Below are 71,342 nucleotides of genomic sequence, written 5' to 3' on the forward strand. Positions count from 1 at the left end.
AGTTCATTTCCTTTTACTCAAAAATTGAAAATAAAGAAGACATTTTATTGCACATATTATCAGGTATTTATACCGAATTAAATTTGGACAGAAAAATAAACAAAGGAAAAGTATGACAAAAGAAGTAAATGATTGACACTTTCAAATTTTAAAATAATCACAAGACAAGAAATTCAATTGTTGATCTTAAAGGTGGCGAGTAAAAACTTTGAAAAAACTGCAATTTGTTATCATGACTATAGAATTCGAATTAGGACTGATTAATTAGATGACCTTATTACACAACTCAATAAATGAATTATTAGTGAAAAAGGAAAAGTTACAAATATTGAATAGATTCACTTGGTGAAATTAAATAGATAGATATATATATATATATGGGTTTAAAACAAAATTGTTAGATTTAAACATATATATATATATATCTATTGAATAGCATGTGTATAACTACAATTAGTTTGTTTAGGTGAAATTAAATAGAGATATATTACTTGCTATTCATATTGTTCAGGTGAAATTAAATAGATATATACATAGATTTAAAAAAAAACTATTCGCACACATGTTCAATGAGGGATGAAAAAATTCATTTTATGAAATGTGAGGGATGAAAAAATTCATTTTGTGAAATATGAGGGACGAAACAATTCATTTTGTGAAATGTAAGGGATTATAGATCGGATTGTGTAAATTTTGATTTGACAATTTTGCCTCTAAAGAATGATCACATGCAAGCCACGTGATGAATTCCAGCAAAAAACTAGTGAAAAACTTAAGTAGGGACCAAATTTGATCCGTGTGAATTTGTAAGGAACGTAAAATTACACTTTTAAAAATGAGGGATGAAAAAATCATTTTACAAAATGTGAGGCTCTTTTTGAACGATTTTCCCAAGATTTTTTAACTATAGTGAGTTTCTCAACAAACTATTGTGATATCATATTTTTTTCTATAACTTTGACTAGCGGAGTAGCTAACATGGTTTGTTTGGATAGTGAACTTATCCCAAATAATATTTCGCTTGCATCATAAACACATTTTCCAACCCACCTTTTTATATTGCCAAGCACTTTTTTATCTCACATACATCACATCATAAAAAGTACCACAATAATTATTCCAAATAATACCATATCGACGATTGGCGGCAATTGGCAATTGCAGTCAACTCTTCAGTTTACACACATAAAAGAATGGATTCTTAAGTCAAGGAAATTTAAAATGGTTTTTGGGTGAATTTGAGATCCACTCATTTAAACTACAAAATTTGCAGGATTTCAACTCCAAATTCTTCTCAAATTATCCAAACAGTCAAAGGGATTTGGGTGAAGGATATGAAATCAAATTCACTTAAATTGTTGAATCCAAACACAAACACAACCTAGAGGATCATTCAAAGGCATCGCCGTTGTGTTTGCTTGCAGGAAATAGTTTGGGCTTGGGCTGCTATGTGTTTTTACCAATGTCTGTTTTAGGCAACAAGTTCTCCTTACAAGCTTGCAATCGCAGCTAAACTTATGTAATTCTTAACTCCACATTATTAATAACATCTTTCCTTTTTTTCAAAAAATAAAGAAATCATAGTCTGAATTGATGTTCACATGAAAACATGCACTCGATTAAGTATTTATTTCGTAAAGCTCATAACACAACTAATTCACGTTGTTGACTATTAACCTTTCCCAAATCATTTTTGGGAAAAGCCTCCCAATATAGACCTAATAATCACCCCAAGGACACCAAAAAAAAAAAAAAAAAACCAAAATTAGGCCCATCATAAAGGTAAAAGGTAAGAGAGTACACAAACAAAGAAAAGAAATACACAGAAGGAAATGATGGAATCACCCACGTCAGCTCTCCAGCTTGGCACCGCGTTTTCTTCTCTCTCCTTCACGGCGTTGGCGTTTACCCGTCTTTTCTCGTCTTTTTCCTTTCCTTCCTTCCTAGGCTTCTCCTCGCTCTTACCATTTTCCCTCAAATTTCACAGAAAAAATATCTATTACTTACTTTAGTCAACTCCTTCTGATAATCAAAATAATTCCGCTAATTGTAGCTAATTCATGGATCAAACCCACTGTTACAATGCATCGTTTACCAAATATCTTCATTACTCGTAAAAAATCCGGCAGCCGGATGGGGAGTCGGGATAGCCCAGCCGCCAAGCCGAAGCCGAGGTTGGAGCGGCGAAACGCGTTGAAGAATATAGACTATGAGCTGCCTTCAACTTCTTCGGAGGAAAATTCGTCGGTCTCTTCGGCGTCTTCATCATCGGCGGCGGCGGCGGCGGCGACGGCGACAAGAACTCGATCGCTTGATCTGATTCATCCTTTGTCGGAGAAGACCAGCTTCAGAATTGAAGGGAACGGGGAGGGTGAGTATGAGGTTATTTTCAGAAGTTTGGGCCTTTCTGGACCAGAAGATTTTGCTATTCCTACTGATGCTTGGGAGGCGATGAAGGTTCGGTCATCTTCCGATGTTCTTCCCCGTTTTTCACGGCTTAATTATAGTAGTGTTAGTAGTCCTGGAGCTGGAGATACTGATGGTGAAGTTTGTGCTGCTTCGCCTAGGGTTAGTGATGTAATTAGTCCTAGAAATGAGGGGATTGATTTTGGATGTTTGAGTAGTTCTGTTGCTAGCTCTGGAGTTAGTTTAACTAATCCACAAATCCTTGGTATTGATTTCGGATGTTCAAATAGTTCTTCTGCGATTAGTTGCGGTGATCAAATTATCGAGAAGATTGATTGTGGATTGCCGGGTAATGTGCCTATTGATGTCAATGGAGGAAGTGTTGGTGCAGCGCCTGATGTTGTGTGTGAATTATTGTATAGGTTAGGAGATAGTGTTAGAATAACTGATGCAATATCTAGCAGAATAGATGAGCAGGTTAAATTAAATCATGTTAGGGATGGTGATGGGAATCTCAATGGGAATGAGGGTGTTGAGATAATTGGTCGTGGTGGAGGTGGTGGTGGCATCAAAGGTGTGAGGCCACCAGCTTTGGCACCACCACCTGCTATGTCATTACCTGTTATTGATAATGGGTGCTCAACTTGGGATATCCTGAGGTCCTTTGCCCCAGAGGATGATAGGGTTCCATTTAGGTTTGAGGTTAGTGATGCTGTTACTTCTGATGATGAGGGTGGAAAGGGCTATCTGGAGGAGGAAGAAGAGGAGGTTCGTGATGTGGTGGTGAGGAGGACGATAACTGGAGAGAATGGCATGCTATCAGGATCATGTTCATTTACCACAACTTCGATTGACGATGATTCATCTAGCACTACTACGGAGCCTATGTCAAATATTTCGCCCAATGGGAGATTTAGACGCATTATCACGTATTGGGAGAAAGGTGATCTCTTGGGACGTGGATCGTTTGGGTCGGTCTATGAAGGGATTGCCGAGTACGTCCAAATTATTTGTATTTGATTTACTTTTTCCTGCTTTATTATGTATTATGCTTGTTTCTTCTTTTTGCTTGTAGGATTTTGACATGCTTTTTTCCCCCCTAGTCTATAGTCCTCCATCAACATGCATGCCATTTGTTTGATCCTGGAAGTTGACATTGAATTGATGATCACTTAAAATATAGAATTAAGGAGTTGAGTTGGAGATTATGAGGAAAAAGATGCTTTAGAAGTTGGAAAAGTTACTGGTTTTCATTTTGAGACCAAATGCAAACTGTTATCTGTTTTGGTAACCCAGACTTCTAAGATGCTTATTCCCCCAGCTTTTTGCAAAGCCAATTATCTTAATTCTTTGACAATTATTAGCTTTATTCTATGGCTAATTGGCCCATATAGGGTTGACCGGTTGTGATGTATGAGCTCATTGAATGGAACACTTCTTACTATGCTTTCCTATAGGGAGGAAATGTGTACTCTGGCTCTTAATGTTCAAAACTTCATTTGTTGGAAATTTATAGTGCTTTTGCACGACTGGTCATTTTGACCTTTTTTATTTACTGGTTCAATTTTTTGAAAAATAAATTCAAAGGCAATTTCTGCATTTATTTTGACAACTGAACATTTTGAGATGGGTTAGGAATTTATTACTTCGGGGTAGGGGGTTTCTTTGCTAACTGTTTCTTAGCTGAAATACTTCTGCTCAGTATTTTAGGTTTATGTTCTCTAAAGGATAGAGTACTTCCTCCGTTTCAAGTTTTATTGCACGGTCAACTTGGGCACAGTTTAAGAAATGGAGAATTTGTCCAAAACAAAATCATCTACAAAAGCATCTGTTTCTGCTATTGCCTCTAGATTAAGCTTTAACTCTTGTCAGTTTTAAAGTTCTGAAAGCAGCACAACTACCAAAGGAAAAAGATGGTCCGTGACATTGTTTATTGAAAAACATAACTGCAATGTTTTCTGACCAAACTGTGCAAATGATTGTTAAACTATTCAAAGTTCCATGATTTGATAGGTCAACTTTTGCTTTTGCTAAAATGATCATTCAATTAAGTCTGGCATATTTTTCTGAACAAAAAATGTAAGTTCTAGAGCAGGTGGTGCGCAATGTCACCATACCATTAACTTTGACCTCTTCTGGTTAAACTTTTGTTTGAGTAAAAAATGTCACTCAACTCTTAAAAGGTAACCATTTGGTCATCCCGTCTAATGCATGTAGAAAGGATGTCACATGAATTGCATGCACATATAGTTCCTTATCACATCTAGACGGACAATCTCATTTACTTATTCAGAAATCCACTTCTCAATCTCAGGAATTGATTGAAACCTGATTATGAATTTACAATCCCATTACACTCAATCTAACAAGCTTTCTCCAAAAATCCAGTCTTTTTGTTTTCTTAATAAACCCCGAAATAGAAATCAATTTTTCACCAGGGTATCAAGATGATGCAGCAAGCAGAAGATGATAGGGTGCTGGGCTTCCTCACAAAAGCCCAGGGAGAATAATTGGCTCTTAAGTGCTGGGAGGAAGTAATTGTTGAACAAAACTGCCTTGTCAAATAGCTAATATTGTTCTTGGTGGTGGTTTTGGGTTTGGGGAATTGAGGGATTTGAGTTGACCGGGGAGGTGGGAAAGAGTGATTTCATCATCCTTGTTGAAATGAGTACCAGGAGGGGTAGGGAGAGAGATAGGGAGTAGGATCTCTGGTAGTGAAGGTTGTAGTATTAAGGGCTTTGTTATATTACTTAGACGGGTGTAGGGACTTGTTATATAATTTAGTTAGAGTGAGTGGGGGGAAAGAGTGATGTCATCATCTTCGTTGAAATGAGTGCCACGAGGGGCAGGGAGAGAGATAGGGAGTAGGAACCCTGCTAGTGAAGGTGGTAGTAGTGGAGGCTTTGTTTTATTAATTAGACAGGTGTAGCAGCTTGTTATATAATTTAGTTGGAGTCTCTATTTCTCTGATTTAGCTATTTTGATTCCCGAAACATTTTTTCTTTTCAAAATTTCCCTGAAAGATTTTCTAGACATTTTTGCCCCTAAAAAACTTTCGTGAATGTAAGGTCCGTGACTCTTCCCCAACCTTAACTCCTGAATTGCATGGAGTTGAGTTGAGTATAGTTGAGTGACATTTAAGAGTTGAGTGATGCTTTTAAGAGTTGAGTGACATTTTTAGCTATAAATAAATTGTTTAAGTGACTGAAGGAAGTCAAAGTTAATGGTTTGGTGACAATGTATTCCATTTGCTCTAAGTTTTATTACTTAAAGAACGTACACTTTTATTAAATGAGTAACAAAAAATTGTATGCGCTTATTAGTTGACTGACCATTTTGGCTCAGGAAAAAGTTTTGAAACCAAAACAGAGAATTTGTGCGGTTTAACACAATTATCATTTTGGCTGAAGAAAAATTTTTCTGATGGCCTTCATGCTGCTTCGTCATAAGTACAAGTTAACACAGAATTTGTGTGGTTTATCACAATTATCATTGTTTTATCTCCACAACATGCTGAACTTTGAAAACAAAATGAGAATGTAAGAAGTAGAAAGGTAGAGCTTAGTGGGATCAGAAGTATGTAGTAAATGTTAAAGTGTGAAAACTTTTTAAAGTATAAAATTCACTGTATCGTCTTTAATCTAGAATTTTGTTAATCTTTGAAGACCTTTTTTGGCTGCATAAGTTTAGTGAAACTCTAACTTCAACTGTATAATAGCTGCTTCTGTATTTCGCTTACTAGTGGAAGGAGTATTGAAGTCCTGTAAAAGAATTGCTTCTTAATTTTCCAAAGAATCTCTGCCAGATGTTTGGATTCCTCCGTTCTTGTGTTTTGTAGCATGTTTGTAAAGATGCATGTTCGTTAAAATTTTGTTAGCTTTCTCTGGTGTGATATCTGGGAAGATAATCTCCGTACGGGTATGAACATATGCATGGATATGTACGTAAATGTAAGTTATACATTCATGCATATGCTCAGATAAATTGTTAAGAACTTGGTGGCCCTAAATAATGTTTAGTGGATGCAAAAGTTATAACCTTAAAAGTTACAACCTTTGGTGAAGTGATATTGGTGGGTAAAGTAGGTGTTGCTGGAATCGCTTTGCAAAACTCTAAAAGAAAAATGTGGCGTTTCATGAATATGAACAGTAAGCTTAATTTTTGTCGATATTTTAGCACCATTTAAAATGTCAATATTGGATAGACACTCAAAATCCAAATGAATAAGGGCTATGTCTGAGGCTTTAGGTTGAAAATAGAAAAGCCAAGTGAAAAGTTTAATAAAAGAGAGGGAAGAAAGGCTTTAAAGTGGGAGAATTCTGTTTCCCATGTTTGGTATTTTGGGACAGAAAGTGGAAGGATCTCAATCCCTTCTCTGGAAGGTCAGGCAGAAAAGGTAAAATAGGAACTTATGTGCTTTTTGCATGTTATGCTATCTGTCCTGTTAAACTAATAGTTCTTGCAGTGGAAAATTCAGTTTTGTTAGAAATTATTTATACTGTCAAAGAGCAAAGGAAGAAAAATACTTGGTGCTACAACAAGGAACCTCGCATTTTTCACGACTTCGCTTAGTTCCTGATTCTGGACTTGTGGCTCTCTTCCTGTAGCCCAACATCCTTTAGGCTAGTACTACTCCCACTGAGGCTAGGTAGTTTGCCTCATGCCCTTCTCAAAGTTTCTTACAGTGTGTGGGAATTAAGAGTGAATTCTATAGAGAGACCCTTACTTCTGTTATCCTTCTATTATGATGAAGATTCATGAACAAGTGACTCTTCTTTATTTTCCTTTTCTTTACCACGGATCCCTACTTTTCTGTCCCTTTCTTTCAATGCAAAATAAACCTATGTGTTGGACTTATAAAGTGTAAGCACTCTCTCTCTCTATGTCTCTCTTGATTTTTAAGAGTTATATGTTTTGTGATGTTTGTCTTGGTTCTGCTATTGCTTTAACCCGGTACTATGTTATACATATTGTTTTTTGTGCGCCCTTGGATGTGCTGTTGCATAGTTTGCCACCTTAAACATCAGTAGTCTGTAGTTGTAGAAATTTAGCTAAATACAATATTGAGAGGACTTATCTCGTTTAAAGCCTCATTGCATAATGGTTTAATATGGTGTACTACATCTTTTTTAGTTTCTACCTCTTTTGCTGCTGTCAGAGTCTAGACATGCTCTTGGTGGTTGTGATTGATACGGAAATGAGTAGCATAACAGAAACTTGTGTGCTATTTGAGTAGACTATGTGGTGCTAAACCTTTCTAAGATGTACTTTTGTTGCAGTGATGGGTTCTTTTTTGCTGTAAAAGAGGTTTCTCTGCTTGATCAAGGAGAAGAGGGAAGGCAAAGCATTTACCAGCTTGAACAGGTCAGTCAGGCTTAGGTGTTTCCTCATGTAACTAAATGTGTGGACCGTGGAGTAACTGAATTAAATCCAATTCATTCATTTCCATTCTTATATTGCAGGAAATTGCTCTTCTGAGCCAGTTTGAACACGAAAATATAGTTCAGTACTATGGTACCGATAAGGTAAGGTTTATTTGCTTTCTGAGAACTTTGTTTCTCTTCGTCACTCTGTATTTTTGTTGATCCTCTATTCACCCCTGAGCATGATGATCCCCCCTGAGATAAGTATATGTATGTTAAGTACATTTGGTTATGATTGGGTTATACCAAAAAAGAGTTTTAGATGCAATATTTTGTTGGAGAAGGCAAGGTATGCAAGAATGTAAAAAGCATGGACTAGTTGCATTTGCTGTGTTTTCGGCGTAAAATGGAATGAGATGAATAGGGGAGCTTTTCAGGGATCAGAGAAACCTTGATGGTTACAAACCATTGGATTTTATTGGACATGTACTTTTGGAGCAGGTAGACTGTTCCTCATTGGGCAGACTCTTGGATGAACTCATTCTCTGAACTTCCAATGTAAATGTATACATCGTGTAAATGGCGATTGAATTCTCCTGCTTATAAGAAGTCTTGTACCTCTAGAAATCTTACACTTGTAGATGGATTTTACTGAATGGCATACCAATTTGTGAAGCCAGGAAATGGTTAATTAGAATTGCGAAGCTTCTACTGGATTTCTTTTTTTGCTCCAGAAGTTTTGTATGCAGCATGATTATTTATATGCTAGTTGATGTTTTTGCAGGATGACTCCAAACTCTACATTTTTCTTGAGCTGGTAACTAAGGGCTCCCTTTTAAGTTTGTATCAGAAGTATAACCTTAGGGATTCCCAGGTCTCAGCATACACAAGACAAATTCTACATGGTCTGAAGTATCTTCACGATAGAAATGTGGTTCACAGGTGATAAAGCTCAAACACCATCTCTCAATTTTGAGTTTATTATGTTTGGTTATTGTCTTGATATTTGTTCCCTCAAATATGGGTTTTGCAAGACGCTTTGACGCTAATTTCTTTAGCAAATTTTCAACTAAAAGTTGTCTTTGATTTGCTTTTAGGGGATCACAGGGTGGAAAGAGTAGTAATGTTGTCCAACCATATCCCTTCTCCTTCTTCGTCTTCAGCTTTTCCTTCTCCTCCTCCTCCTCCTTTTTCTTTTTAATCATGAAGTTTCATTTGTGCTTTTGCTGTTAGAGTGGTACTTGGCTGGCAGTTTTATTGTGTTCATGTCAGTTTGATTCTTTAGCTGATGTCTCATATCTCAAAACTGTCTTCCAGGGACATCAAGTGCGCAAATATATTAGTGGATGCTAATGGGTCTGTAAAACTTGCTGATTTTGGTCTTGCAAAGGTTGTAATCTTGTGTATAAATTTCTTCTGGCACTTGCAAATTTTATCCATAATTGCTTTCTAAATGGTTTAGTCTTATTTTTAATCCTATTGTTGCTATGCATATGTTATGCAGGCCACTAAGCTGAATGATGTCAAATCTTGCAAGGGAACTGCATTCTGGATGGCTCCTGAGGTAAGGCTCTTTTTTGCCAATTCTCTTGTAGTTTGATGATTCTTTACTTGACATTGATATAATGTCCCCATTTGTCTTTATATACATAATGCTATCTGGATATGCAATTTGCTGATTTGTGAGTTTGTTAATGAAGATACTGCCCCTCTTTTGAAGTCAAAGAGTTCTGTATAGGTTTGTTAATGAGTTTGTTTGAAGTTCAATTTCCATATCGACCTTAGTTTATGGGGCTTGTATGTTTTTCATTAAAATCTTGGTTAAGGAATTTATGTAGTGATGGCCTATTTTCAGGTCATGATGTAAAGTAATTCATCATTTAGGTTAGACCTAAGTGAATGCAATTAGGTTGCTCATCCATTGAAGGTCGAACTGGACAAACTGGGAGTATTTGGAACTGAATAAAATGTAAAAAGATGAGCTGTTTCACAAAAGTTGCACAATATGGGATGCAATTGAGGCACATCTGTCAAGTTTTTGACATCTCTACTGATGTCGGCTGCCCATAATTACTACTCAATAGGTAATTAGAAGATTCAAAAGCGGGCTAGCTAAAGACTTGATGGTCAAGAAGGATGAATTTGCTATTGGTTGCATTAAAATGAATTAAGGCTGTCAACGTGGCAATCTTGTTGGAGTTTTATTGGTGTACACCTTGGGCCAGTGGCTTGGTTCCGTTATTTACATTGGGGTAACGTCTTGTAGTTATTCCCACCTTTGATGAAATATTATTATGTTTTTCCCGTTTGATGAAATATTATTCCCACCAAATTATTGGGCACAATCACTTTGGCTAAATGGGGTTATGAGTGAAACTAAAGTGGGTCTGTCGGGATTGCAAAGATAAATCAGTGTGGAGTTTGAAACATTAAAATATGTATATTTATCACAAATGTAGTATTCAAGTAATTTGGAGACTACTGCGGCTGGGTAACTTTTGGACTTCGATTAACTCTGAAATCATTGTGAAAGAGGGAGAGAAACATGAAGAAGATATGAAGAGAGGAGAGAACATGCCTTTGTCCTCTGCGGGGGAACATGGAAATGGAAGGGAATTTTGTAACTTTGAAGGTGTGTTAGTTTAGTTCTATTCTCAAGGGATCCGTTGGTTTTGGGAGAGAGAGAGAGAGAGAGAGAGAGAGAGTAGGTGGGAGGATTGTAACTTTGATGGTGCGTGGGTTCAGAATGTTCTGTTCTTGAGGGATCTATCATTTTAGAGAAAGAACTTCATTGGGCTTTCAGGTGTGTTGGTTCTGTTCTGTTATTCAGTGTCCAGCACGCATCTATCAGACGGAAGGAGAAAATTTTGGGGGGGGGGGGGTGAGAGAGAGAGAGAGTAGGGTGGGAAAGAAAAATGGAGGGAAAATTGTAACTTTCAGATGGTTGGGTACTGTTCTATTCTCGAGGGATTTGCCATTTTCTGTTCAGGAAATGTATTAGGATATTCCAGTTCCTTTTGATTTTGAAATGTTTCTCTTGGAAACAAATGTTTAGCCCCTTTGGTCATAGATAACAAACTACTTTTGGATTTCACATTCATTTCATGTATACACTTTATCTCTCTCTCTCTCTCAGAATTCTTGGTCGTGTGCAATCAGTAGCATTTTGGAATGTCATTTTTCTAATTTTGATCTGCCATCTTTTTCTGATTATCAACCCTTTTGACTGTAGGTTGTTAATAGGAAGACCCAGGGGTATGGTCTTGCAGCAGACATATGGAGCCTTGGTTGCACAGTCTTAGAGATGTTGACACGCAAGTATCCATACTCGCGTTGGGAACCTGTACGTATCATGTTTTTGTTGTGCTCGTGGGGTAAACAGTATATGCCGTGTCGTGATTCTTATTTAATTAAACCAGTAATTAATGAAAGAGTTAATTACATTTACCTCCTCTGTGGTTTGGCTAAATTATAGTTAAACCCCTTGATGGCAAAACTTTTATCAAATGTCCCTCTAACGTCAATTGCTGTTAAAAATATTGCTTGCGTCAGCACAATATAAATCTGAAAGCCCCAAAATACCCTTTTATAAATTGAGTTGGTTACATTTACCTCCCTTGAGTTTTGTCCGAATTACATTTACCTCACTTGACTTCTATCCAAATTACATTTACGTCCCTTAAAGTTTGTCCAAATGACAAAATGAACCCTACAGTTTGTGCAAAATAGTCTAATACTTTAAAAAGCCAAAAATTTATTAAATAAGCATGGTTAATAAAAAAGTTAAATAAAATTCTGAAAGTACCCATTAGTTACTGATCCGTTTTTATGCCTATTCTTTTTATGGCAAAATTAATAGTAGCGTTTCGGTCACTGGTGCAGTTTATTTGGCCATCTATTGTTAGTTGATATTACAAACCCTCTTCCATGTTAATGTACAAAAAATAAAATTCCATTTTCTAAAACATAAAATACACTGTTAATTTTAACTCCATCTCTATGCATTAAACTTTAATTTTTATTGACAGAGATGTCCATTTAGGAATTAGAAGCTCAAGACTGGGACAAAAGTTTAATATGGTATTATGGATAAAAGATAAAATTGTTTCGTTAAACTTATTATTCCATATTAAACCATATTTTAAATGTAATGGATGATTTTTTATTTGGTAAAATGGGTTGGGAAAGTGTGGTGGCGACTAGAATCAGCCACAGGCAAAACAAGAAGAGAAAGGAAGTGGTTTTCTCATTATTTATTTTTATTTTGTTTACTATTTTGTGCAAGTTAGTAACGATCATTTTCTTCTAATTCGTGTTTCATTTTTCTTCACATTAAGAGGCTTCTCACCAATAGTTGGTTATTGAAGGGGTTAAAGTGCATTCTGGTCAGATGCTAAGGTTCATTTTGTAATTTGGTCAAACCTCAAGGGAAATAAATGTAATTTTTTGCAAAGGGCAGTTTTGTCATTTCCCTACTTCAGTTAGTTTATTTTGAACGGCGTCACTCATGAGGGGGTGAATGTAATTTGGCTAAACTATAGGGTTCGTTTTGTAATTTGGCCAAACCACAAGGGAGGTAATTGTAATTAACTCTTAATGAAATGGTTGGTGAAAGTTGGTTAACTTAAGCTGCTAAGCACCTGTCTGGCTTTCCATACTGATGTGATTCTTGTAAAGCAGCTTCTGAAAATATACTCATGCATTGGGTTGGTTATTTGCATCACATTGGTGCTAAATTTGGAAGCACTGAGTGGTTGTTGAAGTTTTGTTTTGCTAGTTTTGAATTAGCTGACTTGCAATTTAATTAGAAATCTAGATCTATTTAGTGTGCATTTGGATGAGCTGCGGATGTTTGGTTGGTTGAGGAATCAAGTATGTGTATTGACAAAAGTTTTTTCCTCCTTAGCTTTATGATTTCAGTAAAAAACGTGTTTACTGGCAAATTGCTTTTCATATGATTCATTCGTAGTCCTCTGCTTGTGTGGAATAGTTGGTAATGATCTGATGCCAAATAAGTAGATTCTATGGGAGAAGTATGCATTTTATCATCTCAATAAAAGAAAGGAAAAGCTACTGAAAAGGTTCTTCCTCTGCAAAAATGGTTGACTGTGCGCATATTTTTACGTACTCCACAAAATTGTTTTTCTTGCTCGCCAGTGAACAATATATGGATACTTGAATAGTGGTTGTGCTTCCTGGCAGTTTAGAATAGAGAGCTGCCTAGAGAATACACGGACTTTATTTTCTTTTCGTGAACCTATGAAAACACTAACATCACAGTTTGATTACATCATAGCGATCTCGTCTGTGTTGATGCCTGTCTTTTTGGTTCACTCTCTCTGTATCCACTGAATCTGAGTGTTTTTCTTTAATTGGAAGTTCATATTCCAATTAAAGAATTTCTCCTATAATGTTCATTTCAGTTTGGTTGGTTTATCTTTCTAGGTTCTTAGGCAGCTTTGATATGCAGCTAATCATCTTGGAGATTGACATTGTCATTGTTATGTGTGACCTAAAAATAGATGGCGGCACTATTTAGGATTGGAAGGGGTGAACCACCAGATATTCCCGAAACTCTTTCTGGAGATGCACGCGAGTTTATCCTCAAATGTCTCCAAGTTAACCCAATTGCTCGCCCTTCTGCTGCTCAGCTGTTGGACCATCCATTTGTTAAGCGTGCACTTCCCTCATCTTGCTTAGCATCCCCATACCATCCTAGCAGGCGGGTTTGAACAAATTTGTAAGTGTTGAGACCTTGTTATTTTACAAGTGATTTAATTGAATCCATTATCCAGTTTTACATGATTCAAGCAAATTTGTGATTGTTTACTGCTCTTCTTCTCTTACTGACATGGTCTTTCTCTTTGTTTGGTAGAGTGGTAGTATTTACATTGAAAAACTCTCGTCCAGGCAGCTTCATTTAGGAGCGTAGCAATTATTGATGCTTGTGGACTCATCTCCGATACAGGACTTTCAGAAGCTTCATGTTATTGCGGCAGTTTGTGCTTGCAATTTCTTGGGTTATGTTTGGAAATTTTGGAACAGACGCAGTTGCTGTTGAATTTATCCTATTTGTTATCCTCCTTCTGAGGAGTTGTTTTCTTGCCATTGATAGGCATTTGTGGATTCCAATTCTCAAATTTTTTCTCTCTCATTGTTGGACCGAGTGTCCACCTGTAGTCTGTAGGTTGTATGTGGACAAGATCTGATGCTTTGGCAAGGCTTGTAAAGATAAGATCAACTTGCATTAAATGTAAATAGCTTTTTTTGGTCGACCAAGTGTAAAACTTGATACTATATTCAACTGAATCTGTGGGTTTCTAACAAACTTTATATTTTGGGGCTTGATACTATATTCAACTGAATCTGTGGGTTTCTAACAAACATATATATTGGGGTGGGGGCTGTGTTTTGGTTTTTTTTTTTTTTTTTTTTTGGGGGGGGGGGGGGTGTTGTGTGTGTGTGGACATGGTTCCATGGAATATGATATACCAAGAAAGCTTAAGCCAGAGTTATTGCGATCCAATTCTCGAGTGATAATCAAAACGGCGTAATCCACTAAAATGTCGATATAATCTAAGCACATTCTGATTTCTTGACTAATATTGCCTAATAATAAATTTAATACTGCAAATAATTTGCAGTCATAGTAACGGATAAGAATAGGATAACGTTGAATGAATCATACGGCGGAACAAACCTAAGGATCATAAATGGTGACAAAATCTTATGAGTAAAATTTTTTATGCATTGTCAATGAGTAATCTAATTTTAAATTTTAAATTTGAAATTTAATTTTTGCATATGTGGTATACATTCACAAATGTTAGTGTAAAATAACTTTGCACTAACAATGTATAAAAATTTAATCTAAATCCTATTTTTCCTCCCTTCATGCACTCGTGTAGGATAATTGGCTATAGGTGAGCCTTGTTTGGAAAGGAATTTTTCACCAAATAATTTCTATATTTTTTGCGAACATATTTTTCAATCACTTTTTTACCTCACATAAATCAAATTGCTATAGTAAATTTTGTACAAAAATTTCAGAAAATTACAATCCAAACACGACCTAAGAGTTTTACATTGGAGAATAAATTAGCTAAATTTTCGCTGGACATAGTTTCATTTATATGACTTGTTTATACAAGTTCTATGAAAGTTAAACCCTTGCATATTTGCATTAGTTCAATTTTACTGGATGTGTTGTTTTCTATAATAATGTAATAGGCAATTTTCGACTTGTATGGTCTATTTATTAGGTGTTCATCTAAAATTTTGATTTAGTTTAATGTAATTGTATTAAGAAAATATTGATATTTATCCAAAACACCTCATTTTTCCAAAACAAACGCTTACCACTCCTTCCTGTAATATTAACCACCCTTGTCCTCCCTTCTCTTCTTGTTTTCCCCTCATCTTACCACCCCCATTGTCTCCTCTTTTCCCATTCACCACCTGGCCCCTCTCCTCCACCTATCCCTGGCACTAGCCTCCTCCTCACACATCCTTCCCTTCCTTTCTTCATTCCTCCTGCCTTTTTTCCCATTAAATCTACACTAGATGTGGTCCATATTGGGAGAGGTCATGAGGAGAGAGGTGTCGCGCCTCATTTTTAATGAAAAAATAAATAATTACGGGTTTTATAAAATGAATTTTGATTTAATTTTGATTGAAAATGTTTTTTTATTTTTAGAAAATAAATAAAGAAAATGGGCCTAAAATAGAACTTAAAAATGCGACGATTTTGCCTAAAATAGTAGTCTAAAAAGGGTTTTTAATAATAAAAAATAGGAGTCGCCACTTGGTATGGAGTTAAGGTGTACCAAGTCACCTAAAATGAATTTTGAATAAAAAAGTAGAAAAACCCTTTTTAAACAACTCCAAGTATTCGAAAATCAGAGAAACCTGTTCGGAAGTCACGTTTGAAGAAAGGGAAGGCAAGGATAAAATCCAAGGCACCCTTTCAACCTAGCCTAAAGCTAGTTGCGTGATTTAGTAAAAAATTTTCTTAATTTAACCTAAAAATTTATCACATTTGGATGTCACTATATGAATACAAATCTAGACCTAATGTATATCGGAAGGGTCAAGATGTCTTTTCAAAGCTTGATTGGTGCAATTCACATGAATTGTGATGCCCAAGTTGACTCTTTGAAGAGGTCACGAATATACAAAAAAATGAGACCCGAAGGAAAGAAAAAAAAAATAATTATACAAATATACATGACCTAAAGGAATGCATCATAACGGGTGCGGGGGGCTAAAATTTGTGACTTTAATTTTCCCTTTAATAGAGGGAATACGAGCGTGCTAAGGTTAGAGAGTCATACTCGTCCATATCCCATATTCGAGGGGTATTTCCTTAATTTAATCCGGCAAATGCACTAATCTATCCCTAATTTCCTAAATGAGATGCAAATCTAAATGTTATGTTTCACACACAGGGATAGGGAATATATATAGGGGAAATATCATGCAAAATTATAAGGACCCTAAAAAAGTGGAAAAATATGCATGAAATGTAATGATTTGTCACACAAACATGATCTAATGCGTGGACGGTCCCTAAGGGTCTAGCGTTGGACTAACCCATGTCTATAAGTTCTCACGAGCGTTGGACTACTGAGTAATTAGAAAGGAGGGTCACAACTAGCGTTGGACTAGTGTGGTGATGTCATGCATTTTTTATAATCAAATAAAACATATAGAACATAATAAAGCAAATAAACACATAATATCACATAAAACACATAGCACATAAGCATGATATGTAGATGCAAGGCCCTTAGAAAGCGAGTAATACGTAAACACATAAGCATGCAAAACACACAAAACAAATAAAGCAAATAAAGACCTAACTATTACATTTGGGGCCCTAACTACAATCTAAAGGGGGAAGGAATAAAATAAATAATAAAATAAATACCTAACTATTACATATTCTATCTAAATACATGTCTTGAACCCCCTAACTATTACAATTTGGCATTTAAATGTCTCTTAAATAATCAAACATTAAATTAAGATAAATATACTAAATCAAAACAATTAAAGTGACAAAACAAATAAATGAAATAAAACATTCAAAAGACATGCAATTACGCACATAGGGGCACATAGGATCAAGTAAAAATAAAGTGTAGAGTGGACCTCCCTTGAATTGGTGATCTAATGAAATGAAATTTCCCTTAGTTACCCTGACGAAGATTTTTGGATCAAAATCAGGACAGGAAACACCGTGAAAGAGCCGCTAGAGTTGCTCCGTTGCGGCTTTGAACCCGCACCAGTGAAACTAAGTAGCGGGTTTGGGGGCTGAATTCGGGAGCCCTCTCAACGTTATTTGCAAAATTAATATGAACAAAACTCCTTCTCCTAACTACCTGCTGTTCGCAGAAACAGAAATATACCCGAATCAAGCTAAAATGAAAGAGATAAATTGATCACAAAATGGCTGGAAGTCGGCCCTTTTCTGTGAAAATTTCTGTTCCCCCCCCCGGAAGCTCTCTTTTCCTTTTGTTTCCCAGTCTTGTTCTCCTTTCTTTCTTGCTATTTCCTCCTCCCTTGCTTGCTCAACCACCCTCTCTCTATCTCTCACTCTTGGTTCCTCTCTTTCTCTTTTCCTCCTCTTCTTTCGTTCTTTCTTTTTCTTGCTCTATCCCTCCCTTTCTTTCTATTTTGTTTCTGTTCGTTCCTCTTGCTCAGCTGCCCCCTTTTCCCTTAGCCGAAACCCCCTTTTTTTACTCTTGCCTTCCCTTCTCTGATTTCTTGCTTCCCGTCACATCTTCCCCTTGCTTTTTCCTCTGGTTTTCCTTTTTTTTTTTTTCAGTTTTTTCTCTTGCTTCCCTCTTTTCTGGTTTTCTCCCCTTTCCCCAGTTTCACTCATGCTCCCCGCAGTCCATCTCCCTCCTTTGCTTTTTCTTTTTTCTTCCTGCCCCCAAAACTCTCCTTTTTGGTTCTAGATTTTCTTCCTTCTCCCCAGCTCACTTCCCTTCCCCTCTTCCTTTTCTTTTTGCCTGAAGCTTTTTCCTTAACCCCTTTTTTTTTCAGTTTTTTTCTAATTTCCAGATTTTTCCTATTCTAACAAGTGTCCTAGCCTTCTAATCTAGCAAGTGTTGTGGTGTCAAAAGAAAAATAGAGACACTTGTCTATTGCCTACCTCATACACTTAGTTAGTTTGCATGGCCTCCACCTATCTATTATGCATGTGTTCCACTTATTTTTCTTTTTAAATTTTTTGTTTTCCAAAACAAATTAGGATAAATAACAAATATTACATTCCCCTCTTTTTTTTGATTTTATCTTGCAAAATTCATTTTATTTTAAAAAATTGAAAAGATAAAAAAGATTGGAATTTTTATGAGAATTTTCTTTTTCCGAAATTTAATGCAAAAATATCTTAAAAAGAAAAATTATGAACCTAATTTACTAAAATAAATAAAAAAATAAACACTAACTATCATTTTGCAAACTTAATCAACTAAATTGTAGAGACCAAATTTTTGATTTTTTTAATTTTATTTGTTTAATTAATTTAATTTTAGCTTTATTTGTTTCAATTTTAGGGTTTTCATTTATTTTATTTTATTATTGTTATTTATTTTTCTTTATTATTTTATTTTATTTATTTTATTTTGTTCTAGTTTATTTGGTCTTCATATTAAATTTCAGGAAAAAGCAAAAGGAAAAGGGAAAAGTGAAAATAGCAAGTGGGAGGCATGCATTGGAACAAGTGTCCTTTTTGTATTTTGGACAACACAACACCTAAGGGATTAGGTGTCTAGACACTTGGTGGCTTAAGAAATTTTTGGGGAGAATTAGAGAGGGCGGGAAGATAGAGGAAGACTAGGTGGACGGCTGAAAATTTTGGAGGAGAAGGCTTCGGTAAAAAAAAAAGAAAAAGGAAAGAGAGAACAAGAAAGATCAGAGGGGAAGGTTTTCGGCTAGGCAAGGAAAGAGCCAAAGAAGAAAAACGGCGGGCTAGGTTGAAGATCTGGGAAATCTGGACAAAAATGAAAAACTAGCATAAAGAAGCTTCGGGCAGGAGGGAACAGAAAAACAAAGAGCTACGGAGAAAAACCTGGAACTTTTGAAGGCTTTCGGGGATTAAGAAAAACAGAGGGAAAGGAAACAGTGGAGGCTTGCGGCTGAGAAAGGCAGAGTAAAAGGGAAAACCAAAGGGACGGCGGAACAACAAGAAAAGGAGCAGAAACGAAAACTAGAAAAAAAGAAGGATAAAAATCAGGAGGCCTGGCAAGGAGCGAAGAAGGATTTAGCGGGGGGAATTGGAACAGCGGCGCCCATCGGACTCTATCCCTTGGTCGGCGGTTGTCCAGTGGACTTAAGGTATCTCCAGCTGTAGAATCGTCTGGGAAGAAGAAGCTGGCTACCATGGCTGCTGGGATCTTTAAAGTCTCTGAAGCACTTGTGGCGAACTACAAAAACATAGCCGAAAGAGCTGGGACGAAGGGCCAACTGCGGCTGGGGGTAATACAGAGCATATTAAAGACAAGGTTGGGACAAAGAAGAAGCCTGATTTTCAGGCAATTTTGAGAACTCAGGCTGCTATATCAAGACGATTAAGTGATATGAGCATGCTAAGTCAGGATGATCTGTCACATGATGAAGGAACAAAATCTGGTGCAGTTGAAAGTCCTTCCGCAATTGAAAAGCAAAATGGTGAAGCTCCAGCAATCACGGTTCATGACAAGAAATGGACTGATGGCAGCATTCCGCTCAATGCTGTCTCCTCAGAACTGAGTAGGCTGGGCATGGAGGCTATGCAGAGAAGAGTTGCCGCTTCTGTAGCAGCAGCAGAGGCCTTAGAAGAGGCCATTACCACCAGAATCTTCCAAGCAAGAGCACTGTAAGTTTTTCTCTTTAAATTTCAGTTCTTATCCATCTGTTGAAATGGGACTACCGTGGCTTCATCTAGTGCAATTCTCTTGCTAACTGGCCTCAATTTTTGAATATACATGTTCTATGTGTTGATTGGGTCGAATTTCTTTGGGTTTCTGATGAATTTTGGGGCTAATTAACCTCTAATTGAACAAAGAATTCGGTGAAATTCCTTATGCCCAGTTGCTGTTCGACAAAATGCCTAAATGAAAGTTCTATTTGAAAAATGACTTGCCTGCATTTTTGCATGTGAAGAAATGATTGAGCAGCAAGTTCAATGCTTTTGTCAAAATGTAACAATTCATTCTGTGGTAGAAAGAAGAGTTCTGTTGTTTTTTTTTTTATTCATTATTTTAGAATGGCTGTGGTTGAAGATGAATTTTCTGGTGTTTGCCGTCTGCAAGGAAGAACGAAATGTAGTCTGATGTTGAGCCGTTTGGAGAAGATGATTATTTTCTGATTTACAATTTTAGTCCCTCCATTTCCCATTTCTTTGTAATTTAACCCCAAAGTTTTTAGGACTTCATAATTTGACCCTAAGGCTTTTATAAATGCTTTCAATAGAGTCCCTGCTGCAATTGCAAATTGGCCCTTGAACTTCATCTTTCCTTCAATTTTGCCCCCCAACGTTCTGGAAATCATGATTAGGCCATAAAAACTTTCTGATGTTTGCAATTTAGTCCTTGGCAGCTTTAATTTTGTAACTTCACTGTTTGTTTACTTCGATTAACCATCATGCTTTGTTTAAATTGCACTTAATTCATGATTTTAAGGGCTTTATAACCAAAGTGAGTTTGTGTTTGCATATTTCCTTTAATTTTCTCAAATAAATTGGTGCCTTGACCTTTTCTTTTTATTTTGGAGGGTAAATAAGTAATTTCACCCTATTAGGGCATCAATTCAATGGAGGTACACTCTATCCTTTATTCTTGACTTTAGTTGACCTTATGTGCCTTATGTGACTTTATGTGCTCAATTGCATGCCATTTGAATGCTTTCATTTCATTTATTTATTTATTCGCTTTATTTGTTTTAATTTAGTATTTTTATTTTATTTTAGTTCAATTTTTGATCATTTGAAAGGCACTTGAATGCCACAATTGTAATAGTTAGGTTATTATATCATTTCATTTTCGCCTCCCCTCTTAGATTGTAGTAGGCTTCCCCCCTAAAAATGTAATAGTTAGGGCCTTAATTGCCTTATGTGTTTTGCATGCTTAGGTGCTATGTGTTTAATCGCTTTCTTAGATTTTGGCATCTAGATATGCATGCTTATGTGTTATGTGAATTACGTGCTCACATGTCTACTTGCTTTAATTATGCACATTACTTATATATGTGTATGATGGATGCAAATGCACGTAACCGTGGCTAGTCCAATGCTAGTCATGGTTGTCCCCTCGAGCTCTTACAAGTCCAATGCTCGTGAGAGAGCGTAGATGTGGGCTAGTCCAACGCTAGACCCTTAGGAGCCCCTTCGCGTGATAGATCATGATTGTGTGATAAAATCACCTCATCTCATGCATATTTTACTTTCTAGGGTCTTTTATCATTTTGTATGATATACCCCTTATACATATAGCCCTTATCCCTAATTTCCCTATATATATCCCCCCTATGTATGATACATGACATTAGAATTGCATTTCATTCTAGAAATAGGATTAGGTTAGTACATTTGCTTGATTAGACTAGGAAAAGCCCCTTGGATATGGGATATGGACGAGTTTGGCTTTTCTAGCCTTATCACGCTCGTATTCCCTCTATTAAAAGGGAAAATTGAGTCACGAGCATTAGTCCCTCGTACCCGACATGATGCATTCCTTTAAGACATATATATTTCTATAATTATTTCATCCCTTTTCTTTTCTTGGAGTCTCATACTTTGTGCATTATTCGTGACCTCTCTAAAGAGTCATTATTGGGCGTCACAATTAATGTGATTGGCACCATTCAAGCTTTGAAGAGAAATTTTGCCCCCCGATACCCTCTTAGGTCTAGGGTTGCATTCATATAGCACGTCCAAATGTGATAAATCTTTGGTTAAAATAAGAAAATCCTTGACCAAATCACGCAACTAACCTTGGCTAGGTCGAAGGGGTGCCTTGGATTTTTATCCTTGCCTTCTCCTTCGTCAAATGTGACTCCCGAACCTTTTTCCTTGGTTTACGTGGATTAGGAGTCGTTTAAAAGGGGTTTCTTTCTACCTTTTCCTCTAAAAATTCATTTTAGGTGACTTGGTACACCTTAACTCTATACCAAGTGGCGACTCCGATTTTTATTTCAAAAACCCTTTTTAAACTATATTTTGGGTCAAATCGTCGCATTTTCAAGTCCCATTTAGACCCATATTTTTCATTTTCTTTTTAAATTAAAAATTCATTTTCCAACGAAAAATTGAATCAAAATTCACTTTTCCAAACCATTTATTTATTTTATTAAAAATGGGGCGCGACATAAATAAAATAAAATAAAATCAAAACAAGAATATATAATAAAAATAAAGCTAAAATTGAATTAAATAAAATTGAAATTTTGGCGTCTACAAGAGGGAGAGAAGGGGACAAGGTAGCGGAGAAAGTGGAACAGGAGGAGGGAAGAGGATGTAAGGAAAGAGGGGGTAGCTGATACGAACGGCATCAACCTTGTGATGCAACCCATACAGAAAGGCTAGAATCTAGAAGGCAAGGGACTCACGTTGATGACAAACGAACGCAGCGGAATCACCTAAACCCGTTGATCACGTGGTCAATGAACCTTGGTATTGGTAGAAGACGCCACAATCTAGTGCGGTCCTAGATTGATAAGTCGAATTGAATACCTAAGAAATGATTCTAAGATATTCAAGGATGCTTCAATGAAGCTTTGAGAGAACTCTCAAGTATTTTTTTTATTAATCATCAAAAACTAAGTCATTACAACCGAATTTTCTTCCTTAAATACTAGACTAGTAATAAAGACTAATGGGCCAAGCGACTCACTAATGTGGCCCACATGGCCTAGCCCATTGACCCAAGGACTAACAACGACTAAGGTCCAAACCACAAGCTAGTTGGACCTCTTTATTACACTCTGCTAAACTAATAATGGCCATAGACCCCTTAGCCGAATCATGGGCTTCTAATCTTCAGAGATGGCCGAAACTAGGGCCTAGCTTCGTTGAGGCTCTCGATGGCCTTTGGCTCTCCATTGGATTCTCAGGCCCACGAACCAATGTTTGTAGTGTCTCATTCAATCTCTTTGCGCGGGTTCGTGTCATAGGCCCTAATGGCACCTTTACTTGCTCGACGTGGATAGCTCTATCGACCTTCTCATCATTCCCCTCCTCTTGTGAAAGATTTGTCCTCAAATCGACCTCGTCATCTGCAAGATAGGGACTTAGGTCAGCAACATTAAAGGTAGCCGAGACGTTATACTCACCAGGAAGATCGAGCTTGTAAGTGTTGTCATTGATGTGCGCCACAACTTGGAATCGTCCATCTCCACGGGGTTGCAACTTGTTGCGACGCTGGACAGGGAAACGTTCCTTGCGCAAGTGTAACCAGACCCAATCACCTGGTTCAAACACCACGCGACGCCGACCCTTGTTGGCATGCTTGAGGTACTGCTGGGTTCGAGCTTCAATGTTGGCCCTCACCCGCTGGTGCAAAGCCTGGACAAACTCGGCCTTCTTCTTGCCATCAAGGTTAGTACGCTCAGACAAAGGCAAAGACATCAAATCCAAGGGAGTCAAAGGATTAAAACCGTAAACAATTTCAAATGGAGAAAACTGCTTAGCACTATAAACTGTACGGTTATAAGCAAACTCGACATGTGGTAAACACTCCTCCCAAGTTTTGAGATTCTTTTTAATGATGGCCCTAAGTAAAGTAGACAATGTGCGATTAACGACCTCAGTTTGGCCATCGGTCTCGGGGTGACTGGATGTAGAGAATAACAACTTAGTTCCCAACTTCCCCCACAAAATTTTCCAAAAATAAGATAGAAACTTGACATCCCTATCAGACACAATAGTTCTAGGCACACCATGCAAACGGACAACTTCCCTACAGAAAAGATCAGTTATGTGAGTGGCATCGTCCGTCTTATGACATGGAATGAAATGGGCCATTTTAGAAAATCTATCAACAATGACAAAAATGCTATCATGACCCCTTTTACTCCTAGGTAGACCAAGCACAAAATCCAATGAAATGTCAACCCAAGGCTTCGAAGAAATAGGTAGAGGTGTATACAAACCGAAGGGTTGGAGTTTGGACTTGGCACGATGACAGGTAATGCAGCGTGACACTACTCGCTCCACGTCCCGCCTCATGTGTGGTCAATAGAAATGTTCCTGTAAAGCACTCAAAGTCTTGGTGACACCAAAGTGTCCCATCAACCCACCTTCGTGAGCTTCACGTGTTAGTAACTCACGAATAGAACATGACGGAATGCACAATTTATCATTACAATACAGAAATTCATCATGTATGAAGAACTTACCCTGACCCGACTTAGTACAAGACTTATAGATAGCAGAAAAGTCAGAGTCGGTATCATAGAGTTCTTTGATGAGATCAAATCCAAGGAATTTAGCATCAAGTAGAGCAATCAAGGCATACCTCTTGGATAGTGCATCAGCAATGACATTGGTCTTGCCAGCTTTGTACTTGATCACATAGGGAAATGACTCCACAAAGTTGACCCACTGCACATGTCTGTTACTCAACTTGTGTTGAGACTTGAGATGCTTTAACGCCTCGTGGTCAGTGTGGATGACGAACTCCTTCGGCCGCAGGTAATGTTGCCATGTCTCCAGCGCACGAATCAAAGCATAGAGCTCCTGATCGTAGGTGGAGTAGTTCAAGGCAGCACCATTCAACTTCTCGCTAAAGTACGCGATCGGCCTTCCCTCTTGGATTAACACAGCTCCAATTCCTACACCAGAAGCGTCACATTCAATCTCAAAAGTTTTATCGAAACTAGGTAAAGACAATAAGGGTGCATGTGTGAGCCTGTGTTTAAGGAGTTGGAATGCCTTCTCCTGAGCTTCCCCCCACTCGAACTTCACATCCTTCTTGATAATGGCGGTCAAAGGGGGCAGCAATAGTACTGAAATCCTTCACGAACCGGCGATAGAAACTCGCAAGACTGTGGAAACTTCGAACTTCACTCATGGTCTTGGGCACAGGCCACTCATTGATGGTCTGGACTTTGCTCTCGTCCACTCAGATGCCCTGTGCACTAATCTTATAACCAAGGAAAACAAGCTTATTAGTGTAGAAAGTACATTTGTTAAGGTTAGCGAATAACCTCTCCCTGCGCAATATGTCAAGAACAGCAAGTACATGTGCTACATGTTCCTCAGGACTCTTGCTGTATATCAGAATATCGTCAAAATACACAACAACAAATTTACCTAAGAAAGGTCGAAACTGTGAGAACCCGTAATTCTCTTATTTTTCTAGGCTTTATTTTATTTAATTACACGCCTTTTATGTATTTTCTTTAGTAGGAAATTCTTTTAAATCATTTTTAGGGGTAAATATGGTTTTTAAATTATTTTTCCAGTATAAGTTGGTTCATGTGATTTTAGAAGTGTATGTTGGATGTGGGACCCACTAGTGCGGTAAGTTCGGTAAAATTCGGCCAATTAGGTTAAGTTGTGTATACCGGGATTAATTTACTAGGTGCTAAGAGATAATTAGGGGTTGCCTTAAGTGGATTATTGTTGGAGAGACAAAAGGATAACAATGAACAAAAAGGGTGCTAGGTGGCACTTTTCTATTGGTCATGGACTTTGACCACTTTACTATCTTCACTAAATAAAACAAAAATTGACCCAAAATCCCTTCTTATTTCTTTCTTCTTGGCCGAGCCTCTTGGAGAGGAAAAGGAGAAAAGCTTCCAATTTCTTATTTCCATTTCTTGCTCAATCTCACAAACCAACCGTTAGAATCTTGATTTACTCCATAAAAACCTCTCTCTTGGTAGGATTAAGGTGAGTGGTGAAGTGGTTTGAGGAGCAAAGGTGCTAAGGTGTTTCTTTTCTTGAGTTTTCAAAGTGAGTGGTTAAGGAATCTTTCCTTTGTCCTTGATAATGTTCAATTAGTGATTGATAGTAGTTAAATAAGCGATTTTGTGGAGGAATTCTTGACTTTTGGTAGAGATTGGTGAATTTTATATTTATTCTTGATTTATTCTATTTTTATATGTTTGGTATTGTGTGGCCATGGATGATGGCTTGGGATAGTCTAAAATGAAGCCATAGTGCGTAAATTGTAGCTAATTGCGGAAAAATTCCACTTTGTGCAGAAAATTCCAGATTAGGGTTTCAATTAACCCCATTCTGCCCGGTACTGTTTCTCCTAATTAGAGGCCGAATTAGCCTTGGGTTAAAACATAAAAGTTGTATAGAATGATGTTTTAGAGTTTCCTGCAAAATTTCAGCCCAATCGGAGCAACGTAGCCTGTGAAAAGACCAAAATACCCCTGCTGCCCTGTTTCTGTCCGAAACTGATAATCTGCTTCTGTAATTGGTTAGTTTGACCTGGAATACTACTGATTTGGTTGTCAATATTTTCTTAAGAAATATAGCCTGGTGTCTTAGGTTTCCAACGCCCCTGGAATCACCTCATTTGGACTTCGGTAGCCTGAGTTACGGTCATTTAACCAGAATGCGGTTAGCTAACATGTGTGTGAGAACCCGTAATTTTCTTAATTTCTAGGTTTTATTTCTTTTAATTGCACGATTTTCCACATGTTCTTTATTCGGAAAATTTTAAAAATAATTTTTATGAGTAAATATGGTTTTTCAATCATTTTTCTAGTATAAGTGAGTTTATAAGGTTTTAAGAGTGTATACCAGTGGTGGGACCCACTAGTGCGGTAAGTTCGATAAAATTCGGTCAATTAGGTTAAGTTGTGTATACCGGGTTAAATTTATCAGGTGTTAAGAGATAATTAGAGGTTACCTAGATGGATTATCATTGGAGAGACAAAAGGATAAGTTTAAATCTTAAAGATGCTAGGTGTCGCGCTACGGTTGGTTCTTGACTTTGACCATCTTACTTACCTTTACCAATTAACCAAAAATTGATCAAAAATTCATCACATTTTGCATCCTCTTGGCCGAACTCCTTGGAGAGAAAAGAAAAAAAATCCTTCAACGTTCTTCATTCCAATCTTGCTCAATCTTACAAGTTAACCGATAAAACTCCAAATTTCTCCATAAAAATCAATTGCAAGGTAGAATTAAGGTTGTTGGTGAAGTGGTTTGGAAGAAAGTAGTGCTTGGTTGGCTCTTCTCTTGAGTTGCAAGGTGAGTAGCTAGGGAGTTCATTCTTTGGTCTTGTTAATGTTAAATTAGTAGCTTGTGTTAGTCAAAGAAGTGAATTTATGGACAATATCATGACTATTGGTGGAGAATGATGAATTTTATATTTATTCTTGATTTTTCTATTTTCATATGTTTAATATTGTGTGGCCATGGATGATGGCTTAGGATAGTCTAGAATGAAGCCATAGTGCGTAAATTGTAGCTAATTGCGGAAAAATTCCACTTTGTGCGAAAAATTCCAGATTAGGGTTTCAATTAACCCCATTCTGCCCGGTACTGTTTCTCCTAGTTAGAGGCCGAATTAGCCTTGGGTTAAAACATGAAAGTTGTAGAGAATGATGTTTTATAGTTACCTGCAAATTTCAGCTCAATCGGAGCAACGTAGCCTGTTAAAAGACCGAAATACCCCTGCTACCATGTTTCTGTCCGAAACTGATAATCAGCTTCTGTAATTGGTTAGTTTGACCGAGAATACTACTGATTTGGTTGTTGATGTCTTCTTAAGAATTATAGCCTTGTATCTTAGCTTTTAGATGGCTTTGGAATCACTGGAATTGGAGTCGTATGTGCTGAGATATGATTGATTGAATCAGGACTGCTAGTTGAATTTCATAGTAAACTTCGAACTGGAAAATCTGGGATTGTTTTGGTAAATTTGACCTAGATACATTGTAAACTGGACTGAGTAACCTTCAGAAACATTGTAGCCCTCTGTCTTAGCTTCGAAATGGTATAAATTTTACATCCATCAGATAATCGTAGCGCCGGTTGTGTTCAATACGCTAAACGACGTCAAATCTATTTTTGGGTTTTAGGGCTTAACTTTCATTTCCGAACTTTCCCTAACTTACTTTGGTACTTATACATTCTAATGGGGCCTTATTTTGGTAGTATGTGGATTCGGTTTATGACTTGTAATCGAGTCTTATTGTGTTTTATTGAATGTTTAGGGTGTGCTGGTGACGCAAGGCACTCGTCGGATAGAAATTTGTGATTTCACTCTGTGTTTGCTTGGTGAGTGTACTATTCACATGATTGATGCTTCTTGGCTTTGTTATACTTGAGATGTATGATTGGAATGTTTGTGTTTACTGATAATACTGGCTGAGACGAGAGTGTACTTTACCACTCTCGTACTCTGTGGCTTAATTGACTGTTTACTGTATCACTTGAATTGTCTTGATTATACTTGAATTGGTGTCGTTTGGACGTGTATCCAACGATTTATACTGTTGATTCTGAGCTCAACCCCATTGGTGGTCAATTGAATCGACAACAAGGGCTTGGTCGAGAAAATTGAGAAGCCATGGGGAACTGTTTCTAAGGAATCGATGGGTACGAGACTCTTGATTCCGGTATACCCGAGTATTACCAATTCTGAACTGTTTGGAGTTCGGGCCTGGTAGGGGTATGTGAGGTGGAAGGAATCGGAGTAAGTGGAGTCTACGGTATTGGTTACTCCTTAAACGTTGACGGAGAGTCAACGGGGCGAGATCAAGTACGGCAAGCGAGGAAAAGGGCTCTTGAGAGCCGACCGTATCTTTTTAGAAATCCTTATTGAAATATGGTGCTAGTTGAGTCATTTATTGAACATATTTGGATTGAGCAACATTGTGCTTATGTGAATTTTGTTTACTTGCGTGATGGTACCTCATTGGGCGAAAACTCACCTTGTTAACTTTGTTTTCCTAACAGGGAGTATCTTTTGAAGGTTATGGAGTTTTAAAGCACGAGTTGTGCTAGTTTTATTATATTCTTTTGTAAAGCTCCTCGATAGTTGAAATAACCCTAAATGTACTTTGATCTAATTATCTTCCTTTTGTTTTGTAAATTGCAAACGTAGGTGTATAATACTGTTTAACCTTGTTTATGTATCCTATTTGGTTTGGAAATATTTTCCCAAGTTATATGACGTGGCAACCACTATTCATTGGCGGGTTCGATTTTCGTTTTGCCACTTTGCACTTTTGAATAGATTGAGTGCACTATTACCTTCCGGAACGTTTAGTTTGTATGTAACTGCCTCGTTAGTCCTGGCGAGAGTTGGGCAGGCAGTCCGCTAACCCCTTTGGTACGCCTTAGGGGAAAGTGGGGCTGTCACATGTTCCCTGATGAGTTAGTGACTTTGCCTCCGAAAAGAGAGATAGACGTTAAGATTGACTTGTTACCGGGGACATCACCTATCTCTATAACTCGATATTGGATGGTACCTGTCGAGGTTAAGGAATTGAAGTTACAGTTGCAAGATTTATTGGAGCGAGGGTTTATTCAAGAAAGCGGATCTCCATGGGGAGCTCCGGTACTCTTTGTTAAGAAAAAAGACGGAAGTTTAAGACTGTGTATAGACTATCAGGGGCTAAATGATGTGACAATTAGGAATAAATACCCTCTGCCACATATTGATAAATTATTTGGTCAGTTGCAAGAAGCAGTGATATTTTCGAAATTAGACCTCCATCAAGGGTACTATCAACTGCGAATTAGGAAGGAGGATGTTCCAAAAACTGTATTTAATTCTAAATATGGACATTTTGAGTTTGCAGTCATGCCCTTTGGATTAACCAATGCCCCTGCCGCATTTATAGATTTGATGCATAGGATTTTCAAACCCTACTTGGATCGATTTGTAGTCGTGTTTATCGATGACATCCTTGTCTACTTGAAAACTCAAGAGGAGCATGAGCAGTATTTGAGGATGGTATTGTAAATTTTAAGATAACATCAGTTATATGCTCAATTTAGCAAATGTGAGTTTTGATTGGAGAAAATCTCTTTTGTAGGGCATGTGATTTCAAAAGATGGTATCACTGTAGATCCGACGAAAGTAGAAGCAGTAACTGAATGGAAGCGGCAAAAAAATTTCACTGAAATTCATAGCTTCCTAGGGTTAGCAGGGTATTATCGTCTATTTATTAAGGATTTCTCAAAACTTGCTGGTCCTTTAACCGATTTGATGAAGAAGCATGGCAATTTTGTGTGGGATACTAGATGTAAAACTAGTTCTCAAGAATTGAAAAAAAGGTTGACTATGGCACCAGTTCTAGCTCTACCTAATGAAAAGGACAGTTTCACCATATATACTGATGCCTCGAGAGAAGGATTGGGGTGCGTTTTAATGCAAAATAAGAATGTGATTGCCTTTGCCTCTAGGAAGTTGAAATCTTATGAACAAAATTATCTGACCCATGACTTGGAATTAGCAGCTGTTGTCTTTGCCCTGAAAAAGTGGAGACATTATTTGTATGGGGTAACTGTTTAGATTTATACGGATCATAAAAGTTTTAAGTACTTATTTTCTCAAAAGGAGTTGAACATGAGGCAGCATCAATGGATGAAATTTTTAGAAAATTAGGACTGTACGATTAACTACCATCCTGGGAAGGCTAATGTAGTAGCTGATGTCCTAAATCGAAAGGGTCAAGTGGCTAGGTTAATGATTAAGGAATGAGATATATTTGAAAAAGTTAGTGAGTGGAATCCTCTCCTGGAATGCCAAAAGGTGATCTTTGAAAATATTACAGTGAAATCCACTCTGCTAGATCGAATCAAAGAGGCTCAGAAGAAAGATTCGATGGTACAGAAGTGGATGGAAAAGGTGCAAAAAGGAAAATTGCCTGATTTCGATTTGAGTCTCGAATGAATTTTGAGATATCGAAACCGTGTGATTGTGCCGAAGGATGAAACGTTGAAAAAGAAAATTTTGGAGGAAGCTCATCGGTCCAAGTATACCATCCATCCGGGTAGTAGTAAGATGTATCAGGATTTAAGGGGGTTATATTGATGGGATAATATGAAGAAGGAAATTGCTCGATATATTCAAACTTGTCTCGTCTGCCAACAAGTTAAAGCCGAACATCAAAAACCCTCTGGTTTGTTACAACCTCTCGAGATACTCGAATGGAAGTGAGAAAACATCACAATGAACTTTGTCTCGAGTTTTCCACAGACGCAGAGAGGCCATGATGCCATTTGGGTAATCGTCGACCGGTTAACCAAATTGGCCCATTTCTTGCCAGTGAACATGAAGTATTCTATGAAAAAGTTGGCTCAACTATATATGGATGAGATTGTGAGATTGCATGGAATCCCAATGAATATAGTCTCAGACAGGGATCCCCGATTCATGTCTCGATTTTGACAAAAGTTGCAAGAAGCTTTGGGGACCAAACTAAACCTTAGTACTACATACCATTCTCAGACCGATGGACAATCAGAAAGAACCATTCAAACTGTATCTTAGATTTTGGAGATAGTTGGGGCCAGCACATGACATTGGTGGAGTTTGCCTATAATAACAGCTACCATTCATCTATTCAAATAGCTCCATACGAGACTCTCTACGGAAGAAAGTGCCGATCACCGATTTACTGGGATAGAATAGGGGAAAGGAAGATTTTAGATTCAACAACAGTGCCATGGATGGAGGATGTACAAGAAAAGATCAAACTAATATGCCAGAGACTTCAAACAGCTCAAAGTCAATAAAAGAGTTATGCGAAAAATCGAATGAAGGATTTGGAGTTTGAAATTGGAGATCTTGTATTTCTTAAGATCACTTTGTTGCGAAGTGTCACGGCGGGTAAAGGAAAGAAGTTTCAACCAAGATTTGTGAAACCTTTCAAAATTCTCCAACGAGTTGGAAAATGTGGCATACCGACTCAAACTACCACCAAGTTTGTCCAAGATTCATAATGTCTTCCATGTCTCGATGCTAAAGAAGTACCATCCTGATCCAAAATAGATAAGTCCCTCACCTATGAGGAGAGATTCGTGCAATTGCTCGATCGAAATGTTAAGGAATTGAGAAATAAGCAAATTCCCTTGATGAAGATCTTGTGGAGAAAACTTGTGGTAGAAGAGGCAACCTGAGAAGTAGAGGAAGAAATGCAAAAGAAATACCCTAAGCTGTTTGTTAATCAAGGTGAGAAATTTCGAGGACAAAATTCTTTTAAGAGGGAGAGAGTGTGAGAACCCGAAAAATTTCCTTATTTTATATTATTTTATTTTATTTCTTCAAATACATTTTCTTTACTTTATTTATTACCTTAAATTCCTAGATATTTTTATAAGTAAGACAAGTTTTTAAATCATTTTCCTTGTATAAGTTAGTTCATGTTAAGTTCGAAATGCATTATGGAAGTAGGACCCGCTAATGCGATAAGTGCGATAAAGTTTTGAAAATTAGGAGGAGTTTTGCATAAACAGATATCATTTTATAAGGTGCTAAGAAATAATTAGAAGTTAGCTAGATAGTTTAGCCTTTGGAAGATAAAGAGATGAGAACTAACCTTAGAGAGCCAAGTGTCGCGAAATCCTTGGAGTGTGGACTTTGACTACAACCTTTATTATCATTTCATAAAACCAAAATTTGACCAAAAATTCCTCACTTTCTTCCTAGTTTTGGCCGAATCTCTTGAGAGAAAAAGGGGAAAGAAAGCTTCATCTTCAATCTCAAATTTCTTGCTTGAATCTTGAGTTTTAACCATTGATCTTGCAAACTACTTCATAAAAGGTGGTATCTAGGGAAGATTAAAGGCTTTAGTGGAGAGATTTTGGGGAAAGAAGTACTTGGTTTCCATTTTTCTTGGGATTTCAAGGTAACTATGGCAAGAAACCCTTTTTACTTCTATTACTTGCACACTAGTGATTTTAGAGTTGGATTTTGGTAGTTTACATAGAAAATTTCATGGTTTAAGAGGTGATTGGAAAAATTACAACTTTGATAGTGAAATTTCAGCTTTTATATGATGCGTGAGCTTGGCCATGATTTGGTAGTTTTCCATGTGAATTATCTAGATTTTATATGTTAGTTTGGCTTGCTAAAGGAAAATTTCAGCATATATTTGAAAATTTCAGCTTAGGGTTTCCAAAATTTAGCTTTATTGTGGTTGATATTTGAGCTATAAATTTGCTATATTTGGATGATTTTGTGCCCTTAATCAAGTGTATTGATAGCTTATGACTTGTGGTTGTGATTGAGGTTGAATTGAGATGAAATTTGGTATTAAGTTTGGATGGAAAAGTAAAGAAAACAAGGGGAAGTGCTGCTGAAATTTTTATTACTTTCTTTCTTGTGAAATAAATGATATAAGAGGGATGATTTTGGGTTGGTTTGGACTTAAGTTACATGTGGTTTCTTGCGTGCACTTTGATGGTAGCATATAAACCGAAATTTTGATAAAATAATGTGAGAAATAAGAGCTAGTATGCTTTCTAGTAGCATTTGTTTCACTTTAAGCTCAAGGTTGGTTGTCTTCTTAGCTATTTTGTTGCCGGAAATTTCAGCCATGAATTGAAATGAAGGACTATTTGGTTATTCACGTTCTTAGGTCCAAATGTTTTCTTTTCACTCCAAAATCACATTTGCATCTTTGTACTAGTAGTTATTTGGATTTTCTTGGTTCACCTACACTTTGGATGGTTGAACCATAATATTTTATCTTGGTTGCTTTTAAGGTTTGTCGATGATCAAGGGCATAATCCGGGAGGAAACTTTTGACGTTATTTTTGTTTAAACTGGTGAGTGTACCCACTCACATGATTTGTTGCTTAATCGATTTACTTGTGTTAGAAATTTATGACTTGACTGTGACTTTAGTTTATCTTGGACGGGACGAGGGTGTACTTTATCACACTTGTTTCCCTTGACTATTTGACTAGTTAACTGTGCAATTTGGATCTATTACTTGTGTATGAATTGATGTTGTTTGGAGGCTAATATCCAACGACCTTACTTTGAAATTTGAATTCAAACTTCATTGGTAGTCAATCGAATCGAGCCAGCAAGAGTTTGGTCGAGATAGAATGACGGACCATGAGGAAACTGTTACTGATTCACTGAATATTCTGATATCTGGTATACTCAAATATTACTGCCACTGTTTCTGTTTGGTGTTCGGGCCAGGTAAGGGGTGTGTTTGGTGGACGAAAACTGGTGTAAAATGGGGATCTATGGTCATTGTTTTGCTTCTTTAAACATTGACGGAGTGTCAACGGGTTTGGATCAAATTAATGCAATGGGGAATTTGACTCTTAAGAGCCATCTGTATCCTTTTACTTGAACTACTCTTTTTAAGTTGTGGTGTTTACTTATATCTTTATTTGATGCTTATATTTGATCGATTAAAATTGTAATTGTGTTATTCTTGACTCCGTGACCCTTTTGGTACCTCATTGGGTGAAAACTCACCCTATTACCTTTGTTTTCCTTACAGGGGGCGAAAATTTGGGAACGTGAATTATGGGAAAAAGTTGAGCTAGTTATAGTTTATTTTTGTTTAAGCTCCTTTGTATTAGTAAACTTCACATGTATTTGTATAAGTTTGGATACTCTACCTTGTACTTTAAGTTGAATCGTTAGAGACTCCATTGTATATAGTATGGATTGATTAATCGAAGTTAAATTGCGCGTTTTAGTATGGAAAATATGAATTTTGGCTTAGTAGTCATGGCGAAAGTTGGGCAGGCAGTCCGCTAACCTTTGGGGTACGCTCTAATGGAAGGTGGGGCTGTCACATGGAGAGTAGCCAGAAATTTAAGCTTGAGACTTGAATTGTACTTGGATGAATCCATTTGCACTTAATGTTATAGTTTTGCCGACTTTATTATCTTTAAAGATTGTACATATTAAATGATGTAGACTAAGACAACTTTTACTTTTACTTGGGTTACATGCTTAAGTATGAATGGACTGTTAATAGTAGAAGTCTAATGAATATTATCTGTTAAGTTAATGTGAGTGAGTTCTGACAAGAGTCAAGCAGGCAGTCCACTTAATCTTAAGGTACGTCTTAGAGGAAGGTGGGGTCATCACAGTCTATCTCAAGGCTATTATGATTTGCACATTGAGGCCAACTCTCTCATTTTAGTTAAGATGATTTAGGGGTGTTATGCGTGTCCTTGAAGGTTGCAGAGGGATTTGGAGGAGTTGCTAAAGTATAATCATTATTTTCAAGTTATATCGCACTGTTACAGGGAGGCGAATAAGCCAGCTGAAGACTTGCAAATACAGGTGCTAACTTAGAACTAGACAATATTTTTGATAGTTTTGCGGAGCTGCCAGACATGGTTCGTGGTGACCTTAGACTTGATAGGTTAGGACTTCCAAGTTTCTGTAGAAGAGCTCGCTAAAATCCATTGTATTTAAGGACACTTTGTATTTTTATGGTTCTTAATAAATTGAAGCTGCCATCCCACTCTCTAGTACGAGGTTTGCCTTAAAAAAAGATTTATTGACATTTATGTTCAATATGACTTTTTTTAATATATTTTACTTGATTTATTATAACTCTAGACTAATTCCTTTTAGGACAAATTCCTGACTTTCCTATTATATAGTGTGAGAACCCGAAAATTATATTTATATTGATATTCTCAAAAATTGTATATATATATATATATATATATATATTTGTATTCTAATCTAATTGCCTTGAATCTTTGGTTAATCTAACGGTTGAATCGTGATTTTACTCCTATTGCCTCATTCAATTTATTGCATGTTGGTTTTCTTGGGGTGATATACCAATTCGTCCAACTAGCGAGGTAGGTGCGATAAATTTTGTGAACTAGAGGGAGATTTGTACAAAAGGGGTTATTGTGCTACAAGGTGTTTTCGAAACGTATTTGTTTTGAAATTTTCTACTTTGAATGAATTATATTTCTTAGTAATTGGAAAATGATTTATATATGATTTTATACCTTCTTGTTTCCGTCCAATAATTTCAAAAACATTTGCAAGGGGTTTAATTGAAGTAGTCAAACTTATTTGGTTGTGCAAACTCTATTTGAGTGGAAATGAAGGGTTAATCTTAGCTAATTACTTTTAGAATTATTGGATTTTTGACTTTGATCAAGACTAGTTTTAGTCTTCACCTTGGAAGCAAAATAGACCAAGACATTTCATTCCTTTTCTTACCTCTTGGCCGACAATGGAGTGGAAAAATCAGCCATAATCTTCTTATCTTGACCAAGAGCTCCTAGACCAGTCTTCAACCGAGAGAAAGAGAGGGATGATTTGCTCAAGCCACAAATTTTGACCAAACATATTTGACCAAGTCAAAATAGCTTCCATTCCTTCTTGTTTCCATTCAGCTTAACCGACAGCCAATTTCCCCTTTCTTCACTTCATGTTGGAGCCGAGAGAGAGAAGAGAGTTGAGAAAAAAAAACTTCATCCTCTCTTTCTTATCATCAGCCAAGAGTTAAGGCTGATTTAGCCATGGTAATTCCACAAAATCTCCCTATTTCGTCAAGCCTAAACCATGAGTGAGAAAGAGACAAGAAAGCCATATTGGGAGGTGAAGAAAACGGAGGAAACCTAGACCGAAGGAGAAGGAAGTGGACAGTCTGCATTTTTTTTTTCAGCTTGCTTGAACCATGGAGGAATCAAGAAGGTGAGCCAACTTCTAGCTTGATTTGTAGCAGAAAAATAAGGTAATATGGCTGAAAAACTTCAATCTTTCCTTATACTTTAAAGAGATGTGAATACAGTGGGAATAGCTTGTTTCCTTATATGTTTGATTTGAAGTTTGATAGAGGTAGAAACTAGTGGGAATAGCTTGTTTGTAGCTGGAAAGTTTCCAGGTTGAATCGAACTAGTCAAGGCTGCCATCTCTTTTAGCTTTTGGTTTATTTTGCTGGATGTTTGCTAGGGAATCAGTTATTCTTTTGATAGCTGAATATTGGCAGAAATATTTCATGTATGCAATAGTTTTGGCTGCTGGAATTTTTAGGAGGAAGCCGAGAGAGTTGAGCTATCAATTTTCAACCCTTATTTGCAATTTTTGTTAAGTTTTGCTAGGAAATGCTCGATTAATACCATACCTTATATTATAAACATGTGATTGTGTGACTTCTGGATGAAGCTAAGTAAGAAAGGTGTTGTTTTGATAAAAAAAAAAAAAAAAAGTGAAGACAGCTTGAGGAAAATTGGAGGAACTTTGCTCCATCCTTGTCACAGCTTGTTGTCTCGTCCGTTTGAGGAGTTTCCACTAGGAAGTCACACTCTAACTGTTATATTTCTTGTTTTGTATGATATATAGCATGTTGGTTTTGATCTTGATTGCAAATTGCTGGTTTAGAGGTGAGATTTGCAGAGATAAAGTTGAAATAACTCTTGTGAAAGCTGGAAATTCGGGTAACAGTCACCACTGGACAGTTTTAGTAAACGGATCATAACTTAGTGTAGAAAAATCGAAATTGAGTGCCGTCAATTGTGTTTGAAACTATACTCATAGATCTTTCCAACGGTATAAAATTGGAGCTGTGGTTTGTTTTATAAATGCACCAGAAAATCAGCAAAGTTGACTGAAAAATCGGTCGTGAACAAGTAAAAATTGGGATGTTGTGGTAACTTGTGACTCAATTTGGATTAACTTATGAACCAAATATCCTTGACATGTCTTCTAAAAATTGTTAGTATTTCAAGTCTAGTTTTAAACGAGATAATTTGTATGAGTTTTTGACATTTATAACTTAAGTTATGATTTTTCCAAAGAAAGAATGCTTGTTGGAATTTCAGCTTTGATCGCTAAATTTTTCAAGATGATGTTAAGCTCAATTTGCTCAAAACACCCTAGAAGACTTTTAAACTACAAGTATGTGTTGGAAATAAACCAAAACCATGGACCTTAAGTGGTTTAAACTCCATTTAGTTCACTGTTTTCATAGTTGGAATTCTACTCAAGGCTGACCGAAAGAGATAGTGATTTTGTTTAGCTTTACAATTGGCTTTGTGTGATGAAATCATCTTGTTAATGTCTTAAACATATGATTAGACATTAATTTTGGTATGAGTAGTGAATTGAAGTAGAAAATGAAAGGTTGAGAGGTGAAAACTTCACTTCCACATGTTTCATGTCCCAAGCGATAAATTTCCAGTTTTAGTTGAGGAAAATGAGTGTTAATATGTTAATATCATGTTTAATATAAATGTTAGCCATGTCATGTGATTTTTCTAGCTTGTACATGTTCGATTAGTTTGCATTCGGAAATTTCAGCTTGTAGAGTTGAACTTTTGCTTGATGGCCAGCCTTGGTATGGAGACATGTGAGTTGAATACTTGTTTATTTTTGGTGGCTTTATGGTCTGAAATTAGTAGTTTGTAAAGCCTATCATTTGTGGTCTTGATTTGGATGGTTTGGCCATGAAATTTTGTATTGAATTTGGAGAGGAAATATAGGATAAAACAGGGGTTATGCTGTCCAAATTTTGGGGCAGCTTACTACCTTGATTTTGGACTGATTTGGTGATGTACTTGCCTAATATGCTTAGTGAACCTTTAAGCTTTGCTTATGTATTGCATTTTGGTTGACATGGAAGGGTTTCATTGCGATTTTCTTCCAAATTGCTGGCTAAAATTGTACTTGTTTGTCGATGGAGAGTGCAGCCTATTACATTGTTGTTTTTCTAACCTTTTAGTAATTGGTTTTGGCCAAAACTTGTTCCAAACTTTGGAGGAGCCTTTTGCGCATGAATTTGAATGAAAACTATGAAGATTGGGAGGTGAAAACCTCATGATTGTACTTGTTTCATGGCTGCGAAAAATTCTGATTTGGAGGGCAGTTTTGCACCTTGCTACCTTTTAGCTTCAACGTCTTTCGGTTGAAAGTCTTTTGGACACAACCTCGCTGACTTGACTTGAGAAAACCTTGTTTCTTTCATTGGTTCGCCGCTGGAAAATTTCCTGCCATGAAGCGAATAAGGAACTTGTTGGTTATTCATGTTTCTTGAGTTCAAAATGCTCTTATACACTTCAAAACCCTACTTGAGTTTTTGCCCTAGAATATACTTAAATTTTTCCTTGATTTGCATTCTAAATATGGTTGTGTATGTTGGGTTTTGAAAAAAATTAACTTGGAGAGGTATACGACTCATAGCCGAGTCTAAATTATGAATTCTGTTCACTTGGTTATTCTTAGGGCTTGTCTGATCAAGGGGACAATCCAGGAGGAAACTTTTGACGCTATTTTTGCTTGAACTAGTGAGTGTTCCAACTGCAAGTTCCATGCTACTTGTTGCACAAATATGACCTGTTACTTGAATTGACTTGTTATTACATAGGTGAGTGTGTACTTTATCATACTCGACCTAACTTGACTGAATTCCTGTTTTACTACTATAAGTGAATTGTTTACAAGTGAACTGAGATTCATGCGCATGAGTTGAAAGTAACGGCCTGGATCCTAAACCTCATAGGCTAGTTAATCGAGTCGAGCCGGCAAGGGCCTGGTCGATTAGATAACGAACCCTGGGTCTACTGTTTTGTCGAGTGGAGTGTTATTTCCTCGACTAATTGGTATACTCGAGTATTATCACCACTGTTTATGTTTGGAGTTCGGGCCCGGTAGGGGGTTGATTGGTGGATGGAGGTTGGAGTTAAGTGGTGATCTACTGGACTTGTTATGATTCCATGGTTGACGGAGTGTCAACAGATTCTGAACAAGTTGTGACGGAACCTGTTCCCGAGAACAGACTGTATCCTTTTATATGCATGTGTTATCGACTGTACATGGTTAAATGAGTTGTCTGGATGTTATGTTCTTTATGAAAAATGTGATCATGCTATCATGTGAATGCTAAAATGCCTAATTGCTTGTTGTTCTCTTGGAACCTCACTGAGCTTTTAGCTCATCCCTTCATTTGTTTTCCTTAACAGGGTACGAGGATGACAAGGACAAGAATAGTGCTAGTTGTAATAGGAAATCTTAATCTTGTATTTGGACGACACTGTATTATGGTATTAGTTTACAAGTTCTTATCTTTTGGTCTGTATTTTGGTTTGTATATTCGGATGATTGGTAGCATGTAGAGGTTATATTGAAGAGTTTTAGCGTTATTGATTTGCTATCCAAAGAATAAGGAATTCAAACATTGTAGTCCTTATTTTAAGTAATTGCAATCCTATTTATACTTAGAGAAGTGATTGAACTACTTGCATTTCATTTCGCTTAGTCGTATATATAAGTATGGAGTTTTTGTGAATTGGGATGGCTTGTAATATCTATTGGGGAGTTTCGTTCTTACTTTGGAATTAATGTTAGTGAGTGAGTCCTAGCGAGAGCTAGGCAGGCGGTCCGCTAACCTCTGGGGTTCGCCCTTGAGGGAAGTGGGGTCGTCACATATAGGAAGATCTCTAAATATTTCACACCAAGCATTTAAATTGCATATGAATTTAAACAATATTATAAGATTTTATAACCAAAGAAGAACAAGCCAACTAATTATTTTTGAGCATCAAATTTGAGCTTCGGAGGCCTACCACGTTTAATCCTTCTACTAGTAACATATTGGATATTTGTTGCACTTGACACAATTCAAGAATAACTTTGAGGCTCAACAAGTAACGAATTCTAAAAATGCAGATATATAATCTTAACGTTTGCACATTCAAATAGCATTAATAAATGCCTATGAAAATCTAGCAAAGAAAGTTGCCTATGAAAATCTAGCAATAAAACCTAAAAAGGACTAGTCAACACTTTTGCCCAAAGGATTTTCGATAGACCTTTCTCACTTTGTCTTGTACAAAACAATCCAAAAAGGAATATAAAAAATACAAGTATTTTACCTTGACATGAATCAAGCAAAACCTCTCTTAAAGCAACATCCTCCACCAATTCTCCTTCCTCAACCTCAACATCAACATCTACAATCTATAGTTTCCCATCTAAATGAGAATCTCCCAATCTATCTTCTTCCATTAATTGACCAGAGATTTAGAATAACTTGATAAAGGTTTTAATAATTCAACCCCTAACAAAAGGGGATCAAATTGTGAACCATTAACTGAATAGCAACATTTGTATCAACCATGAAAGGCGTATCCATAGAAATTTGTAGTAATTGATAGTAGCCGATTTGATCGACATCATTTTTCTCTTTTGAACTTGAATTCAATTGGTGCATCACCTATTTCTCCCCAAGAGTTGGAGAAAAAATTTCAACTACAAGCTATTTATCTAAATCTAAAAATTGCTTAGAAATATACACCTTTTGCAATATATATATATTTATTTATTTATCTTTATCAATAATCCTATTCTTTCTCTGTAACTCTAATTAAAGGTGTTTACGTAAACAAGAGGATTATAGATGATCAATCTTCAAAAAAATATGGACAATTTTATGGTCAATTCTCAATTTCAATTTTCTACCAAAGGCCATATGGCTCATCTTTCATCTAGACCCTCAACTTTGACTTAACAGCAACAACCAACTCGACCAAGATTCCAGCCACGAAAGGCCTCTTTAGAACTATGGCTACTTCATCCACTTGAAGAAGACTTCCAATTAAACACGTAATTTCAAACAAATCATGTTTATTGAATGAGAGATGAGATAAATCTCACAATTAAGCCAAACCAGAGCCAAGGATGATTCTTGATTTGACCTAAAATCAATTATCTATTTAGATATAGCAAGTATGGTGGCACTATAAATAAGTAAAATCTTTCTCCAAAGCTGGTCCAAAATAACATGCTTTCAATCAAGCAGTACAACTGAGCAATCCCTTTTTTAGCTAAAAGAGAGAATGAATTTTGTTATTGTCTCCATTGAAGGCCTTCTTAATGAGAACTTACCAACAAGAGAATTGTTAAAAGGTTTAGAAAGTATCAACATGTTCTCTTGAAGAAAAATTAATATTGATTCTATCTTGAAAGTTGCAACTCTACTAAAATACAAAACTAAAGAAGAAGAATTGGAACCTATAAGGACTATCGCAATGGATTTTGCACCAAAAGATCTTGCTAGAATAGATTGATGACTATCATGGATCCACAATTACACCCTAGGCGGCTGAAAGAAAGCCATGGCTATTGAAAGCAAACCCTAAAATTCTAGCAATTGAAAATACATTATGAAAGATAACTTTTTGTATAAAGAGTACATCGAGAGAAATGAGAGAGAGAGAGAGAATCACTTTTGTATATGGAGTACATTATAAAAAGATAGAAGTATATAATGAGTAGACTACCAATAATATAATCTCTCAAGAAAACTATGTATGGAATTGAAAACCTACTATTTTCACTTCATTATATTATTTTCAATAAACAGATAACATTTAATGTACACATCCATAGAAAATGGTGCAATCTATTTCCGATAACAATCCAAACTATCTAAAGAAGAACATCTATTGGATCACACTGAAATTTTCTTTGTTTTCAAGTGTCCACTTAAGGTTTGTGTGATGACCCCACTTTCCCCTAACGCGAACCAGAGAGGTCGACAGCCGCCTGTCCAACTCTCGTCAAGACTTACTAACACCTCAAGACAAGAAGTACGAGTAAATCATTCAATATCACCCATAAATACTAACTATTACAAGCTGAAGTGTTCATGCCCAAAATGTCTTAATACATAATTCAAGATTCAGCTTACAGTCCAAAAGTATGAAATACAAAATATATCAAGTGCTGGCATGCTCACTTCTCTCAGGGTGCTAACACTTTTCCCCCTGTTAAGGAAAACAAACATACAGTGAAATTTTGCCCAATGAAGTTCTAAGAAAATCATGCAGTATAACCAACAAGAACATTTAATTCAAGACTAATTCAAGAAAGAATAAGACAAATACTTGGAGCACAAGTTAAGAAGTAACAATCCAATTCAAGGATACAAGGGCTTCCAAAAGCCAAATCCATGTAGCTCGGACATCTCGCAGGTGGTTGACACTCTGTCAACGTTTATCAAACCAATAACCTAGAACACCGCTTTACTCCAATTCCTGTTCACTATTTCATCCCCTATACTGGGCCCGCACGCCACAATAAATAGTGGTGATAATGCTCGAGCATACCAATTAGTCGAGGAGATATCACTCTACTCGACAAAACAGTTGACCTAGGGTTCGTTATCTAATCGACCAGACCCTTGCCGGCTCGACTCGATTAACTAGCCAACAGGATTTTTGGAATTCCCAACATGCAGTTGTGTTGGTGGGAAAATAGCCCAACCAACCAATCAAATAGTCATAGAATAACAATTCACAATAAAGAGTCGATGAGACAACAGCCCAAACGACTAACAGGGCAAGTACAAGTAAGAAAGGGGTTGAGCAAGTTAAAGTACATGCTCACCCAAGTCAACTATCAAACAGTTCAATAACAGGCAATTTCGCAGGGTACATGCATGTCAAGCAAGTATGAAGTGCAATATGCACTTAGAACACTCACCGCATGGAGAAAAGTTAACTTTCCTTGGTGAAAGGATCTGCGGGTTCGCTTTCGAAACCTGTGATCAAATACATAGGATAAGTGAACTAAAGAAGCTCACCGTTTAAAACATTGGAATAAAGAAGTCAAACCTCCCCTCCAAGTGCAAGCTTTTAATCAAAAAGTATGACCTATTCTTGCTCAAACCATAAGGGAAAACTTTTGATGCTAAAGTCAAAAATACAAATTTAAACGAAAAAAATAAGGTTCTAAATGAGGCAAGGATATAGTAAGATGATATAATAATGTTTACTCTTGTCAAAATGTTCAACAAGCGACTCGGGAAGAAAAGTCACTCGTTCTTTAAACCACCTTAGTTTTAAGTGAAAAACCCACGTATAAGTAGTGATCTAGGGGTTAACAAAGCATAGTGGACTAAAAGCTACAAATTCACCATCCAAGTATCAGGTTATAGCTAGAATTCTTCTTCATAAGTCATACCATCCTATACTAAACCTTTAGCACCATCAAATAAAGATTTCATTCCATGCGCCATTTGAATAATGACTAAGGGCTAGTAGAGAAACTCAGTCTCGAACAATCAACAATCACTATTCAACTCAAAGGCATAAAGCTGTGAGAACACCCCAATTCTAATCATAAAACCAAGCTCAAAATGGGTTAACAACTCCAACTTAAAGTTGGAAATGGAAGCAAGAACAACTGTAGAAAATAGAATTTTCTCTAGTTTTGCGCGACACTGTTTGAAAAATCGTATCGCAACATTCTTAACTCAAAAATTTATGAACTTTATACCGTTGGAAAATAAACTCGAAGGACTACAATTCCTGTAAGATTTTGTCCACAAATCAGTTAAATTTCAGTTTCTAGTTGTTGTTTCATCAGGTAGAAAAACAGAGCAGGTGTGAAAATTTGGTCAATTTTGGAAAATCATAGATATTCATAGAAATTGAGAAAAATTCTAAAATTTTCATGGTAAAAAGCACTCTAAATCTAGTTTCAAATGCAACAAGTGGAACTCAATTTGGATTTTTCTACACTAAGATACGATAGTTTCCCTAAGTCTATGCAGTGACCACCGCGAAAGTTCAACAACTAACATATCTTGAAGCAAATTACCATTTCACCATTTAAAGCTCAAACTTTCTGCTCAAATCAGCCTCACATACATGAATCAACATCTAAGCAAGTAATTAAAACAATTTTCAACTATAACTCAAGCCATCTTTAGCAATATATATAGCAACCCTATCCTCCAAGCATCCAACGAAAAAAAAAATATCTCAAGACAAACTACACATCAATGCCAACCTCTCAACTCCACAAGGGGAATGATGTTAGGGTGAAGATCTTACTTGGAACAAGAGTTGATTAGCAAGATGCAAAGCTTTTTCTTCCTCCTCTTTTGCCCCAAGGAACCGGCCAACAAGCGAGGGAAATGAAGAGGAGATGAAGGAGAAATCTTGGTGATTATCTAAGGGTTTGATCAAAGAAAAAATGGTGGAAGAAATTGCAGCCAACTCTCTCTTTCTCTACCTCTCAAGGTTCGGCCAAGGGGAGTGGAAAAAGAAGAGAAAGAGTGATGAGAGAAAAGGAGAGTTTGTTTGGTTTTACAAGCAAATCAAAGTCAACTTTGAATAGTAAGAGAATAGGGTTCAACTCTCAAGTCTTGTCAATCTCCCTCAAAATTCAAATCTTACTACACTCTCATGGTTATGATCATGTTTTGCTAGTTGGTAGTACTAGTACGTCTCAGTAAAATTTATCGTAGCTATGCTAAAGCGTGGGCGTAAAAGATTTTTACTATTCCAACTAGTGATTAAATTATTAAGCAATTACTGATAAAAAAAGAAGAAAAATAAAAAAAATGGTTTAAAAAGAATAAGTTGAGAAAAGATAGGAAACTAAACATGTGAATAAACAGTTAAAGAAATAATTAAATGATTTAAACACTTGAATATATATATATAAATAAAATTTTCGAGTTCTCACATCCTCTCTCCCTTAAAAGAATTTCGCTCTCGAAATTCTTACCTGAATTTGTAAAGAACTTGGGGTACTTTTTCACATTTTCTCTTCTAATTCCCACGTATTTTTTTCAACTTCATGGTTTCTCCAAAACACTTTTACTAAGGGGATTTGCTTTTGCCTCAACTCTTTCACTTTTCTGTCCAGAAGCTGTACCGGTTGCTCCTCATAAGTCAGTGATTCATCTATTTCGATGTCCTCTAACTGAAGCACGTGAGCAAGGTAGGGATGATATTTCTTGAGTATAGAAACATGGAATACATTATGTATCCTAGATAAACTCGCTGGTAGCTCTAGACGATACATCACATTTCCCACTTGTTGGAGAATATCAAAAGGTCCTACGTATCTCGACTTAAGCTTCTTTCCTTTCCCCGACATGATACTTGCCTTAAGTGGCGTGACTCTAAGGAACATTTTGTCTCCAACCTTGAATTCCAAATCTTTTATTTGATTATCTGCGTAACTCTTTTGCCGGCTTTGAGCTACTTGAATTCTTTGACGTATTAACCTCACCTTCTCATACGCTTTTTCAATCCAAGGCATCATTGTAGGGTTCAAAATTTCTCATTCTCCTATTTCATCCCAATGAATTGGTGACCTACACTTCCTTCCATATAATGCCTCATATGGTGCCATCTAAATGGATGAATGGTATTGTTATAAGCAAACTCCACTAAAGTGAAGTATTGTTCCCAACTCCTTCCGAAATCCAAAACACACGTCCTCAACATGTCTTCAAGAGTTTGGATTGTTTTATCTATCTGTCCATCGGTCTAACGATGGTACGTAGTGCTAAAATTCAACTTAGTTCCCAAGCTCTCTTGCACCTTTTTCTAAAGTCGCGATACAAATCGAGGATCTCTATCAGATACTATACTCACTGGCCCTTCATGCAACCTTATAATCTTATCCATGTATAACTTAACTAACTTCTCCAAAGAATACTTTATGTTAATAGGCAAGAAGTAAGCTGATTTAGTTAATCGGTCAACTATTACCCAAATAGCATCATGTCCCTTTTGAGTCCTTGGTAACCCTGACACAAAGTCCATTATAATGTATTCCCACTTCCACTCGGATACCTCTAAGGGTTGTAATAATCCTGATAGTTTCTGATGCTCAGCCTTAACTTGCTAACAAATCAGGCAGGTCTGTACAAATTGGACAATCTCCCTTTTCATATTATCCCATCAATAGAGCAACTTTAAGTTTTGGTACATCTTATTACTCCGGATGCACCGTGTATCTAGAACTGTGGGATTCTTCTAAAATCTCCTTTTTCAAACCTTCATCCTTTGGCACAACTATCCGATTTCGAAACCTAAAGACCCCCTCAGGTTCTAAATTAAAGTCCGATACTTCCCCCTTTTGCACCATTTCTATCCAATTCTGTACCATAGGGTCTTTCTTTTGTACCTCTTTGAGACGGTCCAACAAAGTAGATTTCACTTGGATATTTCCACAAATCACCTTCTGTCGTTCTACACGTAGATTCCACTTGCTTACTTTTTCTATCATGTGCCATTCCTTAACCATCAATTTTGCTATTTGAACTTTACGAGTTAAGACATCAGTTACTACATTAGCCTTTTCGGGGTGATAGTTAATTGTACAATCATAATCTTTTAAGAATTCCATCCATCGGCGTTGCCTTAGATTCAATTCCTTTTGAGAAAACAGGTACTTAAGACTCTTGTGGTCTGTATACACCTCAAATGTCATTCCATACAAGTAATGTCTCCATTTTTTCAAAGCAAAAATCACTGCCGCTAGTTCTAGGTCATAGGTCAGGTAATTCTGCTCATGAGATTTCAACTTTCTAGAAGCATAAGCAATTACATTTTCATTCTGCATCAAGACACATCCTAAACATTCTTTTGAAGCATCTGTATAAACTGTGAATCCGTCCTTCCCACTAGATAAGGTTAAAACAAGTGCTCTAGTCAACTGTCCTTTTAACTCTCTGAAGCTATTTTCACACTTAGCATTCCACATGAACTTATTATGCTTTTTAGTCAACTCAGTCATCGGTCCAGTAATCTTGGAGAAATCTTTGATGAACCGGTCATAATACCCCTCTAAATCCAAGAAACTATGAATCTCAGTAGGATTTTCCGATGTTTCCACTTGGTAAAAGTTTCTACCTTAGTTGGGTCCATCGTGATTCCGTCCTTAGAGATGATTTGCGCTAGAAAAGATATTTCCTCCAACCAAAAGTCACATTTACTGAATTTAGCATACAATTGGTGCTCCCTCAGAGTTTGTAGCACTACCCTCAAATGGTGCTCATGATCTTCTTGCGTTTTTGAATAGACTAAAATATCATCGATAAATATCACCATAAACTGATACACGTAGGGATTAAAAATTTGATGCATAAGTCCATAAAAGGTGCAGGGGCATTAGTTAACCCAAAAGGCATCATCACAAATTCAAAATATCTATACCTAGAATTAAAAGCAGTCTTTAGTATATCCTCTTTCTTAATCGTCAACTGGTAATACCCTTGTCTAAAATCCAGTTTAGAAAACACCACAGGCCCTTCTAACTGATCAAATAATTCATTAATGTGAGGTAAAAAATATTTATTCTTAATAATGGCATTGTTCAAGCCCCAGTAGTCTATGCACGTTCTCAAATTTTCATCTTTTTTTTTAACAAACAATATCGGTGCTCCCCACGGAGAATCACTTTCTTTTATAAACTCTCGCTCTAATAGATCTTGTAGTTGTAACTTCAATTCTTTCAACTCAATAGAAACCATCCGATATAGAGTATTAGATATAGGTTCTGCCCCAGGAATTAGATCAATCTTAAACTCTATTTCCCTTTCTTGTGGTAAGGATGCTAGCTCATTAGGAAAGACGTCAGAGAATTCTTTCACTACCGATACGTCCTCCAACTTCAATTGATCTTTTAGAGTACTAATTAAAAATGCTAGGTACCCTTGTGCTCCTTTACTTAATAATTTTCTAACCCAAATTCCCAAAATAAGAGTAGATGAAACTACCCTATGCTTCACATTCAATTTTAGGGTTGCTTCTCCAAGAATATGAAACTCCACCACTTTCATCTTACAATCTAATTGAGCGTGGTATCGAGCTAACCAATCCATTCCCAGGATAACGTCATACCCCTTAATGGTTAAACTCATCAAATCTGCCAATAGTTTTTGCTTTCCAACCCATATCTCACAATTTTTATACATCAAGTTGGCAATTAAATATTGGTCCCCAGTAGGTGTCTCGATCTCTAGATCATAGGGCAACTTAATAGGCTTCACATCCAAACCACACATAAAATTAAAGTTTGCAAAAGAATGGGTGGCATCCGGATCGATTAAAATCTTAGCTAGGCGATGGTAAATAGGAATCGTACCTTCTATCACCTCAGAAGGGTCAGGGACTTATTGCTGGTCTAGAGTAAATACCCTAACTGGCATTTTAGATCAACTTCCTCCTGCACTTGTTTGCCTAGAAATTGGTTTATCCGACTTTTGAATTCCACTATCTGGACGGGTCCTCTCGGGGCAGTTAGCCACCTGATGTTTAGCACTTCTGTAGCGTAAACACTTCCCCGCCTTTTTCCAGCAATTATCTACCCCATGTCTTGGTTTCCCGCAATATCTACAAGTTCCGCGAGGAGTTTGTAATTGGCCTCCTTGTGAGGCAGTCCTTGGGTGCCTTTGTCCACCTTGTGCTCCCTTCGATGGAGCTCCCTTCTGTGGCCCTGGTATCTTAATTCCACCGACTCCTCTTCCCATCTTTGGCGGTGGTGTAGCTTTATTAACCTGCCCTGAGATGCCATTCGGCATAGCCTGGAAGGCTTTCACTTGAAGCCTGACGCTCTCAACCCTCTGAGCTTTTTCTAAAACATCGATAAAAGTGTCAATTTGAGCTGCTGCTAACGCCTCCTGGATCTCTACATTCAATCCCTGAACAAATCGTCTTACCTTCTTTCTCTCAGTCATCACCAATTCAGGGGAAAACTTAGATAGTTTAGTGAACTGGGTCTCATATTCAACTACGCTCATGGTGCCTTGTCGCAACTTAATAAAATCATCCTCCCATTTCTCTTGAATCAAAGGGGAAAGGTATTTGTTATTGAACTCCCTCACAAAGTTTGCCCAAATCCACTGGGTTTGGTCTTATTCCCACTTAGCTCTCACTATGTTCCACTATGCTCGAACTACCCCCTCGAGTTGGAAAATGACAAAAGTGACATGCCTATCCCCCGTGTAGTTTAAAGCGGCAAATATATCTACCATTTTTTTCAACCAACATTCAGCTATCTCAGGGTTAGGTCCTCCTAGAAATTTGGGTGGAGAAACCTCTCTAGGGTTCTATCCGTCTCTCTTTCTAATTCTCCAGGCTGGTTTACTAGCTCAGGACCCTGCCTATTCGCCAAATGTTTCAAGATGTCTGTCATGCGATTAATGGCCGTAGCCACCTGATCCCCAACTTCAAGCTTAGGTTCCCGATTTTGGTCCACCGCCAATCCTTGATCACCCCCAAGCCTTGGGGTTGCCAACGCTCTCGACCACGTCCTCTACCGTCCATGTCTTATCACAAGTCTAAAGGTGTGGGACAATAAATTAAATATACGTCTAAACCATAAAATCAGTTAAAAGCAAAGTAAACTTTCATATATTATAAAAGCTTATAATAATTACACCAAGTTAGGATAAGTTTATCAAATCATTTCAAAAGAAGGGGGAACAAACAAGATCATAGCAAAACGTGCTAAGTCGCAGATGTACAAAACAACAAAAGAACGTCATCCCCTATACAAAAGATTACAACCTCTAAAAGTGCAAGCCTAGACTAGGATATAACACAACCCCTATCTCCTGAGTGAAACCAGATCCATCCCCACTCGTACAGTCCCCACTGCTTGGATCCCCCTCAGGGCTATTAGCGTTAATCACTCCCTCGACCAAGGCCCCACACTGTGCTAGAATGCCATTGGTCCGATCTCGAACCTCTGCTACAACCCGAGTAAGTCGAGCGTTCACTTCCTGTAACTGTTCATGGAGGGCATTGGTCCTCTCTTGCTCCATTAAAATATCTTTCTCCAACTCTCGGATTCTAGCAGCCTGCCCATTCTTGATGGTCGTCAACCTCTGGTAGTCAATTCGGGCCCTACGGTTGGAAACTAGCCAACCTCCTCCTCTTGTTTTCCATCACTAAGACCACTCGGTCCGGGTAGGAGTAAGTCCTCCAACAGTCACAGGTCCTAATGCGTCGCCCAGGCGCCTATCGACGAACAGGGTCTCCCGGCCTCTCCTGGTACCTAAGGACACGCAGACGTCTAGCAGGAACTCCATTCCCATTGTTCTCACCGTCCATGACCTACATGATATCCAAGGGAAAGGACATAGACTTACTTATCAATTCTTAAACTTTAATACTTAGAAAATCAATACTTAAAAGAATTCATTCACTTAATATACTATTCCGTCACTCTTAACCTTTCACATCTATTAACCCTTATATAACCTTAGGACATTTCGAACCTAGAGCTCTGATACCAACTGCGACAACCCCGCTTTCCCCTAAGGTGAACCAGAAGGGTCGGCGGCCGCCTGCCCAACTCTCACTAGGGCTCACTAACACCTCAAAACAAGAAGTACGAGTAAATCGTTAATATCACCCATAAATACTAACTATTACAAGTTGAAGCGTTCATCTCCAAAATGCCTTAATACATAATTCAAGGTTCAGCTTACAGTCCGAAAGTATGAAATACAAAATATACCAAGTGCTGGCATGCTCACTTCTCTCAGGGTGCTAACACTTTTCCCCCTGTTAAGGAAAACAAACATACAGTGAGCTTTCATCCAATGAGATTTTAAGAAAATCATGCAGTCTAACCAACAAGAACATTTAATTCAAGACTAAATCAAGAAAGAATAAGACAAATACTTGGAGCGTAAGTTAAGAAGTAACAATCCAATTCAAAAATACAAGGGTTTGCAAAAGCCAAATCCATGTAGCTCAGACATCTCCCAGGTGGTTGACACTCCATCAACGTTTATCAAACCAATAACCCAGAATACCGCTTTACTCCAATTCCTATTCACCATTTCACCCCCTATACCGGGCCCGCACACCACAATAAACAATAGTGGTAATACTCGAGCATACCAATTAGTCGAAGAGATATCACTCCACTCGACAAAATAGTAGACCCAGGGCTCGTTATCTAATCGACCAGGCTCTTGCCGACTCGACTCGATTAACTAGCCAACAGGGTTTTTGGAATTCCCAACATGCAGTTTTGTTGGTGGGATAACAGCCTAACCAATCAATCAAATAGTCATAGAATAACAGTTCACAATAAAGAGTCGATAGGACAACAGTCCAAACGACTAATAGGACAAATACAAGCAAGAAAGGGGTTGAGCAAATTAAAGTACATGCTCACCTAAGTCAAATATCAAACAGTTCAATAACAGGCAATTTTACAGGGCACATGCATGTCAAGCAAGTATGAAGTGCAACAGGCACTTAGAACATTCACTGCGTGGAGAAAAGTTAACTTTTCTCGGTGAAAAGGTCCGCGGGTTCGCTTTTGAAACCTATGATCAAATACATAGGATAAGTAAACTAAAGAAGTTCACCATTTAAAACATTTGAATAAAGTAGTCGAACCCCCCTCCCCAAGTGCAAGCTTTTAGTCAGAAAGTATCACCTATTCTTGCTCAAACCATAAGGGAAACCTTTTGACACTAAAGTCAAAAATACAAATTTAAATGGAAAAAAAATAAGGTTCTAAATGAGGCAAGGATATAGTAAGATCATATAATAACGTTTACTCTTGTCAAAACATTCAATAAGCGACTTGGGAAGAAAAGTCACTCGTTCTTTAAAACACCATAGTTTTAAGTGAAAACCCACGTATAAGTAGTGATTTAGGGGTTAACAAGGCATAGTGGTCTAAAAATTATAAATTCACCATCCAAGTACCAAGTTATAGATAGAATTCTTCTTCATAAGTCCTACCATCCTATACTAAACCTTTAGCACCATCAAATAAGGATTTCATGCCATGAGCTATTCGTCCTACTATCCTATACTAAACCTTTAGCACCATCAAATAAGGATTTCATGCCATGAGCTATTCGAATAATGACTAAGGACGAGTAAGGAAACTCGGCCTCAAACAATCAATAATTACTATTCAACTCAAAGGCATAAAGCTGTGACAAAATCCCAATTCCAATCATAAAACCAAGCTCAAAATAGTTTAACAACTTCAACTTAAAGTTGGAAATGGAAGCAAGAATGTGACGCCCCGAAAAAAAATGAGTTTGAGAACCCGGAAATTTTCTAATTTTCTAGGGTTTATTTTTTTTAAACGCACGCCTTTTCTACATTTTCTTTATTAGAAAAATTCCCCAGATAAAGTTTATGAGCAAAAATAGTTTTAAAATGATTTTCTAGTATCGGTTAGTTTTTGAGAAATTAAGGATATATATATCGGACGTGGGACCCACTAGTGCGAAAGTTCGGAAAAATTCGGCCAATAAGGTTAAGTTTCGGATACTGGTTGAAATTTATCGGGTGTTAAGAGATAAGTAGAGGAGGTGAAGTGATTGATGTGAGAGGAAACAAAAGGATAGAAATGCATTTAATGAAGTGACACGTGTCACTTTGTGAGTGGTTGAAGCCTAAGACAACTATTCACCTTTTTGACCTTTCTTACCCTTGGATTAAATATCTCAAAAATTGACTAAAAATTCACTCTTTCTTTCTCCATGTTGGCCGGCCACCTTAAGCTCAAGAAGAAAGAAAACTTCTCCAATTTTAAGCTTCCAACTAGCTCAAATCATCCAAACCAATTGCTTACAATTGATTTCTACTCCATAAAATCCCTCCATTTGGTGCTAGTAAGTGATTTTGTGGAAGTGTTCAAGGAAGCTAAGGTGTTCTACAACTCCTCTTCTCTTGTTTACTAGGTGAGTGGTGATTGAACTTCCTCCTACACTTAATGAAGCTTAAGTTGTGCTTAGGGGTAGCTAAAGTGCTGAAATTTGTGGTTTATTTCTTGGTTTGAGATGAATTGGTGAAGTTTTTAATTTATTGATGATTTTGCTGGTTTAATGTGATCATGATGTCGTGGTTATCTATGATGGTTGGTAATGAAGGGTAATGACTCTAGTAGGTGTATATGATAGATAATTGCAACCAATTTTGGATTTGGAAGGAAATGTGAAAAGTTAGGGTTTCATATCCCCTTTTCTGTCCGGTTTTGTATCATATGGTTAGAGGCCGAATTGGCCTTTGCTTAAAACATGAAAGTTGTAGGTATTGATGTACTTGAGGTTCCTGTAAAATTTCAGGTAATTTGGAGTAGTGTAGAGTGAGAAATGTTGAATTTACTATTGCTCTTGTCGAATTAAAATGTCGAATTAATCTCCTTGTTATTAATTGAACAAAATCATACCTAAATATCTCCTTAAGCCAACCGAAGTTGTGGACCAAAATAAGAGAGAGAAAAGAAAATTTTAAAAGCTAATCTCATCGCGACAAGTGGCAACCATTCCATGGTTGTTTGACCAACTTAATTCCTACCTTCTTATCTTTCTTCTTAGATGATTTTTCTTCATTTCTTGCTGGTCTTGGTCGTGGCTTTGGAGGGAAAAAACAAGAGAAAGAGAACTTCAATCCATCTTGGGTTTTGCTTTATTGAGTGCAAACAAGAAAAACTAAACCGATTAATCACTAGTTTGGAAGCTTGGGAAGCCTAAGAAACCAAAAATTTCAAGGAAAAGTGGAGGATCACTCTTGCAAGCTCTTGTCTTGAGGTATAATGGCTGATCACCCTTTCTTTCTCCATTACTCTTGATTAAGTTGGGTATTATGTTTAGAATTGTGCTTGTGATGCCTATTTCAAGTGATTTTGATGATTGGAGTGATGAATTTTAAGTTAGGGTTTTGAGTGATTTACTTATAATTCTTGTGGGTTAGGTATTGTATGATGTATATATCTGGTATATAATCTTATAAAGGTGATAGTAGTGGTAGTTTCAAGGTAAAAATGTGAATTATAGCTTGAAATAACAAAAATTCCAGATTTCTGGAAAATTTAGCTTCAGTACTGTCCGATTCTATTTCTCTATGTTAGAGGCTGAATTAGGCTTGGAACAAAACATGAAAGTTGTAGGGAATGATAATTTATAGTTGCCTACCAAATTTCAGCTCAATCGGAGCAACGTAACCTATGAAAAGACCAAATTACCCTCACTGCCCTAGGATACATCCAGTGATCAGTTTTAGACAGTTCATCCAATTGACCGTGTGTATTCACTATGATCCGTGCTGATTTAGACAGTTCAGTTTTAGACAATTCTCAAATTGAGTTTTATCGCAGATTTGGACTCCAAACCCGGAGTACCACCTGAAAGTGACCAGTAAAGGCACTATACCTTTTGGTGAGTGCTTTCAAATACCGAATTGAACTTGATACTTGTGTTTGATACGTAACCAATGTGATTACATGTTGTATACGTGAATTGTTAGGGCGAGAGTGTACTTTATCGCACTTGCCCTTACGTGATATATACTTGTTTATTGTTGCAATTGACTTGACATACTTGTTTATGAGGTGTGCACTTCCTGGAATTCCAGAAACCCTGCGGCAAGTTACTCGAGTCGAGCCGGCAATGGGCTTGGTCGATTGGGTAACGAACCCTGGGTCCCTTGTTTGTCGAGTGGAGTGATATCTTCTCGACTAATCGGTATACTCGAGTATTACCACCCGTGTTTATTGAGGATTTTGGGCCCAGCAGGGGGTTTGAATGGTGGACGGAGAGTAGTGTAAGTGGTGTCCTACTGGATTGGTTACTTACTTGAAAGTTGACGGAGTGTCAACTATTACGTGATCAAGCTCCTGGTGATGCAATGGGAATTTAGCTCCTGAGAGCCCTCCGTATCCTTATACTTTGGAATGATTATTGCTTATTGGATTATTCTTTATTCTGAAAAACTTTTACACTCGCTCATTTTGGGATTGCTACTTGACGTGTTATTGTTCACTTTTATGAACTGTTCATGCTCGTTACTTTGCTATATCGAAAACTTGTACTTATAAATAATGGTCAATTTGCTATTTGGAACCTCACTGGGCTTTTAGCTCAATCCACGCCATTTGTTTTCCTTACAGGGGTACGAGCGAGGCGTGAGACATGTAAAGACTAGCGTAGCCTAGTTGTTTTTGACTTTTGACTTGTACTCGCGCTATCCCTTGATTAGGATGATTGTACTTGGATTGTATACACTTTGAATCAGTTTGGATATATAGAGGCTTTGTATTTTGAATATGCATCGATGTAAATTGTAAGTGTGAATTGCGATGTTATTTATTGTCGACGATTGTATGCACGTGATACGAGTGAGTGAGTCCTGGCGAGAGTTGGGCAGGCGGTCCGCTAAACCCTAGGGTACGCCCAGGGGAAGGTGGGGCCGTCACAGATGGTATCAGAGCTCCTATTGAGCTCGTGCCGGGAGAGGGTTCTCGGACTGTAGGAATTGCCTTGTTAAGTGTGAAATCAATGTCTATTGTTGGGGACCTTAGATATGTATGTTGGGTGGGAATCTCAAAAGTGGTTGATTTCCTCTTGAGCATAGCTAACTCGAGTGGGGAATGATCATATTTTGGATTCTTGTACCCGAGTACCAAAGAGTGATACCTTTATGATAAATCGATATCTCGAGTACTATTACGATAAGGTTGGATGGCGAAAGCCAAGGCACGGGGAATGCAAATAATTTGGACTTGGGATATATTGAAGATATTAGTGAGAATTGGAACCCTTAGCATGCAAGTGTACGTATTTGGTTGTACTTCTTCAAGTTTTGATTAAGTGTAGTGCCTGACCAATACCTAGAGTTAATGTCCCGTAGGATGTGTGAATTGCTATGATATATATATAAAGAAAGTATGTTATTTTCAATGTGTTTTGAAAATACTTTTATTGACCCTTATAGCTATTTTATTTTGCTTATACTTATTTACGAATAAATGAATGAATTTCGAGGACGAAATTCTTTTAAGGAGGGGAGATTGTGATACCCCGACTTTTAGGATATTACGGTTTCTATATTTTATTTTTTGTTTTAAGATATTGTTTTGTTATAAAGATTAGAAACCCTAAATTCTAATCAAAAGGAAAAAAAAAACCCTAGTTTACTTGTGACTACCCGGTTATCCAAAATCCCTTATATTTTAATCGAACCAATAATTGTTGTAAGTGCCCGGTGCAACCCAATGAGTACAAACAATTTCACAATGATGCACAAAGATATATCAAATTTAAGCACAATAAAGAAAACTTAATGAAAGAGAAAAGATAAGAAATGCAAACCAAATATCAATCCAATAGCCTCTTCAATAGATGGCGATGCTAACCAAGATGTACAAGTGAAGGCTCACTTCTTCCTCACCCCAAACACACTTTGGTTGAGCCAAGGAGTTTTACAACTATTCTAGTTAACCCTCAACAACCTACACTTGAAAGATCACTCACCCAAATAAGAACTATTTTATACAAATGAGGCAACCTTCACCAAGGTTTTACCACTCCAAGTGATAGGTTCACCTTCACCAAGGTTTTACTCCTCCTAGAGAGTAACCTTCACTTCAGCAACCTCACAACCCAACTTTCCCAACCCCTTATACAACCAACAAAGAATCTTTCTATTCAAAAATCTCACTTGTAAGCTTGTATTTTGTGTTGGCAAAAGTCCCTTGTCTTCTTGTGCTTTGGGGTATTTATAGAAGGTGAGAAATGGCTTCAAAAGGCTCTCTAACGGTCAAATATTAAATGCTGTCAAAACTGGCCGTTGGCCTGTCGGACGTCCGAACCACCTGTCGAACGTCCGAACCCTGCGTCCAAACCACCTGTCGGACGTCCGAACCCTGCGTCCGAACGTTGACAGAGAGTCATCAAATCTTTGCGAAATTTCTCGGACGTCCGATGCGATCGATGTGCGTCTGAGGCGTGCGTCCGATCCTTCCGGACGTCCGATGCTTCCTCACGAGCGTCCGACAGAGTTTCCTTCTTGATGTTCTTCATCCTTTCGGACGTCCGATAGCGTCCGACATGAGTGCCCTGTTTTTGCTTCTTCTTTTATGCCACAAGAATCTGTTCTAACAAATTACTCACATAAAAACATTAACCCAAATCTACATATTGGTTTGTTAATCATCAAAACCAAGGATTGATCGACCAAGGTCAACAATCTCCCCCTTTTTGATGATGACAAACAAAATGAAGATTTCTTTTATCAAATAAGTTCAAATAAAGCTCCCCCTTAGAAAGTGCCAACATACAAAGAAATTTCAATAAATCCTACTCCCCCTTTTGGCATCAATCAAAAACAAACTCCCCCTTTATTTTTCAAATCAAGACCATATTGAATATCAAAATTTTCAAAAGTACTTACAACCATTTAGCACTTCTTGGATCAAATCTTCATGATGTACCTAAATATGAGAAATTTCATTTGGTACCCTTTCTTTATAGGGTCCTTGGGAGTTAATACAACATGATCTAGCAATCCACATGGATTTCATACCTTTTCTCATATTTTTCTTTACATAGCAATCAATTTTGCATATGTCCAAATTTGCAACAAAAGTGACACATGATAGAAGTATTTTGCACATAGGTGGATTTAATGCAACTAATTTTCTTACTTCTTATCATAGCAAACTTATTTGTGCCTTGAAAAGATTTGCTTTCTTTTGTTTGAGAAAACTTTTGTTTTTCATTTTGGAGAAATTCGTTCAAGTCATTAATTCTTTTCTTTAACAAATTCTGTTCCTCCAACATTTTTTCATAAAACTTTGTTTTCTCTTCCAACTTCCTTTTCAAAACATTTTTTTTGATTTTTTAAATCATCATTTTCCATTCTCAAACATTTGTTTTCTTGAAAAAGTTTGGAGTTTTCTTCCAACAAATCATTTATTTTTGTTTTCAAATCTTTATTTTTAGCATAAGATTTTCTCAAACTTTTATGCATTTTAATCATAAGAATTTTCATATCATCATCTTCATTATCTTCATCACAAGAAGAGTGATAAGAACTTACCTCATCTTCTCCAACGGCCATTAGTGCCATTTGGGCCAACTCTTCTTTTTCTCTTTTAGAATTGCATTCATCCCATGTAATTTTGCAATCTCCTCTTGAACATCTCTTGTTGAAGATCTTCTTGAAACTTTTTATGTGAGGAGTTATATCATTGTCCACTTCCATGATTTCATTACCCATGAAGGATGGGTTATCCCCCACTTGAGATGCTTTAAAAGCTATGCCTCTCTTATACATTCTTGCATTTTCTTCCTCTTGCACTTTGAATTTCAGCTTTAATTCATAAGAGATTAGGGTATCCACAAGAGATTCAATGGACATAGAATTTAAATCCTTTGCCTCTTCTATAGCATTTATTTTGTTTTCCCATTCTTTTGGCAAGGCATTCAAAATCTTTCTATTTTTCTCACCCAAAGAATATTCTCTTCCAAGCAATTTAAGATCTTGAATAATGTCACAAAATCTACTACACATCTTATCAACATTTTCAAGAAGATGCATTTTGAAAAATTCATATTGAGAAACAAGCAAAGATTTCTTTTGTTCTTTAATATCTTGGTTACCTTCATGAAATACACACAATTTATCCCAAATATCTTTAGCTGATTTACAACCTTTAATCCTACTAGATTCATTTACATCTAATGCATTGTACAATATACACATGGCCTTGGCATTCAAAGAAAGGTATCTCTTGTCTTTTTCATTCAATTCTTGTCTAGTCTTTAATCTACTCAAATTAGTGATAGAGTCAATTATTCTGGCTTCATAAGGACCATCTTCTACCACATACCATAATTCAATATAAACGGATTGTAAGAAAATCATCATTCTTTGTTTCCACATGCTAAAATAAGAACCATTAAACATAGGTGGTCTGTCAATAGATTGCCCTTCTAAAAAAGAAACTTTTATGGTTGTCATGATCTTTACTCTAAGCGGTTAAGCTTGATCAAAAGAGACCAAGCTCTGATACCAATTGTAAGTGCCCGGTGCAACCCAATGAGTACAAACAATTTCACAATGATGCACAAAGATATATCAAATTTAAGCACAATAAAGAAAACTTAATGAAAGAGAAAAGATAAGAAATGCAAACCAAATATCAATCCAATAGCCTCTTCAATAGATGGCGATGCTAACCAAGATGTACAAGTGAAGGCTCACTCCTTCCTCACCCCAAACACACTTTGGTTGAGCCAAGGAGTTTTACAACTATTCTAGTTAACTCTCAACAACCTACACTTGAAAGATCACTCACCCAAATAAGAACTATTTTATACAAATGAGGCAACCTTCACCAAGGTTTTACCACTCCAAGTGATAGGTTCACCTTCACCAAGGTTTTACTCCTCCTAGAGAGTAACCTTCACTTCAGCAACCTCACAACCCAACTTTCCCAACCCCTTATACAACCAACAAAGAATCTTTCTATTCAAAAATCTCACTTGTAAGCTTGTATTTTGTGTTGGCAAAAGTCCCTTGTCTTCTTGTGCTTTGGGGTATTTATAGAAGGTGAGAAATGGCTTCAAAAGGCTCTCTAACGGTTAAATATTAAATGCTGTCAAAACTAGCCGTTGGCCTGTCGGACGTCCGAACCACCTGTCGAACGTCCGAACCCTGCGTCCAAACCACCTGTCGGACGTCCGAACCCTGCGTCCGAACGTTGACAGAGAGTCATCAAATCTTTGCGAAATTTCTCGGACGTCCGATGCGATCGATGTGCGTCCGAGGCGTGCATCCGATCCTTCCGGACGTCCGATGCTTCCTCACGAGCGTCCGACAGAGTTTCCTTCTTGATGTTCTTCATCCTTTCGGACGTCCGATAGCGTCCGACATGAGTGCCCTGTTTTTGCTTCTTCTTTTATGCCACAAGAATCTGTTCTAACAAATTACTCACATAAAAATATTAACCCAAATCTACATATTGGTTTGTTAATCATCAAAACCAAGGATTGATCGACCAAGGTCAACAATTGTAACCAATGGAATTGTAAAATCCCTCATATTTTTCTTAAAATTCCTTTTATTTAGCATTTATTCCTTTCTAATAGCTTTACTACTCATTCACACCCTCAGTAATTACAATCCACCATAGAATTAAGGGTTTTCCCTTTATGTTCTTCGTTCGGGTAAATTAGGGCTTTTTGCGTATTTTGACCGTGTGCTCATTCGGTGAGATGTGTGCACTAAATTTGGTGATTAAGAGCGAGTTTTAGATGATATTAAATATTTGATTAGAAGTAATAACTATAAGATAGTGAATTATAAGTGAAAACCCTAGTACGTGCGAAATAAGGAAAATCGGGTTGAACCAAAGTGTACCGTTCGTTACCGATTGAGTGCACCACTTGACCACTACTTTATTACCTTAATCTCCTTGTTATTAATTGAACAAAATCATACCTAAATATCTCCTTAAGCCAACCGAAGTTGTGGACCAAAATAAGAGAGAGAAAAGAAAATTTTAAAAGCTAATCTCATCGCGACAAGTGGCAACCATTCCATGGTTGTTTGACCAACTTAATTCCTACCTTCTTATCTTTCTTCTTAGATGATTTTTCTTCATTTCTTGCTGGTCTTGGTCGTGGCTTAGGAGGGAAAAAACAAGAGAAAGAGAACTTCAATCCATCTTGGGTTTTGCTTGATTGAGTGCAAACAAGAAAAACTAAACCGATTAATCACTAGTTTGGAAGCTTGGGAAGCCTAAGGAACCAAAAATTTCAAGGAAAAGTGGAGGATCACTCTTGCAAGCTCTTGTCTTGAGGTATAATGGCTGATCACCCTTTCTTTCTCCATTACTCATGATTAAGTTGGGTATTAAGTTTAGAATTGTGCTTGTGATGCCTATTTCAAGTGGTTTTGATGATTGGAGTGATGAATTTTAAGTTAGGGTTTTGATTGATTTACTTATAATTCTTGTGGGTTAGGTGTTGTATGATGTATATATCTGGTATATAATCTTCTAAAGGTGATAGTAGTGGTAGTTTCAAGGTAAAAATGTGAATTATAACTTGAAATAACAAAAATTTCAGATTTCTGGAAAATTTAGCTTCAGTTCTGCCCGATTCTATTTCTCTATGTTAGAGGCCGAATTAGGCTTGGTACAAAACATTAAAGCTGTAGGGAATGATATTTTATAGTTGTCTACAAAATTTCAGCCCAATCAGAGCAACGTAGCCTGTAAAAAGACTAAAATACCCTCACTGCCCTAGGATGCATCCAGTGATCAGTTTTAGACAGTTCATCCAATTGACCATGTGTATTCACTATGATCCGTGCTGATTTAGCCATTTTCGAAAACATGAAAATTTTAGTACTTTGTCTTAGCTTTTCAACGCCTCCAAGAACGCCTTAAACGGACTTTGGTAGCTTGAGATAGGGTCATTTAAATGTAGTGCGGTTAATTGGTCTATTAGTAGGAATTTGGTTCTGTGAATTGGGAATTTTACTGGGTTACACTGGAAATTGGACTAAGTTATCTTCATCAAAATTGTAGCCTTTGTCTTAGCTTCAAAACGGTATAAGTTGCACCTCAATCCGATAAGCGTAGCCTCGGTTGAGTCCGTTACGCAAAAACACGTCAAATCTGTCTTTTGTTAAACTTCATTTCTGTACATGTCATTAGCTTGATTTTTGTACTTGTATTACCTTGAGCCTATTGAACGGCTATTGAAATGAATTTGTATTGTGTGTAACTTTGGGTTTGATTGAGGAAAATAATGAAGCCGTAAATGGCTGGAAAATTAGGTTAATACAAAGGGCATGCTGCCCAAATTTACGCTCGAGGACTAGAGAAATATACTTGCGACTTGAGTAAGGGTTAAGAGTGACTACTATTTGAACCATCTAGGATATTTGCGCCTTCTTTTACCGAGGTATATAAGTAAGGATTTGGCCGAACTTGTACCCTTGAGAAATACAACTATGACTACTAGGAATACGTTTTCCTTATACTTTCGACTCAAATGGCATTTCCAAGTATAAATGTTATAAACTTATATAGTTTGAAAAGCGAGCGAGTGTTTCACGAATATTCTCCAAGTGAATTTTCATTTCTTGATTCTTATTGAACGAAACGTCTAAGTTTCGAATCTTAGTCATGTTTCAAAGTTCTCAAATTGAGTTTTATCGCAGATTTGGACTCCAAACCCGGAGTACCACCTGAAAGTGACCAGTAAAGGCACTATACCTTTTAGTGAGTGCTTTCAAATACCGAATTGAACTTGATACTTGTGTTTGATACGTGACCAATGTGATTACATGTTATATACGTGAATTGTTAGGGCGAGAGTGTACTTTATCGCACTTGCCCTTACGTGATATATACTTGTTTATTGTTGCAATTGACTTGACATACTTGTTTATGAGGTGTGCACTTCCTGGAATTCCAGAAACCCTGCGGCAAGTTACTCGAGTCGAGCCGGCAATGGGCTTGGTCGATTGGGTAACGAACCCTGGGTCCCTTGTTTGTCGAGTGGAGTGATATCTTCTCGACTAATCGGTATACTCGAGTATTACCACCCGTGTTTATTGAGGATTTTGGGCCCAGCAGGGGGTTTGAATGGTGGACGGAGAGTAGTGTAAGTGGTGTCCTACTGGATTGGTTACTTACTTGAAAGTTGACGGAGTGTCAACTATTACGTGATCAAGCTCCTGGTGATGCAATGGGAATTTAGCTCCTGAGAGCCCTCCGTATCCTTATACTTTGGAATGATTATTGCTTATTGGATTATTCTTTATTCTGAAAAACTTTTACACTCGCTCATTTTGGGATTGCTACTTGACGTGTTATTGTTCACTTTTATGAACTGTTCATGCTCGTTACTTTGCTATATCGAAAACTTGTACTTATAAATAATGGTCAATTTGCTATTTGGAACCTCACTGGGCTTTTAGCTCAATCCACGCCATTTGTTTTCCTTACAGGGGTACGAGCGAGGCGTGAGACATGTAAAGACTAGCGTAGCCTAGTTGTTTTTGACTTTTGACTTGTACTCGCGCTATCCCTTGATTAGGATGATTGTACTTGGATTGTATACACTTTGAATCAGTTTGGATATATAGAGGCTTTGTATTTTGAATATGCATCGATGTAAATTGTAAGTGTGAATTGCGATGTTATTTATTGTCGACGATTGTATGCACGTGATACGAGTGAGTGAGTCCTGGCGAGAGTTGGGCAGGCGGTCCGCTAAACCCTAGGGTACGCCCAGGGGAAGGTGGGGCCGTCACAGATGGTATCAGAGCTCCTATTGAGCTCGTGCCGGGAGAGGGTTCTCGGACTGTAGGAATTGCCTTGTTAAGTGTGAAATCAATGTCTATTGTTGGGGACCTTAGATATGTATGTTGGGTGGGAATCTCAAAAGTGGTTGATTTCCTCTTGAGCATAGCTAACTCGAGTGGGGAATGATCATATTTTGGATTCTTGTACCCGAGTACCAAAGAGTGATACCTTTATGATAAATCGATATCTCGAGTACTATTACGATAAGGTTGGATGGCGAAAGCCAAGGCACGGGGAATGCAAATAATTTGGACTTGGGATATATTGAAGATATTAGTGAGAATTGGAACCCTTAGCATGCAAGTGTACGTATTTGGTTGTACTTCTTCAAGTTTTGATTAAGTGTAGTGCCTGACCAATACCTAGAGTTAATGTCCCGTAGGATGTGTGAATTGCTATGATATATATATAAAGAAAGTATGTTATTTTCAATGTGTTTTGAAAATACTTTTATTGACCCTTATAGCTATTTTATTTTGCTTATACTTATTTACGAATAAATGAATGAATTTCGAGGACGAAATTCTTTTAAGGAGGAAGATTGTGATACCCCGACTTTTAGATATTACGGTTTCTATATTTTATTTTTTTGTTTTAAGATATTGTTTTGTTTTAAAGATTAGAAACCCTAAATTCTAATCAAAAGGAAAAAAAAACCCTAGTTTACTTGTGACTACCCGGTTTTCCTAAATCCCTTATATTTTAATCGAACCAATAATTGTAACCAATGGAATTGTAAAATCCCTCATATTTTTCTTAAAATTCATTTTATTTAGCATTTATTCCTTTCTAATAGCTTTACTACTCATTCACACCCTCAGTAATTACAATCCACCATAGAATCAAGGGTTTTCCCTTTAGGTTCTTCGTTCGGGTAAATTAGGGCTTTTTGCGTATTTTGACCGTGTGCTCACTCGGTGAGATGTGTGCACTAAATTTGGTGATTTAAGAGCGAGTTTTAGATGATATTAAGTGTTTGATTAGAAGTAATAACCATAAGATAGTGAATTATAAGTGAAAACCCTAGTACGTGCGAAATAAGGAAAATCGGGTTGAACCGAAATGTACCGTTCGTTACCGATTGAGTGCACCACTTGACCACTACTTTATTACCTTAATCTCCTTGTTATTAATTGAACAAAATCATACCTAAATATCTCCTTAAGCCAACCGAAGTTGTGGACCAAAATAAGAGAGAGAAAAGAAAATTTTAAAAGCTAATCTCATCGCGACAAGTGGCAACCATTCCATGGTTGTTTGACCAACTTAATTCCTACCTTCTTATCTTTCTTCTTAGATGATTTTTCTTCATTTCTTGCTGGTCTTGGTCGTGGCTTTGGAGGGAAAAAACAAGAGAAAGAGAACTTCAATCCATCTTGGGTTTTGCTTGATTGAGTGCAAACAAGAAAAACTAAACCGATTAATCACTAGTTTGGAAGCTTGGGAAGCCTAAGGAACCAAAAATTTCAAGGAAAAGTGGAGGATCACTCTTGCAAGCTCTTGTCTTGAGGTATAATGGCTGATCACCCTTTCTTTCTCCATTACTCTTGATTAAGTTGGGTATTAAGTTTAGAATTGTGCTTGTGATGCCTATTTCAAGTGATTTTGATGATTGGAGTGATGAATTTTAAGTTAGGGTTTTGAGTGATTTACTTATAATTCTTGTGGGTTAGGTATTGTATGATGTATATATCTGGTATATAATCTTATAAAGGTGATAGTAGTGGTAGTTTCAAGGTAAAAATGTGAATTATAGCTTGAAATAACAAAAATTCCAGATTTCTGGAAAATTTAGCTTCAGTACTGTCCGATTCTATTTCTCTATGTTAGAGGCCGAATTAGGCTTGGACAAAACATGAAAGTTGTAGGGAATGATAATTTATAGTTGCCTACCAAATTTCAGCTTAATCGGAGCAACGTAACCTATGAAAAGACCAAATTACCCTCACTGCCCTAGGATGCATCCAGTGATCGGTTTTAGACAGTTCATCCAATTGACCGTGTGTATTCACTATGATCCGTGCTGATTTAGACAGTTCATCCAATTGACCGTGTGTATTCACTATTCACTATGATCCGTGCTGATTTAGACAGTTCAGTTTTAGACAGTTCTCAAATTGAGTTTTATCGCAGATTTGGACTCCAAACCCGGAGTACCACCTGAAAGTGACCAGTAAAGGCACTATACCTTTTGGTGAGTGCTTTCAAATACCGAATTGAACTTGATACTTGTGTTTGATACGTGACCAATGTGATTACATGTTGTATACGTGAATTGTTAGGGCGAGAGTGTACTTTATCGCACTTGCCCTTACGTGATATATACTTGTTTATTGTTGCAATTGACTTGACATACTTGTTTATGAGGTGTGCACTTCCTGGAATTCCAGAAACCCTGCGGCAAGTTACTCGAGTCGAGCCGGCAATGGGCTTGGTCGATTGGGTAACGAACCCTGGGTCCCTTGTTTGTCGAGTGGAGTGATATCTTCTCGACTAATCGGTATACTCGAGTATTACCACCCGTGTTTATTGAGGATTTTGGGCCCAGCAGGGGGTTTGAATGGTGGACGGAGAGTAGTGTAAGTGGTGTCCTACTGGATTGGTTACTTACTTGAAAGTTGACGGAGTGTCAACTATTACGTGATCAAGCTCCTGGTGATGCAATGGGAATTTAGCTCCTGAGAGCCCTCCGTATCCTTATACTTTGGAATGATTATTGCTTATTGGATTATTCTTTATTCTGAAAAACTTTTACACTCGCTCATTTTGGGATTGCTACTTGACGTGTTATTGTTCACTTTTATGAACTGTTCATGCTCGTTACTTTGCTATATCGAAAACTTGTACTTATAAATAATGGTCAATTTGCTATTTGGAACCTCACTGGGCTTTTAGCTCATTCCACGCCATTTGTTTTCCTTACAGGGGTACGAGCGAGGCGTGAGACATGTAAAGACTAGCGTAGCCTAGTTGTTTTTGACTTTTGACTTGTACTCGCGCTATCCCTTGATTAGGATGATTGTACTTGGATTGTATACACTTTGAATCAGTTTGGAAATATAGAGGCTTTGTATTTTGAATATGCATTGATGTAAATTGTAAGTGTGAATTGCGATGTTATTTATTGTCGACGGTTGTATGCACGTGATACGAGTGAGTGAGTCCTGGCGAGAGTTGGGCAGGTGGTCCGCTAAACCCTAGGGTACTCCCAAGGGGAGGTGGGGCCGTCACATTAGCAATATATATATAGCAACCATTTCCTCCAAGCTTCCAACGAAAAAAAAATATCACAAGGCAAACTACACATCAAAGCCAACCTCTCAACTCCACAAGGGGAATGATGTTAGGGCGAAGATCTTACTTGAAATAAGAGTTGATTGACAAGATGCAAAGCTTTTTCTTCCTCCTCTTTTGCCCCAAGGAACCGGCCAACAAGTGAGGGAAAATGAAGAGGAGATGAAGGAGAAATGTTGGTGATTATCTAAGGGTTTGATCAAAGAAAAAAATGGTGGAAGAAATTGCAGCCAACTCTCTCTTTCTCTACCTCCCAAGGTTCGACCACGGGGAGTGGAAAAAGAAGAGAAAGAGTGATGAGAGAAAGGGAGAGGTTGTTTGGTTTTACAAGCAAATCAAAGTCAACTATGAATAGTAAGAGAATAGGGTTCAACTCTCAAGCCTTGTCAATCTCCTTCAAGATTCAAATCTTACTACACTCTCATGGTTATGATCATGTTTTGCTAGTTGGTCACACTAGTACGTCTGAGTAAAATTTAATGTAGCTACACTAAAACGTGCGCGTAAAAGATTTTTACTATTCCAACTAGTGATTATGTGACAGCCCCACCTTAACCTAAGGCGAACCAAAGGGTTCGGCGGACCGCCTGCCCAACTCTCGTCGGAACTCAGTCATTCACCTCAAGAAATTGAAAATACAATTTACAAAACAAGCGAATAACGATCCCAAACTTAAAACATAAACTTATATACATTCCTATCTCCAAAGGAATTACAAAATTCAAGTATACAAAGGTTCCCAATTCCTCGTACATCCAACCCTTGCCAAGTGTTAGGGCGAGAACCATTACAAAAGAATCCAAAGAACTAGACTAAACTAGTCTATACAGAGCTCTCATCCTTGCTCGCATCCACTGTTAAGGAAAACAAAACTAACAGAATGAGCTAAAAGCTCAGTGAGGTTCCAAACCCATAAACAAACAATTAGTTCAATACATTAACCATAGATAGCAAGTAATTCAAGAAACATGACAATATAAAGCAATAATAACATTCATTAAAAGGATACGTGCTCACATGGGGCCATTCATTCATTCATTCATTCATTCTCCTTTCATTTCCTTATTCCTCCAATCATTTGAAAATGCATTTTGATAAGTAAAACCCTTCATTTATATTGACATTCGTTCATTCATTTCATTTCACCCCCTCCTGGACGTTGGTCAGGCTCCACTAGACTATAAGGTAATACTCGAGTATATATCAAACATTCACCCAGGGTCACTAAATCGCCCGACTGAATCCGCTTCTGGTTTGAGTCGCATCAGTAACGAAGGGCAGGGTCCAGTTCAGCCAAGAGGTTTACATTCATGTACAACTAACATTTAATCACTTAAACATTGAAAATTTCACATTTCATTTAGGTCGAGTGCGATAAAGTACACACTCGTCTAGCAACATTCATTTTGTAACAAACATTTATCATTTAATCAAATATCCACAACAAATCATATAGTTCATGGAAACATAACAAACAAAGAACACTCACCTATTTACGCAAAATAACGTCCAAAGTATCCTTTCGGATAACACCCTCAATCACCAAGGAACCCTAATATAATCAAAAGAAACACATTAAGCTTCAACCATCAAAGATTTAAGTGATTCAAAGAAAATTCGAATACGTACTAGTACAAAGTATAAATATGGTTTTGGTAGTGAAAAGAGTACATTTAAACCAAAGGACATAAGTAAAATATTTGTAAAACTTATGCTCACTCGTAAAACTTTAAAATCTCCATTTGAGTCGAAGTGACAAAGAAAACGTATTTCTATTAGTCGAAAATTTCATTTTTTCAAGGGTACAAGTTTCAGCCAAATTCTAACTTATATACCTCGATAAAAGAAGACGCAAATATCCTAGATAGTTCACGTGGTATTCGCTCTCAAGCCTCACTCAAGCCACAAGTATATCTACCTAGTTCTTGAGCGTAAATTTGGGCAGCACGCCCTTTGTATTTACCCATTTTCCAGCCATTTATGGCTTCATTCTTTTCCGCAATCAGCCCCAAAGTTTATACACAAAATCATCTCATTTCGATAGCCATTCAATAGGCTCAAAGTCATACAAGTACAAAATCAAACTAGGAAAATGTCTAGAAATGAAGTTTAAGTTATAAAAAACAAAAGACAGATTTGCTGTCGCTTAGCGTAACGGGCACAACCAAAGCTACGCTTATCGGATTGGGGTGAAATTTATACTGTTTCGAAACTGAGACAAAGGCCTACAACTTTGAATGAAGATGACTCAGTCCAGTTTGTAGCGTATCTAAGTCAAAATTTCAATTAACAGAACCAGAATCTCGCATTCGGGCTAGTTAACCGCACTATGTGTAACTGACAAATAACTCAGGCTACCGAAGTCTGATTAAGGCATTTTTTAGGACCGTTGGAAAGATAAGACATAACACTACAGCTTTCATGTTTTGGCTAAATGCTAGTTCAGTATGTATCAAGGTGAAAAGACACAATCAGGGTGGTGAAATATTCAAAACTAATCACTAGATTCACCTAGGGCAGTCAGGGTATTTCGGTCTTTTCATAGGCTACGTTGCTCCGATTGAGCTGAAATTTTACAAGAAACTATAAAATATTCATTCTCTACAACTTTCATGTTTTGTGCTAAGCTTAATTCGGCCTCTAACCTAGTCAAACAAAACCGGTCAGAACAGGGGAGGGGAAAAACCCTAAGACTGAAATTTCCATAATACTACTTCCAACTATAAAATATGCTCATAAACTACCAAAACTACAACTTTAAACCACTAATTAGCAATTAATTGAAGTAAAGAGGAGGTTCTTGGCAAAATACCCTGGAAACTCAAAAAAAATGGTAGCTTAGTATCTTTCCTCCCACAATCACTCCACCAACTCCTTCAACCTAGAAATCATGTTTTGAACACTTAGTTAGGTCATAAGAAACCAGGGTTATGATATTGATAAGGTACATGCAAAGTCGGACCAAGGATTAACTTATTGGGTTCTCACAGATTAAATTACAAAGCAATTACTAATAGAAAAAAAAAAGAAGAAAAATAAAAAAAAATGATTTAAAACAAATAAGTTGAGAAAAGATAGGAAACTAAACATGTGAATAAATAGTTAAAGAAATAATTAAATGATTTAAATGCTTGAATAAATATATATAAATAAAATTTTTGAGTTCTCACAGTTTGTTAACAAATGCAAAACTTGATGTGAAAGTAAATAAGTTTCAAAACTCAAACTGTGATACCCCGAATTTTTGGACAATATTTTTTCCTCGTTCTTTTAAAATTTCGATCTATTTCTTTTGTTTTATTTTAAAAACATTGTTTTTTTTATTGGACACTTTAAATTGAAATCAAAACCCTAGTTTTACTTGTGACTAACAGGTTTTCTTAAATCCCTCATATTTTAGTCGAAACCCTAATTTTAATCTGTGAAATTGTAAAATGCATCATATTTTTCTTAAAATTCCCTTTTATTTGGAAATTATTACTTTATAATGGCCCTTCTACCCAATCACCCCACAATAAGTGCAAATGAACATAGAATGAAGGGTTTTCCCTTTTCGTTTTCAAGTTAGCGCAAATTAGGGTTTTACGCCTATCCGTAGTGCGACTATTCGGTATGGAGTGTGGATCAAATTTGGTGATTAAGAGTAAGTTTTAAATGAGAAAATAATGTGTGATTAGAATAATAATAATAAGTTAATGAATTATAAGTTAAAACCCTAATACGTGCGAATTGAGGAAAAACGGTTGGAACCGACGGGTACCATTTATCACCGAGTGAGTGCACCACTTGAACACTACTTTATTACCATCATAGCCTTGCTTTTATTTCAGTCAATTAACCCTAAAATATCTCTTAGATTAGCCACAATTTTTTACCAAAAGAAATGAGGTAAGTCTAGAAAAGCCAAGTGTCACAAACCCATTGGAAGTTGGACTTGACCAAGTCTTACTTAACTTTATTAAACCAACAATTGACCCAAATCATCTTCTTTTTACCTTCTAGTGGCCGGCTGTTTTGAGGGGATAAAGTAAGAGAGAAAAAAACAAAAAAAAAAACACAAAAGCAAGGAAGAAAGGTTGGATGTTGGACCTTTGACCAAGACTAGTTTAGTCTTTATCTTAGAAGCAAATTTGACTACAACACTTCATTATTTTCTTATCTCTCGACCGACCAAGATGCTTCATTTCAGCCTCCATTCTGCCATTCTAGCCGTGAGTAAAGAAAGGAAAAGAGAGAAAGAAAACCATTTCATTTCATCTTGAGTTTAGCTTATTTGAGTGAATCAAGAAACTAAACCGATTAAATCTTCCTTTGAGTGATTAGGTACTTGTGTGTTGGCAAAAGTTGGAAGGGAAAGCTAGGGTTACTCTTGAAAGCAGCTTTAGGAAGGTAATAATGCTGGTTTATCATTTTCTTACTTTTAATCTTGCTTAAGTTGGTACAGCACCTTAAATTTTTGGTTAAT

The 71,342-nt window shown here is 37.1% G+C and overlaps 1 protein-coding gene and 1 long non-coding RNA gene across 2 annotated transcripts; both read left to right on the forward strand.

Moving 5' to 3' along the window:
* The first annotated feature begins 1,897 nt into the window (after positions 1 to 1,897).
* Positions 1,898 to 14,102, forward strand: LOC113749088 (mitogen-activated protein kinase kinase kinase 1-like). Its single transcript, XM_027292742.1, has 9 exons — positions 1,898 to 3,401; positions 7,686 to 7,770; positions 7,869 to 7,931; positions 8,554 to 8,711; positions 9,087 to 9,159; positions 9,274 to 9,333; positions 11,002 to 11,112; positions 13,292 to 13,509; positions 13,645 to 14,102. Exons 1-8 carry the CDS (start codon positions 2,083 to 2,085, stop codon positions 13,499 to 13,501), a joined length of 2,079 nt encoding a protein of 692 aa, XP_027148543.1. The 5' UTR covers positions 1,898 to 2,082; the 3' UTR covers positions 13,502 to 13,509; positions 13,645 to 14,102.
* A 21,905-nt stretch (positions 14,103 to 36,007) lies between these two features.
* On the forward strand, positions 36,008 to 39,920 carry LOC113748649. The gene is made up of 2 exons (XR_003464426.1): positions 36,008 to 36,422; positions 39,646 to 39,920. It is a non-coding gene; the product is annotated as an uncharacterized LOC113748649 (long non-coding RNA).
* Positions 39,921 to 71,342: the final 31,422 nt, after the last annotated feature.

The sequence above is a fragment of the Coffea eugenioides genome, chromosome 10 (assembly GCF_003713205.1).
Source record: "Coffea eugenioides isolate CCC68of chromosome 10, Ceug_1.0, whole genome shotgun sequence".
In the NCBI taxonomy this organism is placed as follows: domain Eukaryota; kingdom Viridiplantae; phylum Streptophyta; class Magnoliopsida; order Gentianales; family Rubiaceae; genus Coffea; species Coffea eugenioides.

Excerpts from the sequence above, each read along its gene's own strand:
- LOC113749088 (XM_027292742.1), top strand. The coding sequence starts at position 2,083 with ATGCATCGTTTACCAAATATCTTCATTACTCGTAAAAAATCCGGCAGC. Across the intron at positions 7,932-8,553 it reads AGTACTATGGTACCGATAAG|GATGACTCCAAACTCTACAT; the intron begins GTAAGGTTTATT and ends ATGTTTTTGCAG. Across the intron at positions 9,334-11,001 it reads CATTCTGGATGGCTCCTGAG|GTTGTTAATAGGAAGACCCA; the intron begins GTAAGGCTCTTT and ends TTTTGACTGTAG.